Raw genomic sequence first — 72,089 nt, 5'->3', positions numbered from 1 at the left:
TTCGAACTTACCATTTAGAAAGTGTTTTATCCTTTATAGGTTGCAGTCATTTAACTTTGCAATATGTCTTTGTAGGTTAACCAGTTTGATATCTGGAATTAATGGATTGTGTTATGAGGATAGGTAGGAAAGGCTGGTGTTTCTACTGGAATTTAGAAGAGTGAGGAATGGCTTGATTGAAGTGCGTAATATCTTTAAAGGTATTGAGAAGGTGGATGTTGAAAGGACGTTTACTCTTGTAGATGAGTACACAACTAGGAGGTACTGTTTTAAAATTAGAGCTGCCCTTATACGACAGAGATGAGGAGAATATTTTTCAGTGTTGTGAGACTTTGGAACTCTGCCTCAGGAGGCAGTGGAAGTGGGGTAATTAAGCATTTTTAAGGGAAGGGTAGATGTATTCTTATTGGACAAGGGAATGAAAGGGGGTAGGTGGGAATGTGGAACTCAACAGAAACAGAGTAATGATCTTATTAAATGGCTCACTTCCCCTATTTCATGGATTTGTAATTGGATTCTTCCATCTACACGGTTTGCAATACCATCTAATTTTGTGTCATCGGCACGTTGTCTAAGTTAATAAATTAGGTAAATAGTCATGGCCCCAAAAGTGATCCATGTGGAACACCATTCGTCACAACCTGCCAATTGGGGAGTACCTGTCCATTATCACTTCTTATCTATTGCTCCTCAGCTAATTTCCTCACCAGGCCAACAATTTGCCTTCAGTTCCATAGGCTTCAACTTTAGCTAACGGTCTCTTAGGAACTTTTGTCATCAGTCGTGGTACACATTGGTAAAGTGACATAGGTAAACTAAAGGGATGAGGACTGCAAGCCGAGTACAGGAAGTTAAGAGATAAAACTAAAATGCAGGGCCTCAAATGTAGTAATTTCAGGATTACTCTTCAGTTCCAGGTTAATCGGGCTGTTAAGGCATATGGTGTGCTAGCCTTTATCAGTAGGGGATTGAGTTTCGGAGCCACGAGGTCATGCTGCAGCTGTACAAAATTCTGGTGCGGCCGCACCTGGAGTACTGCGTGCAGTTCTGGTCACCACATTATAGGAAGGATGTGGAAGCTTTGGAAAGGGTTCAGAGGAGATTTACTAGGATGTTGCCGGGTATGGAGGGAAGGTCTTACGAGGAAAGGCTCAGGGACTTGAGGTTGTTTTCGTTAGAGAGGAGAAGGCTGAGAGATGACTTAATAGAGACATATAAGATAGTCAGAGGGTTAGATAGGGTGGACAGTGAGAATCTTTTTCCTCGGATAGTGATGACCAACACGAGGGGACATAGCTTTAAATTGAGGGGTGGTAGATATAGGACAGATGTCAGAGGCAGTTTCTTTACTCGGAGAGTAGTAGGGGTGTGGAACGCCCTGCCTGCAACAGTAGTAGACTCGCCAAATTTAAGAGCATTTAAGTGGTCACTGGATAGACATGGATGAAACTGGAATAGTGTAGGTCAGATAGGCTTCAGATGGTTTCACGGGTCGGCGCAACATCGAGGGCCGAAGGGCCCGTACTGCGCTGTTATGTTCTATGTTCCATGTGCTAGAGAGGGCAGAATAGGAGGTTAGATCAGGTGAAAACAGCAGCAGCCAGAGCAGTGGCACCACGGCTGACTCTGATGTTCAGCAGGGAGGGTCAAAGCGCAGAAGAGCAATAGTCATAGGGGACTCTGTAGTCAGGGGCACAGATAGGCACTTCCGTGGACGTGAAAGAGACTCCAGGATGGTATGTTACCTCACTGGTGCCAGGGTCCAGGATGTCTCCGAACGGGTAGTGGGCATCCTGAAGGGGAGGGCAAACAGGCAGAGGTCCTTGTACATATTGGTACTAACAACATAGGCAGGAAGGGGTATGAGGTCCTGCAGCAGGAGTTCAGGGAGCTAGGCAGAAAGTTAAAAGACAGGGCCTCTTGGGATTGCACCCTGTGCCATGTGCCAGTGAGGCGAGAAATAGGAAGATAGAGCAGCTAAACACGTGGCTAAACAGCTGGTGTAGGAGGGAGGGTTTCCGTTATCTGGACCACTGGTAGCTCTTCCGGGGCAGGTGTGACCTGTATAAGAAGGACAGGTTGCGTCTAAACTGGAGAGGCATAAATATCCTGGCCGCGAGGTTTGCTATTGTCACACGGGAGGGTTTAAACTAGTATGGCAGGTGGGTGGGTACCGGAGCAATAGGTCACAAGGTGAAAGTATTGAGGGAGAACTACGGAATAGGCCAGTATGACTCTGAGGAAGAGCAGACAGGGAGATGTTCCTGAAAATAGTGGGTCTGGTGGCCTGAAGTGCGTATGTTTTAATGCAAGAAGTATTATGGGTAAGGCGGATGAACTTTGAGCTTGGATTAGAGCAGACAGGGAGATGTTCCTGAAAATAGTGGGTCTGGTGGCCTGAAGTGCGTATGTTTTAATGCAAGAAGTATTATGGGTAAGGCGGATGAACTTTGAGCTTGGATTAGTACTTGAAACTATGATGTTGTTGCCATTACAGAGACCTGGTTGAGGGAAGGACAGGATTGGAAGCAAAACGTTCCAAGATTTAGATGTTTCAGGCAGGATAGAGGGGGATGTAAAAGGGGTGGCGGAGTTGCGCTAATGGTTAGGGAGAATACCACAGCTGTACCATGGGAGGACACAATGGAGGGCAGCGAGGCTATATGGGTAGAGATCAGGGATAAAAAGGGTGCAGTCACAATGTTGGGGGTTTAACCACAGGCCTCCGAACAGCTAGCAGGAGATAGAGGAGCAGATAGGCAGACAGATTTTGGAAACGAGTGAAAACAACAGGCTTGTTGTGATAGGAGACTTCAACCTCCCCAATATTGACTGGGACTCACTTAGTGCGAGGGGCCTGGACGGGGCAGAGTTTGTAAGGAGCATCCAGGAGGGCTTCTTAAAATAATATGTAGACAGTCCACCTTGGGAAGGGGCTGTACTGGACCTGGTTTTGGGGAATAAGCCCGGCCAGGTGGTAGAAGTTTCAGTAGAGGAGCATTTCGGGAACAGTGACCACAATTCAGTAAGTTTTAATGTGCTGGTGGACAAGGATAAGAGTGGTCCTGGGGTGAATGTGCTAAATTGGGGGAAGGCTAATTATAACAATATTAGGCGGGAACTGAAGAACCTAGATTGGGGGAGGATGTTTGAGGGTAACTCAACATCTGACATGTGGGAGGCTTTCAAGTGTCAGTTGAAAGGAATTTAGGACCAGCATGTTCCTGTGCGGAAGAAGGATAAATACGGCAAATTTGGGGAACCTTGGATAACGAGAGATATTATAGGCCTCATCAAAAAGAAAAAGGAGGCATTTGTCAGGGCTAGAAGGTTGGGAACAGACAAAGCCTGTGTGGAATATAAGGAAAGTAGGAAGGAACTTAAGCAAGGAGTCAGGAGGGCTAGAAGGGGTCACGAAAAATTATTAGCAAACAGGGTTAAGGAAAATCCCAAGTCTTTTTACACGTACATAAAAAGCAAGAGGGTAGCCAGGGAAAGGGTTGGCCCACTGAAGGCTAGGCAAGGGAATCTATGTGTGGAGCAAGGGGAAATGGGCGAGGTACTAAATGAATACTTTGCATCAGCATTCACCAAAGAGAAGGAATTGGTGGATGTTGAGTCTGGAGAAGGGTGTGTAGATAGTCTGGGTCACATTGAGATCCAAAAAGATGAGGTGTTGGGAGTCTTGAAAAATATTAAGGTAGATAAGTCCCCAGGGCTGGATGGGAACTACCCCAGAATACTGATGGAGGCTAGAGAGGAAATTGCTGAGGCCTTGTCAGAAATCTTTGGATCTTCACTGTCTTCAGGTGATGTCTTGGAGGACTGGAGAATAGCCAGTGTTGTTCCTTTGTTTAAGAAGGGTAGCAAGGATAATCCAGGGAACTACAGCCCAGTGAGCCATACGTCAGTGGTCGGGAAATTACTGGAGAGAATTCTTTGAGACAGGATCTTCTCCCATTTGGAAGCAAATGGACGTATGAAATGAAAAATGAAAATCGCTTATTGTCACGATAGCCTTCAATGAAGTTACTGTGAAAAGCCCCTAGTCGCCACATTCCGGCGCCTGTCCGGGGAGGCTGGTACGTATTAGCGAGAGGCAGCATGGTTTTGTGAAGGGGAGGTCTTGTCTCACTAACTTGATAGAGCTTTTCGAGGGGGTCACAAAGATGATTGATGCAGTTAGGGCAGTGGATGTTGTCTATATGGACTTCAGTAAGGCCTTTGACAAGGTCCCTCATGGTAGACTGGTACAAAAGGTGAAGTCACACGGGATCGGGGTGAGCTGGCAAGGTGGATACAGAACTGGCTCGGTCATAGAAGGCAGAGAATAGCAATGGAAGGGTGCTTTTCAAATTGGAGGGCTGTGACTAGTGGTGTTCCGCAGGGATCAGTGATGGGACCTTTGCTGTGCGTAGTATATATAAATGATTTGGAGGAAAATGTAAGTGGTCTGATTAGTAAGTTTGCAGACGATACAAAGGTTGGTGGAATTGCAGATAGCGATGAGGACTGTCAGAGGATACAGCAGGATTTAGATCGTTTGGAGACTTGGGCGAAGAGATGGCAGATGGAGTTTAATCCTGACAAATGTGAGGTAATGCATTTTGGAAGGTCTAATGCAGGTAGGGAATATACAGTGAATGGTCGAACCCACAAGAGTATTGACAGTCAGAGAGATCTAGGTGTGCAGATCCACAGGTCACTGAAAGGGGAAACACAGGTGGAGAAGGTAGTTAAGAAGGCACACGTCATGCTTGCCTTCATTGGTTGGGGCATTGAGTATAACAATTGGCAAGTCATGTTGCAGCTGTATAGAACCTTAGTTAGGCCACACTTGGAGTACAGTGTTCAATTCTGGTTGCCACACTACCAGAAGGATTTTGAGGCTTTAGAGAGGATGCAGAAGAGATTTACCAGGATGTTGCCTGGTATGGAGGGCATTAGCTATGAGGAGAGGTTGAATAAACTCGGTTTGTTCTCTCTGAAACGACGGAGGTTGAGGGACGACCTGATAAAGTTCTACAAAACTATGAGGAGCATAGACAGAGTGAATAGTCAGAGGCTTTTCCCCAGGGTAGAGGGGTCAATTGAAAATTGCTTATTGTCACGAGTAGGCTTCAACGAAGTTACTGTGAAAAGCCCCTAGTCGCCACATTCCGGCGCCTGTCCGGGGAGGCTGGTACGGGAATTACTGGGGGGGCATAGGTTTAAGGTACGAGGGGTAAGGTTTAGAGGCGATGTACGAGGTAAGTTTTTTTACACAGAGGATAGCGGTTGCCTGGAACTCACTGCCGGAGGTGGTGGAAGCAGGGACGATAGTGACATTTAAGGGGCATCTTGACACATACATGAATAGGATGTGAATAGAGGGATATGGACCCAGGAAGTGTGGAAGATTTTAGTTTAGACGGGCAGCATGGTCGGCACGGGCTTTAAGGGCCGAGGGGCCAGTTCCTGTGCTGTAATTTTCTTTGTTCTTTGTTCTGTGAATGCATGGCTGGAGAGCTGATGCAGCCGTGAGGAGTTCAGATTCTTGAGGCACTGGGACGGCTTTTGGGCAGGTGGGACCTGTACAAAGCGGACGTGTTGCAACCGGGCAGAGCTGGGACCAATGTCCTTGCAGGGGCTTTCGCTAGTCATGTTGGGGAGTATTTAAACTAGTGTGGCAGGGGATAGTGATCCCGGAGCCGGATCAGATAGGCCAATATCAGATCAGGAAAATAGAGGTAGAACATGAGCGAGTGATGTGGAAGATATCGTGATAGATTTGGAATTAGGAGAAGCAAAGTTCAAAGTCTCCAGCAAGGGAAAATAGTGGGGTTGAACTGTTTATACTTCAATGCAAAGAGTATTAAAAACAAGGTCGAGGAGTTAATGGCACAAGGGGAGGCGGTGGCTTCGTGGTATTGTCACTGGACTAGTAATCCAGAGACCCAGGATAATTATCTGGGGTCCCGGGTTCGAAACCCACCACGGCAGGTGATGGAATTTAAACTCAATAAAATATCTGGAATTTAAAAAAGTCTAATGATGACCATGAAACCATTGTCAGTTGTTGTCGAAGCCCATCTGGTTCACTAATGTCCTTTAGGGAAGGAAATCTGTCATCATTACCTAGTCTGGCCTAAATATGATTCCAGACCCACAGCATTGTCATTGACTCTTAACTGTCCCTCAAGGGCAATTCGGGACGGGCAATAAATGCTGGCACAGCATTCCCATGAAAGAAAAAAAAGAAAAAGTAGACACATGGCAACATGATGTTGTTGCTATAATGGAAACTTGGCTAAAGGAGGGGTAATATTGGCAGCTCAATATCCCTGAATATCCCTGAGTTTTCCGGCAGGATAGAGTCTGAGATTTTTTTAAAAGGTGAATGGTTAAAGAATCAATCCAGTTGTGAGAAAGGTTGAATGAGGTTTTATGGGTTGAACTTAGAAATAAAAAGTATGCCCAAAATAGTGAAAGGGTGATAGAAGATCAAATATGTAGGCAAATTTCTGCCTGTAAGAACAAGAGGACAATAATAGTCGGCAATTTTAGCTGTCTCAATATGAACTGGAATTAAAACAATACAAGTCGAACTGAGGGGGGGAAGTGAATGGAGTGTGTGCAGGAAAATGTTTTCAACCAATTAGTGACAAACTCAATGAGGGGAGATAAAATTCTAGATCTAATCTTGGGGAACGAAGAACAGCAAGTGGGTGAAGTGACAGTTGCCTGCCATATCCGGGATAGTGATCACAACTCCGTAAGATTCAGTATTACCATGAAAAAGCCTGCTCTGCCATTCATTATGATCATGGCTAATCATTCAACTCAATAGCCTAATCCCACTTTCCCACTCCCCTCGTATTCATTGATCCCCTTCATCCTGAGTGCTACATCTAACTGCTTCTTGAAAGCAGTATTTTGGCCTCCACTATTTCCTGTGGTAACGCATTCCATACATAGGCTGACCACACTCTCAAGAAATTTCTCCTCATTTCTGTCCTCAGACTGTGACCCCTGGTTCTGGATGTACCCACCATCGGAAGCATCCTTACTGCATCTACCCTGTTAGAATTTTATAGGTTTCTATCAGATCCCTCCTCATTATCCTGAACTACAGTGAATACAATCCTAACCAATTCAATCTCTCCTCATACGTCAGTCCCACCATCCCAGGAATCAGTCTGGTGAATCTTTGCTGCATTCCCTCTAGAGCAAGAACATCTTCCTCAGATAAAGAGACCACAACTGCACACTATATTCCAGATGTGGCCTTCCCAAGGCCCTGTATAATTGCAGCGAGACATCCCTGCTCCTGTACTCTAATCCTCTCGCTTTGAAGGCCAGCAAACCATTTGCCTTTTTAAAAACACCCACTTATTTTTTTTTCAAATTAAGAGGCAATTTAGCGTGGCCAGTCTTTTCGGTTGTGGGATCGAAACCCACGCAAACACGGGGAGAATGTGAAAAGTTCCACACGGACAGTGACCAGAGCTGGGATCAAACCTGGGACCTCGGCGTCGTGAGGCAGCAATGCTAACCACCATGCTGCCCACCATTTGCCCTTTTCACTGTCGGCTGAACCTGCATGCTTATCTTCAGTGACTGGTGTATGAGAACACCCAGGTCTTGTTGCACTCTGCTAATTTATGCCCATTCAGATCATAATCTGACTTCTCGTTTTTGTCACCAAGTGGATAACCTTGCATTTCTCAATTATACTGCATCTGCCATTTATTCGCTCACTTACTCGACTTATCCAAATTACACTGAAAGATATCGGCATCCTCCTCACAGCTCACACTCCCACCCAACTTGGTGTCTTCTGCAGACCGTGAAATTGACGGTGTTGCCGGGGCTTTTGTTTGTATTTCAGAACCTCACGATCTCTGCCCCAAAATTATTCTGTATGAAAGTTAATGCTTTGATCTCGGGGTTTGTGTGGGCAGGGAAAACCCCACTGGTAAAGAAGGTGCTGTTGGGGAGGGGGCTGTCCTTGCCAAACATGAATTATTATTATTGGGCAGCAAATATTACGGTAAGGCTGTGGTGGGGGGGGGGGGGGGGGGGGGGGGGTTCGCAAGTACTCCACCAGCCCTGTGGTTGAAAGGTCCCTTGATGTAGTTCCGATTTGCACTAATCATAGATTTGCACCGGGGGGTTTGGATGTGGGGCATCGGGGTGGCGACAGGCAGGGATCCAGCTGTTTGGGGACCTGTTTGTAGGGGCAGCTTTTCACGTTTCGAGGAATTGGAGGAGAAATAAGAACTGCGTAGTGGGAACAGGTTCCGATACATCCGTGAGGAAGCAGGTGCTGTCCTTTCCCGACCTGCCGCCCGGGATTACAGGACGGTGGTGTCAAAGGAAACAGTGGGGTAGGTAAGGTGCCTGAGATCTACAAGGAGCTAATGGACTGGGAGGGAGCCCCGGTAGGAGAAGTCAAGCGGAAATGGGAGGAGGAACAGGGGGCGATGAAGGCTGGGTTTTGGGAGGAGGCTCTGAGGAGGGTGAATGCATCCTCGTTGTGTGTGAGGCTTAGCCTTGTCCAGTTTAAAGTGGTTCATAGGACACATATGAGGGTGGCCAAAATTAGCAGGTTCTTTGAGGCGGTGGAGGATAGGTGTGTGCATGGAGGCCCGCGAACCATATTTTGGACATGTCTGAAGCTGGAAGAGTTCTCGCAGGGGTTACGGACGTAATGTGTGAGGTGCTGAGGTAGTGCAAATCGATGTCCACATAGAGGCACCTTCCGCAGCACAGTAGCATGGGGGTAACATGGTAGCACAGTGGTTAGCACTTGTTTCACAGCGCCAGGTTCGACTCCCGGCTTGGGTTTCTGTCTGTGCCGAGTCTGCACATTCTCCCTATGTCTGCGTGTGTTTCCTCCGGGTGCTGTTCAGTAATTTGGACAATCTGAATTCTCCCTCAGTGTAAGTGTGGCGACAAGGGGATTATCATAGTAACTTCATTGTCGTGTCAATGTGACAATAATAAAGATTATTATTAACCTTGGATGCTGGAAGGGGTCCAGAAGTGGTGATATTTGATGTGTCGGAAGACCAGGAAGTCCAGATGGTGAAAGAGGCCAATGTTTTGGCCTTTGCCTCCCTGGAGACGGAGTCTGCTGGAGTGGAGGGACTCGGAGCCACCGTGTGTGTGTGGTATTATGAGGTTTCTGTTTGTTCTTACTCTTTTTCTTTTTTTAAATTTTGAGTACCCAAATCATTTTTTTCCAATTGAGGGGCAATTTAGCATGGCCAATCCACCTACCCTGCACATCTTTTGGGTTGTGGGGATGAAACCCACGCAAACACGGGGAGAATGTGCAAACTCCCACACGGACAATGATCCAGAGCCGGGATCGAACCTGGGACCTCGGCACCGTGAGGCAGCAAGGCTACTGTGCTGCCCACCATCTGCCGCCTTCGCTGTCTGCTGAACCTGCATGCTTATCTTCAGTGACTGATGTACAAGAACACCCAGGTCTCGTTGCACGTTCCACTCTCCTAATTTATGACCATTCAGATCCCCATCTGCAAAAACGATACATCCACTCCAGCAACAATTTGTGTCATCAGCAAATTTTGCAACCAAACCTGCAGTCCCTTCATCCACTTGATACGAGTCCCATTTATATAAATTGGAAAAGGTTGTGGCCCCAGCACTGATCCATGCTGCATGTCACTCATCACATCCGACCAAAAATGATCCATTTATGCCAACTCTCTGATTCCTGTTAGCTAGCTAATCTTTGATCCATGTCAATATATTACCCCTACACCATGAGCTTTTATTTTACATAGTAACCTTGAGGGGAGAATGTGCAGACTCTGCACAGATAGGGACTCGAGTCGAACCTGGGACCCTGGAGCTATGAAGAAACTGTGCTAACCACTGCGCTACCGTGCTGCGCTTGTGTGGCTGGAATGTTACTTGCCACTTGTCAGCCCAAGCCTGGATATTGTCTCGTCTTGCTATATTTGCATGTGGCCTGCTTCAGTGTGTGAGGCGTCGTGAATGGTTCTGAACATTGTGCAATCATCAGCGAGCATTCACATATCTGACCTTATGATGGAAGGAAGATCATTGATGAAGCAGCTGAAGATGATTGGGCATAGGACACTCTTGCAGTGATGTCCTGGGACAGAGACCTCTACCATCTTCCTTTGTGATAGGCATGACTCAAACCAGTGGAGAATTTTCCCCCTCGATTTCCATTTGACCCGAGTTTTGGTCATAATCTTTATTATTGCAAGTAGGCTTACACAGAGGGAGAATTCAAAATGTTCAATTCACCGAACAAGCATGTTTTTCGGGACTTGTGGGAGGAAACCCACGCAGACACGGGGGGAATGTGATGACTCTGCACAGACAGTGACCCAAGCAGGAATCTAACCTGGGACCCTGGCACTGTGAAGCATCAGTGCTATCCACTGTGCTACCGTACCGCCCATATGGACCAGTCCACTGATTTCAAGCCAGGAGCTCTTCTGTTGCCTCGGACCAGCATTACACAATGTTCTTAACTGGATTCTCCCGCTTTAAGTTTCTGCTTATATGCCGGGAGAAGGAGCACCATCTTATGGTCTGATTTTCTGAAGACTGCCGGGGATGAATCAGTAGGTGCCCTTGATGTTTGCGTAGCAGTGGTTAAGGATGTTGGCACCCTTGATGGGACAGGAGATGTGATGGAATTTTGACAGTCCATTGAGGTTGGCCTGGTTGAAGTCCCTGGCCACTATGAACAAGCCCTCTGGGTACTCTGTTCCATTCTTATTTATAGCGGTGTACAATTCATCAGGTGCCTTCTTCACTTCCTTCTGGGGTAGGATGTAGACTGTTGTGATGATGGCAGAAGCAAACTCCCACGGAAGCTAGTACAAGCGGCACTTCACAGTAGGGTATTCCAAGTCCAGGGCACAGTTCATCAGGGTCACCTCGTCTGAGCACCAGGAGGAGGTGATGAGGAGGCAAACTCCTCCACCCTTCATTTTAGATACATAGATACATAGAAGATTGGAGCAGGAGGACGCCTTTTGGTCCTTCGAGCCTGCTCCGCCATTCATCACGATCATGGCTGATCATCCAATTCAATAGCCTAATCCTGCTTTCTCCCCATAGCCTTTGATCCCATTCTCCCCAACTGCTATATCCAGCCGCCTCTTGAATATATTCAAAGTTTTAGCATCAATTACCTGCTGTGGTAATGAATTCCACAGGCTCACTACTTTGTGTGAAGAAGTGTCTCCTTATCTCTGTCCGAAATGGTTTACCCTGAATCCTCAGGCTGTGACCCCTGGTTCTGGACACACCTATCTTCCCTGCATCTACCCTGTCTAGTCCTGTTAGAATTTTATAAGTCTCTATGGGATCCCCCCCTCATTCTTCTGAACTCAGCGAGAACAATCCCAACCTAGTCAATCTCTTCTCGTATGACAGTCCCGCCATCCCTGGAATCAGTCTGGTAAACCTTCGCTGCACTCCCTTGAGAGCAAGAACATCCTTCCTCAGAGAAGGAGACCAAAACTGCACACAGTACTCCATGTGTGGCCTCACCAAGGCACTGTACAATTGCAGCAACACATCCCTGCTTCTATACTCGAAACCTCTTGCAATGAAGGCCAACAACCTTTTTTACCGCCTGCTGCACCTGCATGCTTACCTTCAGCAAATGGTGCACAAGGACACCCAGGTCCTGCTGCATACTCCCCTAGGGGCTGGTTTAGCTCACTCAGCTAAATCGCTGGCTTTTAAAGCAGGCCAGCAGCACGGTTCGATTCCCGTACCAGCCTCCCCGGACAGGCGCCGGAGATGTGGCGACTAGGGGCTTTTCACAGTAACTTCATTGAAGCCTACTCGTGACAATAAGCGATTTTCATTTTTTCATTTCTCCCAATTTACAACCGTTGCTGCAATTGTACCGCACATATTCTATGTTTTGCCTGATGAAGTCGTGCGGTCCATCCGGCGAGTGAGAAGCCATTAGGTTGTACGGCACAGTCCGATGAGGCAGGGGTGAGCCATGTCTCCGTGAAACCGCGCACGCAACAGTCTCTTACTTTCCTCTGAGTGGTAAGTAGTGTTAAGCTCGTCCAGCTTGTCTTCGATTGCCTGGACATTTACCAGAAGTATCTGGGGAGAGGAGACTTCAAACCGTGTTGTTTTAATCTCCCCTGCAGACCGCCGCGTTCCCTTGCTTTCTTGGTCGGCGGCTGCTTCTGGATGGTCCCGGGATCTATAGAGCAATAGAACATTACAGCGCTGTACAGGCCCTTCGGCCCTCGATGTTGCGACGACCTGTGAAACCAATCTAAAGCCCATCTACACCCATTATCATCCATATGTTTATCCAATGACCATTTAAATGCCCTTCATGTTGGCGAGTCCACTACTGCTGCAGGCAGGGCATTCCACGCCCCTCCTACTCTGAGTAAAGAACCTACCTCTGATATCTATCTCCCCTCAATTTAAAGCTATGTCCCTCGTGCTAGCCATCACCATCCGAGGAAAAGGCTCTCACTGTCCACCCTATCTAATCCTCTGATCATCTTGTATGCCTCCATGAAGTCACCTCTTAACTTTCTTCTCTCTAAAGAAAACAGCCTCAAGTCCCTCAGCCTTCCCTCGTAAGATCTTCCCTCCATACCAGGCAACATTCTGGTAAATCTCCTTTGCACCCTTTCCAAAGCTTCCACACCCGTCCTATAATGCGGCGACCAGAACTGCACGCAATAGAACAAAGAAAATTACAGCACAGGAATAGGCCCTTCGGCCCTCCCAGCCTGCGCCGATCCAGATCCTTTATCTAAACCTGTCTCCTATTTTCCAAGGTCTACTTCCCTCTGTTCCCGCCCGTTCATATACCTGTATAGGTGCCTCTTAAATGATGCTATCGTGCCCGCCTCTACCACCTCCGCTGGTAAAGCGTTCCAGGCACCCACCACCCTCTGCGTAAAAAACGTTCCACGCACATCTCCCTTAAACTTTCCCCCTCACCTTGAAACCGTGACCCCTTGTAATTGACACCCCCACTCTTGGAAAAAGCTTGTTGCTATCCACCCTGTCCATACCTCTCATAATTTTGTAGACCTCAATCAGGTCTCCCCTCAACCTCCGTCTTTCCAATGAAAACAATCCTAATATACTCGACCTTTCTTCATAGCTAGCACCCTCCATACCAGGCAACATCCTGATGAACCTCCTCTGCACCCTCTCCAAAGCATCCACATCCTTCTGGTAATGTGGCGACCAGAACTGCACGCAGTATTCCAAATGTGGCCTAACCAAAGTCCTATACAACTGTAACATGACCTGCCGACTCTTGTACTCAATACCCCATCCGATGAAGGCAAGCATGCTGTATGCCTCCTTGACCACTCTATCAACCTGCGTTGCCACCTTCAGGGTACAATTGACCTGAACTCCCAGATCTCTCTGTACATCAATTTTCCCCAGGACCCTCCATTGACCATATAGTCCGCTCTTGAATTTTATCTTCCAAAATGCATCACCTCGCATTTGCCTGGATTGAACTCCATCTGCCATTTCTCTGCCCAACTCTCCAATCTATCTATATTTAGTTGTATTCTCTGACAGTCCTCCTCGCTATCTGCAACTCCACCATACTTCAAATGCGGCCGCACCAGAGTTTTGTACAACTGCAACATGACCTCATGGCTCCGAAACTCAATCCCTCTACCAATAAAAGCTTACCACACCATATGCCTTCTTCACAACCCTCTCAACCTGGGTGGCAGCTTTCAGGGATCTATGTACATGGACACCGAGATCTCTCTGCTCATCTATTCTACCAACAATCTTCCCATTAGCCCAGTACTCTGTATTCCTGTTACTCCTTCCAAAATGAATCACCTCACACTTTTCTGCATTAAACTCCATTTGTTACATCTCAGCCCAGCTCTGCAGCTTATCTGTGTCCCTCTGTAACCTGTCCACAACTCCACCGACTTTAATGTCATCTGCAAATTTACTCACCCATCCTTCTACGCCCTCCTCCAGATCATTTATAAAAATGACAAACAGCAGTGGCCCCAAAACAGATCCTTGTGGTACACCACGAGTAACTGAACTCCAGGCTGAACATTTCCCATCAATCACCACCCTCTGTCCTCTTACAGCTAGCCAATTTCTGATCCAGGCTGCTAAATCACCCTCCATCCCATGTCTCCGTATTTTCTGCAATAGCCTACCACGGGGAACTTTATCAAATGCTTTACTGAAATCCATATACACAACATCAACTACTTTACCCTCGTCCACCTGTTTGGTCACCTTCTCAAAGAACTCTAAGGTTTGTGAGGCATGACCTACCCTTCACAAAACCGTGTTGACTATCCCTAATCAAATTATTCCTTTCTAGATGATTACAATCCTATCTCTTATAATCCTTTCCAAGACTTTGCCCACAACAGAAGTAAGGCTCACTGATCTATAGTTACCGGGGTTGTCTCTACTCCCCTTCTTGATGGAAGAAGTCTGACCTTGTGGAAGAGCTGATGGGGTCCCGGGCTCTGATTGCAATTTTGGGGTCGCCGGGGTTGGGTGGGAGGGCTCGTGTTCACGATGCGGTTGGGCATTAGTAGTTCCGCGAAGACAGGTCTACTTTTTGGCGTGTTCGGGTCCTCGCACGGGGTGTTGCCGTTTTGGGGTGTTTCGTCTGGGTTTGGGTCAGGTTGGGCCAGGTCATGTGTTCGATTCCAGCATTTGGGCGCTCCTGGAATTGGGCCTTGGCCTGGCCGGGTCTTCACATTGATTTTCCTCTATCTGCCAGTAAGTCAGGGCGTGGGTCGTGTCGCTGGCCAGGTTTTGTCATGGATCGGGTGCTTAGGGGGCCGGGTCACTTCCCAGGCTGGGTCGGGCAATCCCGGAACCCGGTTGGTGCCTGTGCGATATTGGGATCGAAGTTCGAGTCTGGCCTCTTCCACTTCCAGGGTCAGGTCGGGTCTTGTGGTCTGGCCCATGTGTTAAGTAATGGGTTAAGAGACATTGCAATTAGTTGTCTCATTTATGTTAAGTGTTCAATGATTGTCTCATTTATGTTCAATGATTGACACTGATATGTAAAGGGGCTTCAGGTGGACTCTGGGGCTGGAAATGATCTGTAGAGTTCTGTGCAGAGTGAGTTTGAACCATTAAAGGTGTGTTGGTGAAAAAGGAGCTGAACTCTTGCCTCTTCATACCACAGCATCTAGTACATGTTAACACCATGGACGTCGGAGGATCTTCAAATCTGTAAGTGAACATAAAAGAGAAAGGTTAAAGATCATGTTAGAATTAAGTTTTATAAGGTTAGTACGGTTATAAGAAATGTAAGAAGCTGATCTGTGGGAGAGAGCCGCCACGCTCTGGCGTCATCTTCAGATTTCCTATGGGAGGTGGTGTGGAAGCAGATACAAGAGTGATGTTTACGAGACATCGCGACAAATAGATGATTTGGATGGGAATAGAGGGATCCGGACTCCCAAAAGTGCAAAAGGTTTCAAGTTTAGTTCGGCATCGTGGTCGGCGCAGGCTTGGAGGGCCGAAGGGCCTGTTGCTGTTCTGTACTGTACTGTTCTTTGAGGCAGATTCAATCAAGGCACTTGAGGGAATTGGATTATTTTCTGAAAAGTTAGAATGGGCAAGGCTACGGGACGAAGGCCGGGCAATGGAACCACTGAATTGCTCTTACGGATAGATGCTGCAGTCACGACAGGTGGACTAGTCTTATCTGCTGTAACAGTTCTGTAAATTTTGTGTGTGTTGTATTTACCTTGAATTTTTGTATCAATGTTGGGGATAGAGAGAGATTGTCTTTTCAATGACTGCAGTGTAAGGTTCTGGAATTCATTGTGTTCCATACTGGAACCTCAAAGGGTTCAAATTGTTGAATGCAAACTGAACGTTTTAAAAAGCTTACTGGCTGTGGGCAGCATCTGAGCTCCGTGATTTCTAAGTGGTCTGTAATTTACCATTGTGCTTTCTTGACTATCGATAGAGCATCTGAAAACAAAAAGGGTCTTAATTGATTAAAATTAATATGATGTTAGTTGATTCTTAAATTATCAGTAAATGTGTATTGTGTTATTTCATGACAAATACTAAAAGTGAATGTTGGACAGTCTTGTAAGTCTAGTGGTTGCAGCAGTGTTTACAAACCTCATGGTCTCCAGTTTGAAGGTCGAGGCTCGGTTAATTTTTAATCAGCCAGGTTTTAAATTGAACTCTCCGCCAGTATCGGGCTTTCTCATTTACACACACTGTGGGTTTCTGAGTATGGAACTGAGCCCTTTAGATTACGATGGACAATTAATGGCCCAGCCAGCATTGCCCACATCCCACAAATTAAACAAAATCTACAGTTAGCTTTGGTTTATCAGTGAAGCTTCCTGGACTGTTAATCCCTGCTGCAAATGGGAAGAGGACTGCCAACACATTTAAGGAGTAAAGCTTGACCATTCAGACAAGGTCTTGCAGTCTGGCCTAATGCTTTGTAATCTAAAAGATTGGTTTCATTTGCAATGTAAGGGAGAAAATTAGCGGTAGAAAAAAAGGTGCATTCTGTTGTTTAAGGGCGGAGAAAATATGGAGAAAGGGTCGGACTGCGCAAGCCTGTCCACCATCTTCAAGGCACAAGTCAGGAGTTTAAAGGAATTCCCAACCTACCTGGATGAGTGCAGCTCCAGCAATTTATTTTTTGATACATTTGCTTGATGTGCGTATCTCTAGTTATGGCCAGCATTTATGTACAACCCTAGTGGTCCTTCAGACGATGATAGTCAGTTGCCACCATGAACTGCTGCAGTCCTTGAGGTGTAGATAAACCCACTGTGTTGTTAGGGAGGGAGTTCCACAATGTTGCCCCAAGGACAGTGAAGTCAGGGTGGTGAGTGACTTGGAGGGGAACTTCCCAGGTATCTGTTACTCTTGTCCTTCTAGATGATAGTGGCCGTGGCTTTGAAAGGTGCTGCCTAAGGAACCTTGGTGAGTTACTGCAGTGCATCTTGTAGGTGGTACACACAACTGCCACTTCATCAGTGGTTTCGGGTATGAATGTTTGTGTAAGGGGGAGCAATCAAGTGGGCTGCTTTGTCCTGGATGGTGTGGAGCTTCTTGAGTGTTGTTGGAGCTGCACTCACCAGGCAAGTGGAAAGTATTCCATTACACTCCTGACTTGTGCCGTGTGAATGGTGGAGAGACTTTGGGTGGGTCAGGAGGTGAGTTACTCACCGTAGAATGCCTAGCCGTTGACCTGCCCTGGTAGCTACAGTATTAATATGGCTACTCGAGTTCAGTTTCTGATCAGTAGATGTTGATTGTGGAGGATTAATGATAGTAATGCCATTGAATATCATGGAGTGGTGGTTAGAACCTCTCTTGTATAAATGGTCGTTGCCTGGCACTTGTGTGGCGCAAATGTAACTTGCCACTTATCAGGCCCAGCCTGGATATTGTCCAGGTCTTGTTGCATTTGGATGTGGACTGCTTCATTATCTGAGGAGTCCCAAATGAAAAAAATGAAAATGAAATGAAATGAAAATCGCTTATTGGCACGAGTAGGCTTCAATGAAGTTACTGTGAAAAGCCCCTAGTCGCCACACTCCGGCGCCTGTCCGGGGAGGCTGGTATGGGAATGGTGCTGAACATTGTGCAGTCATCTGCAAACATCCCCACTTCTGACCTTATGATGGAAGGGAGGTCATTGATGAAGCAGCTGAAGATTGTTGGCTGAAGGCACTACCCTAAGAAACTCCTGCAATGATGTCCTGGAGCTAAGATGATTGACCTCCAAGCACCACAACCATCTTGCTTTGTGCCAGGTCTGACTCCAACCAGCGGAGAATATCCCCCCTGATTCCCTTTGGCTAGGGCTCCTTAATGCCATGCTCGGTCAAATGATGCCTTGATGTCAAGGGCATTCACTCTCACCTCACCTCTGACATTAAGCTGTTTTTAATTTTCTAAATAATCTTTATTGTCATTGGTTGGCTTACATTAATACTGTAATGAAGTTACTGTGACAAGATCCCCAGTTGCCACACACTGGCGCCTGTTCGGGTGCACGGAGGGAGAATTCAGAATGTCCAAATTACGTAACAGCACATCTTTCGGGACTTGTGGGGGAAACCAGAGCACCCGGAGAAAACTCACGCAGACACTGAGAACGTGCAGACTCCACACAGACAGCGACCCAAGCCAGGAATCGAACCTGGGACCCTGGCGCTATGATGCACCAGTGCTAACCACTGTGCTACCGTGACGCGCATTTTGTCCAAGTTTGAACCAAGGCTGTAATGAGGTCAGGAGCTGTGACCCTGGTGGAAGCCAAACTGAGCATCCGTGAGCAGGTGATTGCTGAGTAAGTGTTGCTCGATTGCACTGATGATGACTCCTTCCATCACTTTGCTGATGATGTGGAGTAGACTGATAGAGCAGTAATAGGTCAGGTAGGATTTGTCCTGTTTCTTGTGTACAGAACACACCTGGGCAATTTTTCACATTGCCGGGTAGATGCCAGTGTTGTAGCTGTACTGCAACAGCTTGGCTAGGGGTGCAGCAAGTTCTGGAGCACAAATCGTCAGTACTATTGCCAGAATATTGTCAGGGTCCATAACCTTTTGCACTGTCCAGTGCCTTCAGCCGTTTCGTGATATCACTTGGAGTGAATCCTTTTGGCTGCAGACTGACATCGGTGATGCTGGAGATCTCCAGAGGAAACCGAGATGGATCATCAACTCGGCACCTCTGATTGAAGATTGTTGCGAATGCCTCAGCCTTGTCTTTTGCACGTATGAGCTGGGCTCCTCCATCATAGAGGATGGGGATATTTATGGAGTCGCCTCGTCCAGTGAGTTTAATTGTCAACCACCATTCACGGCTGGATCTGGCAGGACGGCAGAGCTCGGGTGCATTTGTTCTGTCTCTTACTTGCTGCTAATGCTATTTGGCACACAAGTAGTCCTGTGTTGTCGCTTCACCAGGTTGACACCTCATCTTTTGGTATGCCTGATGTTGCTCATGGCATGCTGTCCTGCACTTTCAATGGTGCTAATGGTAGAGTGGGGAATATGCCTGGCCATTAGGTTGCAGATTGTGGTTGAAGACAATTCAACGGCATGGTAGCACAGTGGTTAGTACTGTTGCTTCACAGCGCAAGCGCATATACTGGATTTGATTCCCAGCTTGGGTCACTGTCTGTGCAGAGTCTGCACGCTCTCCTTATGTCTGTGGGTTTTCTCCGTGTGCTCCGGTTTCCTCCCACAAAGTCCCGAAAGACATGCTTGTTATTGGACATCCTGAATTCTCCCTCCCTGTACCTGAACAGGTGCCGGAGTGTGGCAACTAGGGAATTTTCACAGTACTTCATTGTAGTGTTAATGTAAGCCTACTTGTGACACTGATAAAGATTATTATTATTATTCTGTTTCTACTGGTGTCCCACAACACCTCATGGATGCCCAGTCTTAAGGTGTTAGATCTGTTAGAAGTCTATCCTATTTAGCATGGTGGTTGTGCTACACACCACCATGATGGCTATCGTTAATTTGAAGACAGGACCTTGTGCGGTGGTCACTTCTACTGACACTGTGATGGACAGATGCATCTGCAGCAGACAGATTGATGAGGATGAGGTCAAGTATGTTTTTCCCTCTTGTTGGTTCCCTCACCACCTGCTGCAGTACCAGTCTAGCAGCTATGGCCTTTAAGAACCGACCAGCTGGGTCTGTGGTGGTATGACCGAGCCACTCTTGGTGATAGACATTGAAGTCCCCCACCCAGAGCACATTCTGCACCCTTGCCACTCTGTGCTTTCTCCAAGTGGTGTTCAACATGGAGGAGAACCTATTCATCAGCTGACGGTGGCCGGTACGTGGTAATCAGCAAGGGGTTTCCTTGCTCATGTTTATCCTGAAACATGAGACTTCATGGGGTCCAGAGTCTTTCTTGAGGACTCCCGACTGCATACCACTCTGTCTCCACCTCTGCTGGGTCAGTCCTGCCAGTGAGATAGGACATACCCAGGAATGTTAATAATGGTACCTGTCACTCTCAGGACAAAGCAGCCCGCTTGATTGCTACCCCTTCCACAAACATTCAATCCTTCCACCGCTGATGCATAATGGCAGTAGTGTTTACTATCTACAAGATGCACTGCAGGAACTAAACAAATCCCTTAGACTGCACCTTCCAAATCCACAACCCCGACCGCTTAGAAGGACAAAGGCTGCAGCTGCAGGAGAAACCACCACCTGCAAATTCCCCTCCAAGCCACACACCACCCAGGCCTGGTAATATACCGATGTTCCTTCACTGTCACTGAGTCAAAATCCTGGAATTCCCTTCTTAACAGTACTGCGGGTGCCTTCACCACGAGGTCTGCAGCAGTTCATGAAGGTGGCTCATCACGACCTCGAGGGCAATTAGTGAAGGGCAGTAAAGACTGGCCTAACCAGTGATGCCCATATCCTGTGTAAGAGTAAAAAAAACTTGCATTTATGTAGCATTTTTCGCTTGAATAATATGGGTTAATTAATACAGTCAAAGTGGATTTCTTAAAGTCTGGCAAATTTGAGCTGGTTATTGAAAAAATGGAGATTGTTCATAGCCCATAATTTCAAAATTTGGAGATGACAACCTAGAAAGGAAGTAAACCATGTGAAAGATTGTAACAGGCCTCGGAGGGCATGGGCAATTTGGTGAAATGGACAGATACATACCATGAAATCTAATGGCGAGAGGGGAGACGTAATGCGTTGTGGAGGGAAGAATGAGAAACAATGTGAACTGAATATACTATTTTAAATTGGGTCCAGGAGACTTGGGCTTCACTAATCCTGGAAGGTAGCAGGAGTGTTGATACGGTCGATAAAGCATATATGATTAGAGGCACAGAGTGGAAAAGCAAAGTCATTGTACTGAGCTTTTATAAATCACTGTTTGGCCCTCAGCTGTCGTATTGTTCAATTCTGCGCACCACACATTAGGAGCCTTGAAGGTACAAACTACTAGAATGGTTCAGAGAAGGGGTATTCATTTATATGAACAAACTATGAATGTTTTCCGCAGTTTCGGGGAGATTTAGCAAAGTAAACAAACAAACTTTTGCCTTTGGCAGGGTTGTTGGTCATGGAATCCCTACAGTGCAGAAAGAGGCCATTCAGCCCATCGGGTCTGTGACAATGCTTCGAAAGAGCACCCTACCTAGTCTCAATCTCCGCTCGAGCCCTGTATCCCAACCCAACCATTGGACACTAAGGGACAATTTAGCATGGCCATTCCACATATCCTGCACATCTTTGGACTGAGAGGAAACACACACTGGGGGGGGGGGGGGGCACACTCCACACGGAGACAGTCACCCGAGGTCGGAATCGAACCTGGGTCCCTGGCTCTGTGAGGCAGCAGTGCTAACCAATGTGCTGCTCCGATGACCAAGGACGCAGATTTAAGATAAATGGCAAAAGAACCATGGAGGGATAAGAATTAATTTTACCCAACAAGTTACCTGGTATAGATTGCCTGAAAGGGTGGTGGGAGCAGATTCAGTAGTAACTTTCAGAAAGGAATTGGTCATGTCTTTAAAAAGGAGTAATGTGGAGAACCAACAGGGAACTGCAACTAATTGAATAGCTCTTTCAAAATGGTGATGCAGATGTGATTGGCTGAATGGCTGATTCTACTGTGTTATTTGAGGTACAGATGTTGATCAAGACATTAGTAAGAGTTTCCATTGCTTCAAATATATTGCTAGGGATCTGAACAGGCTGGCAGGGCCTTTTCTTTAATATATGATCCAGAACACAATCCGCTTCGATGATGTGCTCCCTTAGTGCTGCTGTGAAACCTCAACCTCTGTATGTACTCCAGTCCTGGATTGAATCCCTTCTCATTCAAAGGTAACATTGTGAATACTAAGCCAAGTTGAGACCTCAGTAATTTGAGACTTCTGCTGCTCTGAATTTTACTTATTTCTAAAAAAATTTAGAGTACCCAATTCATTTTTTCCAATTAAGGGGCAATTTAGCATGGCCAATCCACCTACCCTGCACATCTTTGGGTTTTGGGGGTGAAATACATGCAAACACTGGGAGAATGTACAAACTCCACATGGACAGTGACCCAGAGCCGGTATCAAACCTGGACCTCGGAGCCATGAGGCAGCAGTGCTACCCACTGCGCCACCGTGCTGCCCGTGAATTTTATGTGAACATTATTAAGAAAATACATAATAGGGCAACAGAATGTACGCAATGTAAATACAGAGACACCAGCGTCAAGTGAATCAAACAGGAATGTAGTATTAATCAGGTCAGTCATAAGAGTTGTTCAGGGGTCTGGTAACAGTGGGGACAAAGCTGTTTTTGAATCTGTTCGTGCGTGTTCTCAGATTTCTGTATCTCCAGCCCGATGGGAGAAGTTGGAAGAGTGAGTAAGCCGGGTGGGAGGGTCTTTGATTATACTGCCCGCTTTCCCAAGGCAGCAGGAGGTGTAGATGGAGTCAATGGATAGGAGGCACGTTCGTGTGATGGACTGGGCTGTATTCACAACTCTCTAAAGTTTATTGCGGTCTTGGACTGAGCAGTTGCCATACCAGGCTGTGTTGCAGCCAGATAGGATGCTTTTTATGCAATTTAGGGGCAATTTAGCCCCTAAAAGTTGGTAAGGGTCAGTGTGGACATGGCGAATTTCTTTAGTTTCCAGAGGAAGTATAGGCGATGTTGAGCTTTCTTGGTGGTAGCGTCGATGTGGGTGAGCCAGGACAGATTTTTGATGATGTGCACCCCATGGAATTTGAAACTGCTAACCATCTCCACCTTGGCCCCGTTGATACTGACAGGGGTGTGTACAGTACTTTGCTTCCTGAAGTCAATGACCAGCTCTTTAGTTTTGCTGACATTGAGGAATAGCTTGTTGTCGTTGCACCACTCCACTAGGTTCTCTATTTCCCCCCTGTATTCTAACTCGTTGTTGTTCGAGATCCGACCCACTACAGTCGTGTCGTCAGCAAACGTGTAGATGGAATTGGAACCAAATTTTGTCACGCGGTCGTGTGTGTACAGGGAGTATAGTAGGCGATGAAGTACGCAGCCTTGTGGAGCCCCGGTATTGAGTTCTATCGTGGATGAGGTGTTGTTGTTTATTCTCACTGATTGTAGTCTGTGCCCACAATATTGCCTAAAATGCAGCAGAAATTGGAAGCATCAGTTAGGATAGATGTTTATCTTCTATTTTCTTCTCTAATTTGCTCTTTATAACCAACAGGGATGAAATGACTGATGGTCTTATTTACAGAAGTCCTCTGCCACGATCCACTCATATGCAGGGCAAATATCCAATTCATGACGACCAACCTCAAGGCTATCTCGACATGATGCCCTCTAGTGACTCATTTAAACGGAGGTCTGATTATAATTCGCAGAGCTTGTCTCACAGAGAAGAAGGGCGACGATCAAGTGAACATGTTGGGGACAAGTTGAAGAAAATTTCTTACCCCCACTCTAGGTCTGATGATCGAGGAAGGGATTCTAAACGTTCCCGGCTTGAACACTCTAGCCGCAGCAAAGATCGTCATAGCAGAGAGCACCGTAGCCGCAGTCCAGAAAGGCAACGTAATTACAGAGCCAGAAGTCCTGACCGGAGAAGGAGCGTCACTCCACCTCGAAATCCAAGCAACAGTCATGCTCAAGAACATTTTTCGTACAGCAAGAGTAAAAATGATGAATTTCGTGAGTTGGAAATTGCTCGCAGGAGGAAAGAGCAAGAAGAGAGGATCATCGCCGAAATGCTACCCCCCCCTCAGCGGGAACTCTCAAACACCACATACAATCTACCTGAACATTTTGATAAGAGTACATTAGGCATTCAACAGTCTCCCAATAGTGGCTATGTTTTGCATAGACCTGATGAGGCTCCACAAATGCCCAAGAAATCTATTCTGAAAAAACGCACTGAACCAGGATTGGAGCCCCCAAATGCAATGCAGGTTTGATCTGTTCTATTTTTAAATGGGGTGCAGCTTGCTCCTCTTTGACTCTTTAACATTCTCCTTTTTTAAGGTTTAGTTTTTAAAAGTATTTTTATTCATATTTAGATATTTTCAGATGGAGTAAATATTTACATTGTGTTGCTGTGGTATGACAGCAAGATTCGAGGCTGAGCTGCAGGTCGCAGCCTCTCCTCTTTTGTAGCCCTTCGCATCTAGAACAACCAATTAAAACTGGAATCGATTGCAGGGCTGGAATGTAATGAGGAGGAAGTGATCCTTCAGTTGAAATACACCTCAGGAAGGATATATTGGTATTGGAGGGATTCAGCACAGATTTACTAGAATAATAAAGAGACTTAAATGGTTCAATTATGAGGGTAAGATATCAAAAGGCTTCTATAAAAGCTCCTGCTTCCTTGAAGTTACAAAATTGAAGGGTGATCTAACTGAAGTGTTAGAATTAAATGATTTGAACGGGTTGATGGGTATAAGGGTAGAGGGGCTGGTTTAGCACACTGGGCTAAATCGATGGCTTTGAAAGCAGACCAAGGCAGGCCAGCAGCACGGTTCAATTCCCGTACCAGCCATCCCGAACAGGCGCCGGAATGTGGCGACTAGGGGCTTTTCACAGTAACTTCATTGAAGCCTACTCGTGACAATAAGCGATTTTCATTTTCAGGTGCCAGAATGTGGCAACTAGGGGCTTTTCACAGTAACTTTATTTGAAGCCTACTTGTGACAATAAGCGATTTTCATTTTAATTTTCAGGTGCCAGAATGTGGCAACTAGGGGCTTTTCACAGTAACTTTATTTGAAGCCTACTTGTGACAATAAGCGATTTTCATTTCATTTTTCAGATGGACGGCACGGTGGCACAGCGGTTAGCACTGTTTCCTCACAACTCCAGGGATCGGTTCAATTCCAGCCGTTTGACGCATGTTCTCCCTGTGTTTGTCTGGGTTGTCCGGTTTCCTCCGGGTTGTCCGGTTTCCTCCCACAGTCCAAAGATGTGCAGGTTAGGTGGATTGGCCATGCTAAATTACCCATTAGAGTCTGGGGATGTGCAGGTTAGGTAGGGTTGCAGGGATAGGGCAGGGCTTTGGGATGAGGTAGGGTGCTCTTTCAGAGGGTCAGTGCAGACTCAATGGGCCAAATGGCTTCTTCCTGCACTGTAGGAATTCTTTTTTTAAATTCTATTCTTCTTTAGATAAAAAGTGTTTATTTGTGTGGCCGTTGAGTTGACATGGAGTAAAGATACATCAATGAAGTTGAGCTATAGATCATCCACAATCTGATTGAACACCCTTGAGGGGTTGTATGGTTTTCTCTTCTCAAAAATGCATGTTTGTGGAGGCCCTTTAATGTGGAGATTTTTTTTGGCAACCACGGTCCCAACCAATCTTTAGATGGTGCCTCATGCTCGGGAGTAAATTCCCGAACAACTGCCTGGTATTTTACGTGGGTAGCCATGTTTTGTGTCCAACATGACTGATGGTGACAACTACTGCAGCATAAAGTAGGAGGAGCCTGATTCGATGTAGGAGGCAAGTCTCTGCTGTCCTTTTGGATGATGTCAGTCTGGCACAAGTATGGAATCTGGAAGCTGACTTACCCTTTCAGTACGTAAGAGCATTTTTATTAGTTTCCAATTTAAGGGGCAATTTAGCGTGGCCAATCCACCTAACCTGCACATCTTTGGATTGTGGGGGTGAAACCACGCAGACACGGGGAGAATGCAAACTCCACACGGACAGTGACTCAGGGCAGGGATTGAACCTGGGTCCTCAATGCCGTGAGGCAGCAGTGCCACTGTGCCGCCCTAGGTAATAACATTTTAAAGCCAATATCTTAAAAGGTAGGGTGGTCCTAGCTGAATAAGCAGCAGGGAGCTCACCAATGCTATACGCGCTCAATTATTCCACATTGTTGGCAAGTTCTTGGATCTGTCTGTTTTTAATCCCTTTCTAAAATTCCGTGTTTCAATGGTTAAAGTAAGATCCTATGGACAGGTAGTAATCATAGAAACCCTCCAGTACAGAAGGAGGCCATTTGGCCCATTGGGTCTGCACTGACCTTCTGAAAGAGCACACTATCTAGGTTCACTCCCCCACCCATCCATCCTGCCCAATAATCCTGTAACCTAACCTGCACATCACTGGACACTCGGGGGCAATTTAGTGTGGCCAATCCAATGCACATCTTTCGACTGGGAGGAAACCGGAGCACCCGGAGGAAACCTATTCAGACATGGGGAGAGGGTACAATCTCCACACAGAGCCAACGTCGAAATTGGTCCCTGGTGCTGTGAGGCAGCAGTGCTAGCCACTGTGCCATCCATAAATCACTCCAATCAATTGAACAGAACCTGCTTATGTGGCTTTTTCACTAATTTGCCCTGTGAACCGTTTAATTTAAAAAGGCTGAGGAGGATTGGGGAGGTCTAGGTTCCACATGTATGAGGGAGAGCATGATTAATAAATCTACCTATCTCTGCCTTAAAAATATTCAGTGACCCTGTTTCCACAGCCTTGTGAAGCAGAGAGTTCCAAAGTCTCTCAATCCTCAGAGAGAAAATTTCTCCTCAGCTCTATCCTAAAAGAGTGTCCCCTAATATTAAAGCAGTACCTCCTAGTTCTGGACAGAACCACAGGAGGAAACCTTGTCAAGACCATTGATGATGTATACTTCAATCAAGTCATCCCTCACTCTTCTAAACTCCAGTGAAAACAAGCCCAACCTTTCAAGTCTATTCTCATGAGACAACCCACTCATTCCAGGTATCAATCTAGTGAACCACCTCCAATGCATTTACGTCCTTCCTTAAATTACACTGCGAGACTCATATCCTTAGAACTGCCACCCGGCCCCATCTGCCTGCTAGGTAACAAGATCGAAGGGACGGGGTCAGCTTCCATATTTATGCTGATGACACCCAGTTCTACTCCAAAATATCTCTTGATCCCTCCACAGCTTCTGTCCATCATACTGCTTGTGCAACGTCCAATTGTGGTGACACTGCAATTTCCTCTCGTTAAGTTGGTAAGACTGAGTCTATCATTTTCATATCTAATATCTGTACCTCTCGAGTTGATTCCATTCCCCTCATAGGTCTTTGGTTGAACCAGACTGTTTGCAACTTGAGGTCTCTATTCAATCCTGAACTGAACTGACCCCATATCTCCATCACAACTCCTGCCGACTTTTCCCACCATAATGCTATCGCCTCTGTCCCTGCCTTAGCCCATCTGGAACACTCCTAAAACACTCACCCACCATATCTCTTATCTCCTCCAGATTATCAATTCTTCACTGCCTCTCCTGTATTGTATCCTGCATCAAATCCAATCACTCCCAGCAGGCGTCCTCACGGGTCATCACTTGCTTTCTTTCCTTCTCTGTTTTAACATTCTCTTCCTTTTGTTTACATTGCATTGTGGCCTCTCCCCTCTTTCTCTAACCCCTTTCAGCCTTGCAACCCACTGAGATCTGTTCCAAATCTGGCCTTGTGCCATGGTGCCACCATGCCTTCAGTTGTTTAGGCTCTGAGCTCTGGATTTTGCTGCTGAAATCCTTCTGACCCTCTCCAGTCTGTTCCTCCTTCAAGATCTTTGGTGCATTCCTTTGATGAATACATTAAGCACTCCTTTAGGTAATTTTCTTTAGCCCAGAGACCATTTATGTCTATGGAGTGCAAATTGCTGTCCAGACTAAAGTTTATAAGGATAGATTTGAGAACTAGGCCAGAAAAGATGGTATCCATGTGTATTCCAGGCCACTAAAAGGTGAGCATCTGCGCTCATTTCAAATGGAGACGGGATTAACTGGATTTCAACCGTCATGAGATGGACTGGGTTAAAGGTAATGCATTTGAAAGAACTGAAGGGTACTTTGCACACTGCGTTCAAGGCTGCTTCCTAGTGCAGAATATTCCTCGTCTAACAGAAAAATTAATATTGCTTGATTTTGTTCTGGTAAATAATTTGGAGTCTTACAGAATAGTGAAATAGCAGCCAAAACATATTTAGTTTGTCTTGCTGAAAAGAACGGAAAGATTGATTAATTGAAAGATAGTGTTGGATTGGAAAATGGTGGAGTTGAAATTAGCAGCAGGAGTCGGTCATTCAACCCTTCTTTCTTGAAAAGTATGAAGAAAACTGGTCCAAATTAACGAGACAGGTTAGTAGATAGGACATTGCGGATTTCCCTCATTGTTGAAAAAAAATGAAATGAAAATCGCTTATTGTCACGAGTAGGCTTCAAATGAAGTTACTGTGAAAAGCCCCTAGTCGCCACATTCTGGCGCCTGTTCGGGGAGGCTGTTACTGGAATCGAACCGTGCTGCTGGCCTGCTTGGTCTGCTTTCAAAGCCGGCGGAGTAGCCCTGTGCTACACAGCCCCTGTTTCAGAAATGTGTGCAAAATATATAAATTCCCATGGTGAACAGCTCGAGATCAAGGAATAGATAACTGCTAGATAATACATAAGCAGAGAGTTTATAATTAAAAGGAAATATCTGACTTTTGAAGAGCGTCTACAATATAGAAAGTGTTAGTGGGGTGTGAAATGGAAATAAGAAAGTCTGGCGGATAATACGAAAACATGAGGGGGAATTTTTTTCTTTCAGAAGGTACTGAATATGAAATTCTTTATAATAATCACTTATTGTCACAAGTAGGCTTCAATGAAGTTACTGTGAAAAGCCCCTAGTCGCCACATTCCGGCGCCTGTTCGGGGAGGCTGATCGGGGAATTGAACCCGCGCTGCTGGCATTGTTCTGTATTGCAGGCCAGCTATTTAGCCCACTGTGCTAAACCAGCCCCTGCAGAGAGCTGTCCAGGCTGGGTTGTTAATTAAGTTCCATGCTGAGATAGACGGATTTTTAATCAGTATGGGAACCAAGGGTTATGGGGATAAGGTGGGAAGTGGGAGTTGAGAGTTTTATCATGTCAACCATGATCTCATTGAATGGCAGAGCAGACTTGCTGGACCAAGTGGCTTCCTCCTGTTCCTACGTCTTATGGCCTGATCAATTTTATAAGTAAAAGACTGGTTAAAGAGTCAGGACTGTTCAAAGCTGAAATGCAAAAATCTTGTTCGGCATAATGAAGGTATGGAAACATACCAGGCAATAAATACATGAGATTTTACTCATCGTGGAAGTGAGACAATATTGGAGGAGTATGTAAAACAATTGAGAGGTAACGAGGAAAGGAAATGGTTCTGAAAAATCTGTGTGCTCTAAAGTGGTAAGTCACTAAACCCTCGTAACAGGCATCCAAAGTTATTAAAATCCAAAAAGAGAAAGAACCTGACCATTTTCAAGCATTAAGTATCAAGACTGGAGGATAGCCAGTACAACAGCTCTGTTCAAGAAGGAAAGGAAGGATCAACCAGATATTGACCTTTCATTTAACATCAGTATGGGAAAACATAGAATCCAAAATAATTCAAGATAAAATTAATAAATGCCAGGGACCTGGGTTCAATTTCTAACCTTGTGGAGTTTGCACGTTCTCCCTGTGTTTGCAAGGGATCCTTGGCATGCTCTGGTTTCCTCCCCTCAGTGCAAAGATGTAGAGGTTAGGTGGATTGACCATGAGAAAATTGCCCTTGCTGTCCAACATTTAGGTGGCGTTATAGGGTTCGGGCAGGGGCATGGGCCTAGGTTAGGGGGCTGTTTTGGAGGGGCGTTGCAGACTCGATGGGTTGAATGGTCCCATTCTGAACTTTAGGGATTCTATGACGAAATGAGAAAATAATTGCAGGCTAATGTGAAAAGGCAGGAGTATTAGGCTAGTTGAGCTGCTCTTACTAAGAGCTGGCATGGGCAAATGGCCTTTTCCCATGCTGTAATGATTCTATGACAGAATTTGAATTTATTTGGCATCTTTCACGACCTCCGGATATCCCAAAGACATTTAAGGGGGCACGGGAGCACAGTGCTTAGCACAGTTGCTTCACAGCGCCAGGGTCCCAGGTTAGATTCCCGGCTTGGATCACTGTCTGTGTGGAGTCTGCACGTCTCCCTGTGTCTGCGTGGGTTTGCTCTGGGTGCTCCGGTTTTCTCCCACAGTCCAAAGATATGCAGGTTAAGTGGATTGACCATGATAAATTTCCCCTTAGTGTCCAAAAAGGTTAGGTGGGGTTACTTGGTTACAGGGATAGGGTGCAGATGTGGGCTTAGGTAGGGTGCTCTTTCCAAGGACCGGTGCAGACACGATCATAGAATTATCATAGAATTTACAGTGCAGAAGGAAGCCATTCAGCCCATCGAGTCTGCACCGGCTCTTGGAAAGAGCACCCTACCCAAGCTCAACAACTCCACCCGATCTGGAGGTATATCTGGATTTCCAGTAAGCCTTTGACAAGGTGCCACACAAAAGGTTGCTGCATAAGATAAAGATGCATGGCATTAAGGGTAAAGTAATAGCATGGATAGAGGATTGGTTAATTAATAGAAAGCAAAGAGTGAGGATTAATGGGTGTTTCTCTGGTTGGCAATCAGAAGGTAGTGGTGTCCCTCAGGGATCCGTGTTGGGCCCACAATTGTTCACAATTTACATAGATGATTTGGAGTTGGGGACCAAAGGCAATGTGTCCAAGTTTGCAGATGACACTAAGCTAAGTGGTAAAGCGAAAAGTGCCGAGGATACTGGAAGTCTGCAGAGGGATTGGATAGGTTAAGTGAATGGGCTAGGGTCTGGCAGATGGAATACAATGTTGACAAATGTGAGGTTATCCATTTTGGTAGGAATAACAGCAAACGGGATTATTATTTAAATGATAAAATATTAAAGCATGCCGCTGTGCAGCGAGACCTGGGTGTGCTAGTGCATGAGTCACAAAAAGTTGGTTTACATGTGCAACAGGTGATTAAGAAGGCAAATGGAATTTTGTCCTTCATTGCTAGGGGAGGGTTTAAACTAATGTGGCAGGGGGATGGGAACCGATGCAGGAAGTTGGAAGGTAGTAAAACAGGAACAGAAGCAAAAGGAAGTAAGGGGAAAAGTGCAAGGCAGAGAAGACATAGTCAGAAATCTAAAAGGGCGACAGTACAAGGTACAGTGACTGAGGGGAGCACAGTGAATAGGCCCAGTAATAATAAAAGGAATAAAACTGGAGATGTTAAGATTCAAAACAGAGGTAAAAAAAACCAAAACAAGTGTACTTTACCTGAATGCTCGTAGTATTCGGAATAAAGTAAATGAGTTGATGGCACAAATCATCGTAAATGACTATGATTTAGTGGCCATTGCTGAAACATGGTTAAAGGATGGTCACGACTGGGAGTTAAATATCCGAGGGTATCAAACTATTCGGAAGGACAGAGTGGATGGTAAGGGAGGTGGTGTTGCTCTGTTATTTAAGGATGACATCCGGGCAATAGTAAGGGATGACATCGGTGCTATGGAGGATAAGGTTGAATCCATTTGGGTGGAAATCAGGAATAGTAAGGCGAAAAAGTCACTGATAGGAGTAGTCTATAGGCCACCAAATAGTAATGTTATGGTGGGGCAGGCAATAAACAAAGAAATAACTGATGCACGTAGAAATGGTACAGCAGTTATCATGGGGGATTTTAATCTACATGTCGATTGGTTTAACCAGGTCGGTCAAGGCAACCGTGAGGAGGAGTTTATAGAATGTATCCGCGATAGTTTCCTAGAACAGTATGTAATGGAACCTACGAGGGAACAAGCGGTCCTAGATCTTGTCCTGAGTAATGAGACAGGATTGATTCATGATCTCATAGTTAGGGATCCTCTCGGAAGGAGCGATCACAATATGGTGGAATTTAAAATACAGATGGAGGGTGAGAAAGTAAAATCAAATACTAGTGTTTTGTGTTTAAACAAAGGAGATTACAAGGGGATGAGAGAAGAACTAGCACAGTGCTCAGCAAAGGTTTATACCAACAAAAAGGAAGGACGGAAGAAAGAGGGAAAATCGACCGTGGATATCTAAGGAAATAAGGGAGAGTATCAAATTGAAGGAAAAAGCATATAAAGTGGCAAAGATTGCTGGGAGATTAGAGGACTGGGAAATCTTTAGGGGGCAACAGAAAGCTACTAAAAAAGCTATAAAGAAGAGTAAGATAGAGTATGAGAGTAAACTTGCTCAGAATATAAAAACAGACAGTAAAAGTTTTTACAAATATATAAGACAAAAATGAGTGGCTAAGGTAAATATTGGTCCTTTAGAGGATGAGAAGGGAGTTTTAATAATGGGAGATGAGGAAATGGCTGAGGAACTGAACAGGTTTTTTGTGTCGGTCTTCACAGTGGAAGACACAAATAACATGCCAGCGACTGATAGAAATGAGGCTATGACAGGTGAGGACCTTGAGAGGATTGTTATCACTAAGGAGGGAGTGATGGGCAAGCTAATGGGGCTAAAGGTAGACAAGTCTCCTGGCCCTGATGGAATGCATCCCAGAGTGCTAAAAGAGATGGCTAGGGAAATTGCAGCTGCACTAGTGATAATTTACCGAAATTCACTAGACTCTGGGGTGGTCCCGGTGGATTGGAAATTAGCAAACGTGACGCCACTGTTTAAAAAAGGAGGTAGGCAGAAAGCAGGAAATTATAGGCCAGTGAGCTTAACTTCGGTAGTAGGGAAGATGCTGGAATCTATCATCAAGGAAGAAATTGCGAGGCATCTGGATAGAAATTGTCCCATTGGGCAGACGCAGCATGGGTACGTAAAAGGCAGGTCATGCCTAACTAATTTAGTGGAATTTTTTGAGGACATTACCAGTGCAGTAGATAACGGGGGAGCCGATGGATGTGGTATATCTGGATTTCCAGAAAGCCTTTGACAAGGTGCCACACAAAAGGTTGCTGCATAAGATAAAGATGCATGGCATTAAGGGTAAAGTAGTAGCATGGATAGAGGATTGGTTAATTAATAGAAAGCAAAGAGTTGGGATAAATGGGTGTTTCTCTGGTTGGCAATCAGTAGCTAGTGGTGTCCCTCAGGGATCCGTGTTGGGCCCACAATTGTTCACAATTTACATAGATGATTTGGAGTTGGGGACCAAGGGCAATGTGTCCAAGTTTGCAGATGACACTAAGAGGAGTGGTAAAGCGAAAAGTGCAGAGGATACTGGAAGTCTGCAGAGGGATTTGGATAGGTTAAGTGAATGGGCTCGGGTCTGGCAGATGGAATACAATGTTGACAAATGTGAGGTTATCCATTTTGGTAGGAATAACAGCAAACGGGATTATTATTTAAACGATAAAATATTAAAGCATGCCGCTGTTCAGAGAGACTTGGGTGTGCTAGTGCATGAGTCACAGAAGGTTGGTTTACAAGTGCAACAGGTGATTAAGAAGGCAAATGGAATTTTGTCCTTCATTGCTAGAGGGGTGGAGTTTAAGATTAGGGAGGTTATGTTGCAATTGTATAAGGTGTTAGTGCGGCCACACCTGGAGTATTGTGTTCAGTTTTGGTCTCCTTACTTGAGAAAGGACGTACTGGCGCTGGAGGGTGTGCAGAGGAGATTCACTAGGTTAATCCCAGAGCTGAAGGGGTTGGATTATGAGGAGAGGTTGAGTAGACTGGGACTGTACTCGTTGGAATTTAGAAGGATGAGGGGGGATCTTATAGAAACATTTAAAATTATGAAGGGAATAGATAGGATAGATGCGGGCAGGTTGTTTCGACTGGCGGGTGACAGCAGAACTAGGGGACATAGCCTCAAAATAAGGGGAAGTAGATTTAGGACTGAGTTTAGGAGGAACTTCTTCACCCAAAGGGTTGTGAATCTATGGAATTCCTTGCCCAGTGAAGCAGTTGAGGCTCCTTCATTACATGTTTTTAAGGTAAAGATAGATATCTTTTTGAAGAATAAAGGGATTAAGGGTTATGGTGTTCGGGCCGGAAAGTGGAGCTGAGTCCACAAAAGATCAGCCATGATCTAATTGAATGGCGGAGCAGGCTCGAGGGGCCAGATGGCCTACTCCTGCTCCTAGTTCTTATGTTCTTATGTTAGAGGGATGGAGTTTAAGACTAAGGACGTTGTGCTGTAATTGTATAAGGTGCTAGTGAGGCCACACCTGGAGTATTGTGTTCAGTTTTGGTCTCCTTACTTGAGAAAGGACGTACTGGCACTGGAGGATGTGCAGAGGAGATTCACTAGGTTAATCCCAGAGCTGAAGGGGTTGGATTATGAGGAGAGGTTGAGTAGACTGGGACTGTACTTGTTGGAATTTAGAAGGATGAGGGGGGATCTTATAGAAACATAAAATAATGAAGGGAATAGATAGGATAGATGCGGGCAGGTTGTTTCCACTGGCGGGTGAAAGCAGAACTAGGGGACATAGCCTCAAAATAAGGGGAAGTAGATTTAGGACTGAGTTTAGGAGGAACTTCTTCACCCAAAGGGTTGTGAATCTATGGAATTCCTTGCCCAGTGAAGCAGTGGAGGCTCCTTCATTCAATGTTTTTAAGGTAAAGATAGATAGTTTTTTGAAGAATAAAGGGATTAAGGGTTATGGTGTTTGGGCCGGAAAGTGGAGCTGAGTCCACAAAAGATCAGCCATGATCTCATTGAATGGTGGAGCAGGCTCGAGGGGCCAGATGGCCTACTCCTGCTCCTAGTTCTTATGTTCTAACCCCATAACCCAGTAACTCCACCCAACACTAAGGGCAATTTTGGACACTAAGGGTAATTTATCATGGCCAATCCACCTAACCTGCACATTTTTGGACTGTGGGAAGAAACTGGAGCACCCAGAGGAAACCCACGCAGACAGGGGGGAGGATGTGCAGACTCCGCACAGAATGTGACCCAAGCACGAATCAAACCTGGGATCCTGGAGCTGTGAAGCAATTGTGCTATCCACAAGGTGAGGGAGGAGCACTGCTCCGAAAGCTAGTGTTTGAAATAAACATGTTGACTTTAACCTGGCGTTGTAAGACTTCTTACTGTGCTCACCCCAGTCAAATGCCAACATCTCCACATCATTTCAGACAACCACAGTGATGTGGGTCTGGATTCACCTGTGGGTCAGACTGGGTAATATAACTTTTTGGTTTCTATTGGAGGCGCACATCTGCACTTGACCTTTAATATTGGTGCACAGAAAATTCATTCTGCAGATGGGTGGATAAAAGGAGAGGGAACATTGAGCAGATAGTATCTCTAGAATTGCTTTCCAAAATGTCCGTTTGTCAAAACAATTACGAGAGTGGGAGAAGTAACTGGACTGCAGGTGCAGAACATATACTATCTTTGTTCATTCAGTTGTTTAAAAGTTGCAATTTGGGTAGCAAGAATCTTTAACAAGCAATGTTTAAATAGAAATGGACCAGAATATGTGACCCCCGAATGACTTGTGGTTCTTTTATTTCTTTTGCTTTAGTTTGACGAGTATCATGGTGTCACAGTCAAGGAAAGTCCTGAACATCAGAAAAGTTATGTTCCACCGCAAAACTTTGTGCGGGTGCCACTGCCTGAGTCGAGCTTCGCTGAGACTGAACAATTTTCTTTCATGCGAGAAACCAGAGATCTACTTCGAATCACTGAGCAAGGTGGTGTCCCTGGTCTAACAAATACCAATTTCCTTTATGACCGGGATATTTCAGCTAAGCATGGCACAAAATCCGAACCCGAACGATCTTCTGAAATCAAGGACCGGGCCACAGACTTCCAGGACCGGGCCACAGACTTCCAGGGCCGGGCCACAGACTTCCAGGGCCGGGCCACAGACTTCCAGGGCCGGGCCACAGACTTCCAGGGCCGGGCCACAGACTTCCAGGGCCGGGCCACAGACTTCCAGGGCCGGGCCACAGACTTCCAGGACGGGGCCACAGACTTCCTCCTCCCACATGAACGGGCCAGTCAGGATGGGAGTGGTTTCTCTCGTATTCTTGGCTTTTTGGAAGAAGTTGAGAACATCAACTTACAAGAGAGGAGGAAGCGCAACTTGCCGGATATAGAGGATGAGGAAACATTTTTGTATGGAGAGGATACGGAAGGGAAGTCCGTATCTGCAAAGCTTAGAGCTACTCCTCCTCCAAGCCGGAATCTCCTGCCTGTAAGGCAAACCAGTCTGCCTGAGGGAGAGTCTAACTTAGCAAGTGTGAAACCTGATAAGGAGTACGAAAAGATCCATGATTTGCTGAAAACCATTGGACTGGATATCGGAGTAACGGAGATCAGCAAGTTGGCAGCCCGTACACAGGAGAGGCTCCATGGGAAAAAGCCTGCATCTCGATCACCTGACCGCCCCTTGGAACCCCTTAAATCCAGTTCCTGTGATACACAGAGAGACCAAAACGAGACAAAATCACCAGAACCTCATAAACAAACTCGTGCAAAATCTTACAAACAAGAAAATGTCTCCAGTCCTGTGGTGAGAGAGAGCAAGGAACCATTTAGTCGAGAAACAGCTGTGACAGCTAAAGAACCTGAGAGAGCAATTCCACGATGTCCTGCTGTAATCACTCCAACAATCCCGAAGCCTGGTATATTGCCAATTCCTTCTCCAAGCTATGTCATGCCACCTTATGGGCAATATCCTATGCCTCTTTTAAATTATCAGCCAAATGCACCACCTCCTAACTATAATCAATATGATCCTTACCGCTCATTCCCTGCCCCTCCCTGGCCAATGTACCGACCCCCACATGTTCCTGAGCCATATGTTCAACAACCAAGTCCATTGATGATGGTTGTACAGCCAAAGATCAACCGACCAAATCTGCGGGTCATTGAAACGGTCAAGAATCCCAGTGACATTACAGACCACAAACGAGAGAATTCTGTATTGGTGAAAGTACAGACAACACCTACCGTACCCCATATTCCAATATCATCCACAAATCGAATCATGCCGATGCCCAAGTCTGCTGAGGATGAGAAGAGGAAATCTGAACAGAAGCAGAAGGTTTGTTAATGTTTCTTGCTTAGTTTAATGTAGTACAAAAGAAGGTTTACTATTTTTCTCAAATAAAAGTGCAATACTGCAGATGCTAGAAATCTAAAATAAAAACCGAAAATGCTGGATAAGTGAGCCTGAGTTAACTTTTGCCTGTAAATGATCCAATGGATCTGAAATGATCCATCAAAATGGAGAGTGATGTAGCTGATTCTGAGACTGGCGTCCAAATCTTAATAAAGTAAAGTACGATGATATGAGGCACGAGTTGACTATGTGGATTGGCAAACGTTACTTGAAGGGATGATGGTGGATAGGCAACGGCCATCATTCAAAGAGTGCATGGGTGAACTGTAACAATTGTTTATTCCAGTCTGAAGTAGAAGGGAAAAGGTGGCCAAACCATGACTTGCCAGGGATATTTGAGCTAGTATTAGGTCCGAGGTAGAAGCATTCAAATTGGCCAAGAGTAACAACAGACCTGAGGATTGGGAGCAGTTTAGAATTCAACAAAGGGGGGAACTAAGGGATTGATTAAGAAGGGGAAAATATAGTGCAACAGGAAGCTTGTGAGGAGCACAAAACTGAATGTAAACGTTTCTTTAGTTTTGTGAAGAGAAAATGTTCACTGAAGTTCACTGACTTACAGTCAGAAACGGGAGAATTTATAATGGGGAACAAAGAAATGGCTGAGCAACTAAATACATACTTTGCGTCTGTCTTCACAAAGGAGGGCACAAACAGGATACCAGAAACGTTGGAAACACAGTGAGAGGGAGGAACTGAAAGATCTGTATGAGTAGGAAAATGGTGTTGGGGTAACGGATGGGTTGAAGACCGATAAATCCCCAGAGCCTAATAATATACATCGCAGCGTGCCTGAGGAAGTGGCTCAAGAAATAGTGGATGAATTGGTGGTCATCTTGCAAGATTCTATAGATTCTGGAACAGCTCCTACTGATTTGGAGGGTAGCTGATGTAACCCCCACTAATTAAAAAGAGAAAACCAGGAGTTATAGACCAATAAGCCTAATGTCGGTAGTGGGGAATATTCTAGAATCCGTTATCAAAGTTTTTATAGCAGAGCACTTGGAAAACAATGGCAGTATCGGACAAATTCAGCATGGATTAATGAAGGGGAAATCATGCTTGACAAATCTACTGGGATTTTCTGAGGATGTAACTAGTTGATTTGATGAGGGGGAGCCAGTGGATGTTGTTTATTTAGACTTTTGGAAGGCTTTCAACAAAGAGCTTAGCGTGTATAATTAAAGTGCATGGGATTAGGGGAATGTAGTGAGATGGATAGAAAGCTGGTTGGCAGACAGAAAACAAGTAGGAATAAATGGGCCTTTTGCCAAATGGCAGGCAGTGACTAGTGGGGTACCGCAGGGATCAGCGCTGGGACCAGGGCTGTTCCCAATATAAATGATTTAGATGAGGAAACAAAATGTAATATCTTCTTCAGATTTGCAAACGACGCAACTGGGTGGGAGGGTGATCTATGAGGAGAATGCAGAGATCCTTCAGTGTGATTTGGACAAGTTGAGTGTGTTGAGCAAATTAATGCCAGATGCAATATAACTTGAGTGAGATTATCCACTTCGGTAGCAAAAACATGAAGGCAGACTATTATCTGAATTACCATAAATCCGGAAACATGCAATGAGACCTGGGTGTCCTCGTGCACCAGTCGCGAGGGAATCATGCAGGTGCAGCAGACAGTAAAGAAGGCAAATTGTATGTTGGCCTTCATTGAGAGAGGATTTGAGTGTAAGAGCAAGGATATCTTGTACCAATTATACAGGGTGTTGGTGAGGCCACACCTGGAATATTGTGTGCAATTTTGATCTCCTGACCTGAGGATGTTGTTGCGATAGAGGGATTGCTGAGAAGGTTCACCAGACTAATCCCTGGGATAGCAGGACTGACGAATGAGGAGAGATATGCTTTGTATTTGTTGGAGTTCAGAAGATTGTGGGGGGGGAGATCTCATAGAAACCGATAAAATTCCAACAGAGCGAGACAGGATAGATGCAGGAAGGATGTTCCTGACGGTGGGGCTGTCCAGAAGCAGGGGTCACAGTCTGAGGAAACTGGGTACACAATTTAGGACAGAGATGAGGAAAAGTCTCTTCACCCAGAGAGTGGAAAGCTTGTGGAATTTGTTGCACACAAAGCAGTTGGGGCTAAGACATTGCATGTTTTCAAAAATAAGTTATATCTGGCACTTGTGTGAAGGGGGTCAAAAGAATATGGGGGTAGTCTGGATCAGACTATTGATTGGATGAACAGCCATCATCAAAATGAATGACAGAGCAGGCTTGAAGGGCCGGCGTAGTGTGCAAGTCCCCTGGGGTCTCGCTCACAAATCTGTATTCAATTTTGCACTTTTGAGTGCAGTCAGAGCTAAGTTTCTGACATTACAAGTGGATTGACTGAACAGGGTCGGAGGAAGTCGAGCGGTAGTTTTACAATAAATATTTTTCTTCAAGGTGTTTTAATTTTTTATACTAAACAGAAAATACAACTATCATCTAAAAAAAAGCCTCCCCATTAGTGTAAACACCCCCCACACACTCTTTTATAACTGTACGGTAAAACAATTATTTATTTTTTAAAAAACATTTTGAGTACCCAATTATTTTTTCCAAATAAGGGGCAATTTTTTAGCGTAGCCAATCCACCTATCCTGCACATCTTTGGGTTGTGGGGGTGAAACCTACACAGACACGGGGAGAATGTGCGAACTCCTCATGGACAGTGACCCAGGGCCGGGATTTGAACCTGGGTCCTCAGTGCCGTAGGCAGCAATGCTAACCACTGTGCCACCGTGCCGCCCCGGTAAAACAATAATAACTATCAAACCAAACAAAGAGCAAGAACAATCCCACCCACTGACGCTTACAGATCCTTCAAGAAGGAGACGAACAACTTCCATTTCAAGAGGAACCCCTTCTAGAACATAAGAATTAGGAGCAGGAGTAGGCCATCTGGCCCCTCGAGCCTGCTCCACCATTCAATGAGATCATGGCTGATCTTTTGTGGACTCAGCTCCACTTTCTGGCCCGAACACCATAACCCTTAATCCCTTTATTCTTCAAAAAACTATCTATCTTTACCTTAAAAACATTTAATGAAGGAACCTCCACTGCTTCACTGGGCAAGGAATTCCATAGATTCACAACCCTTTGGGTGAAGAAGTTCTTCCTAAACTCAGTTCTAAATCTACTTCCCCTTATTTTGAGGCTATGCCCCCTAGTTCTGCTTTCACCCGCCAGTGGAAACAACCTGCCCGCATCTATCCTATCTATTCCCTTCATAATTTTAAATGTTTCTATAAGATCCCCCCTCATCCTTCTAAATTCCAACGAGTACAGTCCCAGTCTACTCAACCTCTCCTCATAATCCAACCCCTTCAGCTCTGGGATTAACCTAGTAAATCTCCTCTGCACATCCTCCAGTGCCAGTACGTCCTTTCTCAAGTAAGGAGACCAATACTGAACACAATACTCCAGGTGTGGCCTCACTAACACCTTATACAATTACAGCACGACGTCCCTAGTCTTAAACTCCAACCCTCTAGCAATGAAGGACAAAATTCCATTTGCCTTCTTAATCACCTGTTGCACCTTTAAACCAACTTTCTGTGACTCATGCACTAGCACACCCAGGTCTCTCTGCACAGCGGCATGCTTTAATATTTTATCATTTAAATAATCCCGTTTGCTGTTATTCCTACCAAAATGGATAACCTCTCATTTGTCAACATTGTCTTCCACTGTGAAGACCGACCCAAAAGACCTGTTCAGTTCCTCATCCATTTCCGACTCTTTCAAATGGAAAATTACTTTCTCCAGATGCAAAAATTCCACAAAGTCACTCGTCCACCCTGCTGCCTTGGGCAGCTCCGGAACCTGCCACCATTGCAAGATAAGCCTCCGCACTACCAGGGAGGCAAAGGCCAACACATCCTCTCCCTAACTGCACTCCCGGATCCTCCAAAACTTTGAATATTGCAACTCACTGGCTCGGAACCACCTTCATCCCCAAAATCTTTGACCTAGTCCCCGAGAAGGACTCCCAAAACTTCACCCATTTCGGGCAGGACCAGAACATGAGTGTGGTTTGTCAGCCCCTGTAAACACTGTCCACATCTATCCTCCACCCTTGCGGAAATAACGACTCATACATGACTTTGTCATGTGTGCGCTATGCACCACTTTAAATTTAATTAAACTTAATCTTGCAGGAGGAAAGCGCATTTACCCTCTACACAGGCCCTCACTCCAAACCACCCCCACCCCCATCAAATACCCTCCCCAGCTCCTCCTCCCACTTCCTCTTTACAAATTTGGCAGAATCCCAGCCCTAAACCAAACCGCCCCAATACTTCAAAAAGGTTCTTGCAATCAACTTGGTCAAATGCCTTCTCTGGATCCATGGATTTTACCAACTCCGTTTCCTGGCCCGTCAGGAGTATCATCACACTCAACAACCTCTCGATGTTTTTGACGATAACTGTCGCTCCTTCACGAACCCTGTTTGGTCCTCGGCGATCACCCCTCCAGGCATTCCTCCAGGCGCATCGGCAACACAGTGGCCGACAGCTTCGGGTCCACATTCAGAAGCGATATCAGCTGATAGGACCCACACTATTCCGGATTTTTTCTTTAAAATAAGCGCAATCGATGCTTGTGCGAAGATGAGTGGTAGTGTAGATTCCTGGTTAATTTGCTGTCAGTCTAGATTCAATAAAATCTGAGATGGATTTGCAGGTATCATATCATTTAATAATAACTAACTTGCAAGGCTGACTCAATCCATAGGACCTCAGGACACACACACTGTCTTCTGAGAGCCCAGAATAAAGAGAGAGAGTAGACAAAGAAACTTCTGACGGAGAGCAACTTAAGCCCCGTGTCCGCTCTTAATTTAGCCAATTTAGTTTTGAGGGTCTGATTATGTCTCTCAACCAACCCGGCTGACTGCGGTCTGTCCACACAGTCTAACTGCTGGCATATCCCCAACTGGGAGCAGAACTCCTTGTTAATCTGTCCAATAAAATGAGGCCCGTTAACAGAACTTAACTGAGCCGGTATTCCGTACATAAACATCTCATCACATTTTTGCAGCCTTTGGCTCTCCGTCCTCTTCCGTCTGGTGTCATGGTCACCAGTGACGAGATGTCATCTTTGGTGAATAATGATGGGCCAAGCCTATCGGCATCATCCGAGCCATAGCCAGCGTACAACACATATTAAGGCATCCAATGATTGTGCAGTCTACAATTATAATAACAAGTATTATCAATCCATGCATCAGGTAAAACCCCATGACCAAGCTATGAGAGATAACCCCGAACTGAATCTGACTAGATAGATAGCCATCCTCAATACTACCGTGTTGCCCTTAGGATTTATATCCTTGTTATAGTTATACTGACTAGCAACTATCCCTCAGCCTTGTCATTCGTGTTTACATGTCATGATTTGTAAACTGTGCAGGAAAATCAATGGTAAATGCATCCATCTCGCAGACCAGTGTCAATAGACCCTTTGTGAGGTGCTTTCCTCAAGTCCAATCACCGTGAACCATAGCTGGCGCCGCTCAGGAAGGTAACACAATAGCCATTCCGGTTGTTCCACTACCTCCAAGGCATCTGACTACCTCGGGGCAGTAGCACCATAAAAGCGTCCTCATGTCCCTTAGAAGCAGCCCACAACTCAGTCCATCAGCGACCAAAAGGTCCTTATCCCTCACTGGGATTTTTTTTTTGTAGGAAGTGCTTTCCGTTTCCCATAGGAATGGTAATTGCTGATATTTTGTATCATTCACTGATTATCTTGCTTTATTAATTGCAGGAGCGTCAACCAATCCTGTTTCTATTTCTGACTTCCTGACTCTGACGTCGAACATTGCATTGAATCATGTAGCCTGCCCGCCCTGGCTCACTTGAGACAATAGCTCCGTTTTCTTCAACCCCCTGTTGTCTGTTATCATTTTCCTTACCGCATGGAGTGTATACTTGCCATTATTTGTTTTTTCTTAAACACCACTCACGCACTTAGTACAGGTAACTTCTTGTGGTTACAACCCAATTGAATTTATACATAACATTCCCAAACAACTTACAGGACATTTAGTCTGTAACAACTGTTATACTCTCCAATGCTATATTGGTTACAAATTTCCCCTCGCGGCAGCAAGCTGCCAATATTCTAGACCAGAGCCTCTCAAAGTGTGGTACGCGTACGTACCGGTACGTGGAGTGTTTCCAGAAAAGAAAGAGACAGTAATCCTGGATTGGCTTGTTTCGCTCACCGGTCCCTGGCACATTGGAAAAACTGCCGGTACGCCACATCAGATAGTTTGAGATGCACTGTTCCAGACTACTGTCATTTAAAATACGGGGGTTCCTCGTCAGTCACTGCTGTCTGCCGAGACCCTTAATAACTCCTCCGCGTAATACGTCCCTCCTGGAGACCACAGATCACCCATCAGCTAACGTCCCGTTAGAGATGTCTGACCGGAGGTTTCAGTATTCAGTAATAATTTGATATTTTGATTTGTTGCTAACCCGTAAGGTCTTTCTTCCGGGCTCTATCATTCAATTCCCTCAAACATGTAGCCAATTGTATCATTAGTTTTTTCCCATACCGTCTGAAACATTCTTCTGCAGAGTGTTGTTCAGGTTCTTCATCGGTATGATCGTTGCTTCATCTGAAACTAAAACGAACAGGTCAAAGGCGGAGAGGGCCCTATTTCTTAATTTGTATCTTCCTATCCGTGCTTGGATATTCCAGAAGTACCATCTAGCATAGCCCACGTACTGCCTCACAAATCGATGCCATAAGTCTGTCACTTGTCTACAAGATTGCACAGCCTTTTAAAGTCACATTGTTGTCGGCCAAATTATCCTTGCAGTAATTGCACGTTGTCATTAATCTATCCCACTTACACTGACACTTATGTAGCATGGTGGTTAGCACAAATGCCTCACAGCTCCAGGATCCCAGGCTCGACTCCCGGCTGGGTCACCATCTGTGCGGAGTCCGCACGTCCCCCCCCCCGGTGTGCGTGGGTTTCCTCCCACAGTCCAAAGACGTGCGGGGCTACGTGGATTGGCCATGCTAAATTGCCCGTAGTGTCCCAATAGCAAGGCTAGGGGGGGGGAGCCGTTGGGCCACGGGTATAGGGTGGATACGTGGGTCTGAGTGGGGCGATCATTGCTTGGCACAACATCGAGGGCCGAAGGGCCTGCCCTGTGCTGCACTGCTCCATGCTTTTAGATTCAAAATCCCCCCTGTGGTCACAAACCTCAATCATTAAAGTTGCCTGATATTCCACAAAACAATCAGGACAAACCTGAATGCCCCAAATCTCCCTGGGGGCTGCAGCATCCCATCGCTGTCTTTGCAAATGCATTATCCATTCTCCTGAATACTCAGTATCTGACCGTCTCCTGGGTTTCATATGACTACTACCAGTCCAAACAATCGGCTACAGAATGCCCCACAATCCAGACTTGTGGTTTCCTGATGCTCACTGTGAACCATTTTAAACTGAGGGCCATTAAGCACCGCCCTTGTTCTATCATTCCATACATTTAAATCTTTACTGATTACATTCCTACGCTCATTGCCCGTAGGCTGCCGATCGAGTATCATAATTCCTCTGTATTTGATCAATGTGACCAGATTTTTAAATTTTGACATAACTTCTTTTTGAACCTTTTTATTTAAATTCTGACATAACGTCTTTTTGAACCTTTTTATTTTCCTTATCCTTGATGTACATCATACAATTAAGGCCTGTTAAGCCTCCTCCTTCTGTTATTGCACCCCTGAGTGAGATGCGAAGAATCTCAAACTCCTCCTCTTTTGCTCACCCAGTGATCCAATCTGGTCAAAACCTTCCCTTGATACATTCCTGATAGTGCTACTGCATTTACTTTAATTACTTTATTTTGATGACGACCGGATTTGTATGAAAGTAAGATCCAAACATGACATTTGAACTTTTTATCAGCTGTCCAATCAATGCTGCTAACAGGTTTTAATTCACTGTCTTCTCCCCCATCGGATCATTCGTTTTAATTGTGATACAATTTCATTTGCTCCAGACACCATGCTGCCCTAATTCAACTGTATGTGTACTCAGAATCTGAACTAATCTTGTCTTCACATCTTACAGCTTCACGGATGATGTTCCCTGAAGTCTTAGTTGGTAGCTTCACCCAAACTTCCTCTAAATTAGCAATTGGTTTTAATATCTTAATTTTTCTGCATCAATTTTTTTATTAAATATTTCCCTGCAATCAGATTCTCATTTCCTGATACTGCAATTAATTCTCTTAATCTAACTTCTGGTCCAATATCTTTATTCTCCAAATCTCCTTCTTCAATGTCTATAACATGCTAAACATCATTATTTCTGCAAGTGACTTTTCGTGCTCGTCGGGCACTAGGACCCTGCGGAGCCATGCAGTACAGCTTACACAAAGCTGTCTGCTTGGAAATCTCTTTGTGTCCATTTAGTGCTGAGCACATTGCCCACCGGCCATTTATAACTTCTAATTGATGTGAAACTATTGTATTTATTTATTTATTTTCAGCCAAGACTATGCCGAGTTGCAACTAATCATTTACAAATCCCAATTTATACAGTTTGATTTCACTTTTTGTTTTCTTCCTGAGAATTATGTTTAATTAACATCATTATTACTAAGGTTCTGAAGAACTTTCAAATACTTACTCCGTTTTAACTCTCACTTTAATACCTCCTAAAACACAACATTTCACAAAACTTGGAACAGAGGTTATCACATTCTTATCAAACAGACTCATTCATTCATTGGAGATCTCCATTCAGACAAAGGAATTCACATCCGTATACGTTCATTCATCAACACACAAGTCATTTATAACCCAATTCTGTTTCATTCAAACAACCCATATCTTCGCGAAGCTATAGTTGAACGGCATTGAACTGTCCGCAAACATTCCATCAGCGATCCTTCCTTCACTGAACTGTTTCGCGACATCACATCAACCCGGTACGGACCTTAACCAATTTTTTCATCAAATTAGAATTGAACGGAATTGAAGTGTGCGCCAACATTCCATCAGCGGTCTTTTACTGAACTGTTGCGCGATATCACATCAATCCGTTAAAGACCTTAACCGAATTAAAGTATAATTTAATAGAGCCAATTTTTAATTTGCTACTCACATGCAACTGAGTAACCAGGCAACATCCCATCAGACACCAACTGAACTGTTCGCCTCATGCAACTGAGTAACCAGGCAACATCCCATCAGACACCAACTGAACTGTTCGCCTCACTCCAAAACTTAACCATACCTGCAATGACTGAAATAAAATCTTTGAATCCATCAGACTGACCTTTGATTTCGTCGAGGCAATCGAACCTAATCAAATGCGAGTGATTAGACTGTTAGCAGAATACGAGACAGAGGAAAATCGATATAAAAAATACCGTGGGGCCCATAATTCCTCTCTCCCCGTCTGCGAACATTCCAATTCTGATTTCGCAGATGAAAGGCAAGATAGTCAAGAAATCCCGGGTTTCGGCACCAAATGTAGATTCCTGGTTAATTTGCTGTCAGTCTAGATTCAATAAAATCTGAGATGGATTTGCAGGTATCATATCATTTAATAATAACTAACTTGCAAGGCTGACTCAATCCATAGGACCTCAGGACACACACACTGTCTTCTGAGAGCCCAGAATAAAGAGAGAGAGTATACAAAGAAACTTCTGCTGATATATTCAAAATCACAGTAAGATTCACATATAAGCCTCCCATTGGTCATTCTATACACCTCCTGACCTGGCCCTATATCCTAATTGGTCACTTTGCATTGTAACCCCAGCATCCTTTTCACCATGCTCACCATGCGGTCACCCTCCCCCGATAGTTTCAAACAGGCTTTGGCTAAATCTCTTTGTCCTTTGTCTGTGAGCTCACGACCATCAGACCGGCCCTACTAACATCGGACCGGCCCTACCATCTATCCTATCTTAACTAATAATTCTAATTTTATCACATTCATTTATTCATTTCCTCAGTAGCTCCCCCTTACCGAATGAGTCAAACATTTTCACTGCAGGTGGCCCCAACTCTGTCGCCAACGTTTGTCGAATTCCACTGGGAATCCATCTGGGGCCGGAGCCTTCCCAGATGCACCTCATCACCTCCAATCCAACCCTTGACTGGCGCATTCGTTTCTCTCATCTTCCATGAGACTAGTCTGGTCGGGTGGGGGGGGACTCCAAACATCCCCTCCCCTCAACCAACTACTCCATTAAGAAACTTTCCATGTCAGCAACTCACATACATCCATCCCCTCCCCCAACCCAAACAAAGGAAACTCCACTGTCCTCGGCTCGCTGTCCCAATCCAAATGCAGAACAAGTAAACCCGAAAAAAAGCACCCCTGCAAGCAGCCACCAACCCCCAACCACCACCAGTTCGATGAATTGGCATTTCTGCTAGCAAGGTAATCCCCACCGAGGCTAAGAATACACTTCCCTTGTAACAAATAAAAACCCCTCATACCCACCCTACCACCTTGAAGTTAAAACTCACCACTATTCTTAGAATTCCCCCTATACCAAAAAAGGGTCGATATTCTAAATGGTGAACAGGGATTCTCACTCCCTGACTCCGATGCAGGCTTCGGTGGGTGCTATTCAGGTCAAACTATATTTTCATGTTATCCCCCGGTATAACCCATACCTTCACCGAAGAATTTTACCTACTTACCCCTTAGTAGCATCGATGTCCTGGGTCCTGCGTTATTAAGTAAGTAAAGTAGGTTAAAACTTTTAAGTTATTTTATTATTATAATTTTTTATTTTTTAAAGCTGTAAACACTTTCTTAACAGAAAGGTAAAAAGATCTTGCTTCTGGATCCTTCCTGTTGGTTGAAGGGACCTTCAGGCCCACCTTGACAATCAATCTTCTTTAAAGTCTGGTCGTCTTGAGATGTATTCGCTGGTGAACTCGGTTGCTGTGTCCTATCTTTCCCATGTACCGAGCTGTGAGAGCTGGCTCTGCTGGCTGTCCCCTTTCTTCCGGTTTATATTCTCTTTCAAAGAGTTATTAAGTTTTAGCGACTTTATTGTAAATAAGCTTGTTTCACTTTGATAGTTAAAAAGTATCTTTGATGTAAACATTTTAATACAACTAATTATTCATTTTGGGCATATCGTCTCCTCTCAGATCTGATTTTAAAAATGCTTTGGTTTCAATAGGTGTTACTTTTATTTCTGTGATTTCGAATCGTTTAATTTTCCAATTGTCCCCAGCTCATAACTTTGCCTTTGATTTTGACTTAAATTATGTCTCTCGTCGACAGGTCGTCTCCAATTTTCTTTTAATTGACTTGATGTTAGTAGAATTTTACACTTAGAATTGACACCAAATTCGGCTGAGCATCATCCATCCTTTCCAGCTGTTTACTAAGAGAGTTTATTTCAATTAAGGTGTGAAACTTTGCTTTTAGCTGTATGCTAAAATTTAACTTGGTTATGACTTGAAAGACCTGCCTGCTTTAAACATTCGTCACTTAATTCAATTGAAACTCTCATCCATGCTTTTCCAGATGCTTCCTGAGATAGTTACATTCCATGAAGGTGTGAGCCATTGTTTTAGCTTATTACATGAAACCTACTTGTGAGAAAGAATCTGCATTTTATAATCCTGCTCTTTGCAGCTGCTATTAACCTTTTGTGGGATCTTTCCCTGTATCCTCTCAGACCAGATATTGCCAGACTTCCATGTTTCAAATGACACATTTTTCTGTATTTTCAAGAACAACCTCATAGCCCTGAGTTCCTCCACACACACACCCCACCCTTCACAGTATATCCCACATATGCTAATACACATACCAACAATCTAGGCGGCAAACATTACAAATCTCTACTGTTATACATCAACAATGCAATAATACACAGGAGCACAAACCTGCCTCCTCCGGAGTGTTTTAAGTAGTACTTCTTTCCCTCATCTGTGATCCACAAGCGAGCCGGGTATAATCCCAAAACTAATGTTTCCCTGAAGTGAGCAGCCTTGGCTTTGTTGAACCCGGCCCTTCTCTTGGCCAGTTCTACACCCGTCCAGGTAGATACAGACTGTATGCCCTTCCCAGGTGCATTCACACCCCTTTGCCCACCTCGGGATCCTTTCCTTGTCCAATTACCGATGGTGCCATACGATGGTTGCTAGCGGTAACTCCCCAGCTTTCTGCCTCCTCAATGATCGATGGGCCCAATCGACTCCTGGAGGGCCAACTCTCCCCTACGAACTTTCCAAAGATCCTGCCGCATACTTCATGGCAATCGTGCTCTCAATGCCTTCCACCAGCCCCACAATCCTCAAGCTCTGCCTCCTTGCATGATTTTCCAGGTCATTCACCTTCTCCTTCAACTTCTTCTGCCCCTCTGGCATCAAGCATTTCTGCTTCCAAAGAGGCAATCAGAGCTTTGTGGTTAGGCACTGTTTCTTCCACCTTCTGGAGTGTCGCCTTCTCCGCCTCCAACCTCTGTTCCATGGTCTCCAGGGTAATCCAAACTGGCTCTGCCACTCTCCCCAGGTCCTCTGAGGCTGCTAGCTAATGCAAATTCGGCTGAGAAAAATTTGATCAACTGCTCCATTGACCAACGTGTGGGTAATGACGCCATAGGTCCCTCACCATCTTTTCCTCTGTTGCGCCATGCGAGTCCTCCTGGTTCGACACACTCCTTGTTTGATAACTCCTCGACATCATCCACTGAAGGAGAATCTTGTTCTGTACTGGGAGTACTTTCTTCACCTGCAACACCACCGTAAGATGGGCAGAAAGGATTAAATTGTCCGTCCCCAGGCAGGAGTCACCTTATGTGCGACCACTCACTCCATGGCCACCACCAGAAGTCCCCAGGAAGAGTAATAGTTGATTCATTAGTCAAGGGGGCAAACTGGTGTTTCTGCGGTCAAAGACGTGACTCCAGGATGATGTCTTTCCTCCCCGGCCAAGGTCCGGGATGTCACTGAACAACTGCAGGACATCCTAAAGAGTGGAGAATGAAAAGTCAGGTCATAATACATGTTAGTACCAAAGATGTAGGTGGAATGCATGATGGGTATTGCATCAAGAATTCAGGGAGCTAGGCAGTAGATTAAAAAGCAGGACCTCTAAAGTTGTAATATCTGGATTATTTCCGGTGCCACGTGCTATAGAAATAGTAAAATAGAGCAGATGAATGTGTGGCTCAGAGTTGGTGCAGGAGGGAGGATTTTAGATTCTTGGATCATTGGAACCGTTTCTGGGGAAGGTGGGACCTGTACAAGAGGGATGGTCTGCACCTGAACCACACTGGGACCAACATCCTTGCAGGTACGTTTGCCAGTGCTGTTGGGAGGAGTTTAAACTAGTTTGGCAAGGGGAGGGACACACACTGTAGAGACACGTCATACTGTCGTAAAGGAAGCAAGTCAGAGTGAGTTCAGCTATGTTGAATGTCGAGAGTAAGATGAGACTGGATGGTCTTTACTTTAATGCTCAGAGTGCAATGGGTAAAACTGCTGAGTGGATTGGCACATGCAATTGTGACGTTGTTGCCATCACAGACATGGTTAAGGGAAGGGCAGGACTGGCAGCTTAACATTCTGGGGTATAGAATCTTCAGGCGAGACAGAGGGTGTAAAAAGGGAGGTGGTCTTGCATTATGAAGGTATCCATTACTGCAATGAGTTTAGATGATATTTTGGAGGGTCTTCAAATTAGTTTTTTTGTGCAGAACTCAGGAATATAAAGGGGGCATATTACTGAGAGTGTATTTACTGCATTGGGAAATAGAGGAGCAGATATGTAGACAATTCACTGAGGTGTGAAGGCATAATGTGATTGGATAGAATCCTAGAATCACTATATTGCAGGACGCCATTTGACCCATTGAGTCTCTACTGACCCTCTGAAAGAGAACCCTACCTTGGCCCACTCCCCACCCTATCCCCATAACTCCACCTAACCGTTGGTCACTATAACAACAATTTCGCGTGGCCAATCCACCTAGCCTACATATCTTTGGACTGGGAGGAAACCGGAGCACCCAAAAGAAACCTACACAGACACTGGTAGAAAGTGCAAACTCCACACAGGCAGTCACTCGAGGCTGCCTCCGGGGCCTCCTGCTATCTCCTATCTACCTGCAGGATCTCCTCCACCAGCCTAGCCACCTTTGCCCACATTGTCCTGTCCCTGTGCACCCGAATCAATATCAATTCCCCCCTGACCACTGCCTTAAGCGCCTCCCATAGCATGGTGGCCGAAACCTCATCTGTGTCATTCAACTCCACATAGTCCCGAATGGCAGCCCTCACCCACTCGCACACCACCTTGTCTGCTAACAACCCCACGTCTATTCTCCAATGCAGGCACAGCATATTTTTTTTAAAAGCTCAAAACCTGGCCCACTGAAGCTTGCTGGAAGCGATATACATTCATATGCAGGGATCTGTTCTCTGCAACAACAAAAAAGAGGAATATGTTCATGTCTTGGAACTTTGTTATCACATGGGTGCTTGGAGAGCCCGTTACTTTCTCCTTGGCAACACTCCGGCCAATCAAAGCCAAATTGCCAACTGATCACCCATTTTTCTTCTATGGTGTAAATTCTGATTTGCAATTTGGCATTCTTGCGTTTTGACCCGTTAAATGGAAGAGGAAAAGTTTCCCTTTTCAGAAATTAAGAACTTGAGCTTGAGGAGTAAAGTTAGGACTGTTGTTGGAACAATGAAGGTTAAGGAGTTTTCAAAAGAATTAGGTTTTTATAGAGTATAGAGGGGATCAATATTGAACCTGCTGACTGCCTAGTGGTCCCAAGTGAGTAAATTTTCTCACCTTGCTGGCTTGATGCCAAAATAAAGCCCATCAAAGCTATCCTGATCAGATCAATCTTTGCTGTGCACTATGCAAGCTTGCAAATGTGCCAACGGCTGATACTTTCAGACTTGAAAAGTCTACCTCATTATCCTGGAGCGGCAGAGATCTCCTAAAATTTGAAAAAGTCAAGTAAACCATTTTACCCTGCTGCAGTGCAGTGACGACATGAGTGGTATTGTCCATTCATAGGATGCTGCCCTTGGTCCATAAAGGCATTCTGCCTCCATAATTGTGCAACGCCATGTGTGAATTCCAATGCTCGTGCGATACCAGGTGCCTAGGCCTTAAACCCCAACAATTGAAACAAATCAAAACAACAAGCAATATTTTTCTCCAGTTTGTAATAGGCACAGTACAGGCCATATAGACTCTGGATAACTGGTACCATTGCATCTACACCACCATCTTCCCCAAGATGCACTTAATACCACAAATCATAAAATCATCGAATTACAGTGCAGAAGGAGGCCATTCAGCCCATCGAGTCTGCACCGGCTCTTGGAAAGAGCAGCCTACCCAAGCCCACACCTCCACCCTATCCCCATAACCCAGTAACCCCACCCAACACTAAGGGCCATTTTGGACACGCTGGGCAATGTATCATGGCCAATCCACCTAGCTTGCACAACTTTGGACTGTGGGAGGAAACCAGAGCACCCGGAGGAAACCCAGGCACATACGGGTAAACATGCAGACTCCCCACAGACAGTGACCCAAGCCGGGAATCAAACCTGGGACCGGGAGGTGTGAAGCAATTGTGCTAATCACTATGCTACCGTGCTATCCTGTGTAAATGGCCAGGACTAAGTGCTTATTGTGTTGGAGGTGGTTCCAAGGAGGTTTGTTCGATTGATACCTGGAATGAGCAGTTTGTCTTATGGGGATAGGTTGGACAGACTGGGCTTGTTTCCAGTGGAGTTTGGAAGAGTGAGGGGTGACTTGACTGCAGTATATAACGCCCTGAACTATATTGACCAGGCAAGGATGATTCCTCTTATAGGTGAGCCCAGAATTAGAGGGCATTGTTTAAAATTAGGAGTTTCCCTTTTCAGACCGAGATTAGGAAAATTATTTTCTGTGGGCTGTGTGACTTTGGAACTCTGTCTCAGAAGACAGTGGAAGCGGAGTTGCTGAATATTTTTTAGTCGAAAATAGATAGATTCTTGTCAGACAAGGGAATCTAAGGTTATCAGGGGGAGATAGGAATGTGGAACTCAAAATACAAACCAATCAGGCAAGATATTGAATGGTGGGGCAGATTTGAGGGCTGATTGGCCTACATCTCTTATTTTGCATGTTCATATGTAAGCGATTACGCGGGGTGTCTTTTGAGCTATTAGAATTGTTAAAACCACTAGATGACTAGTGGTTGCAATGTGAAGATTGCTTCCCTCTGGATCGCTTGTTTAGATTGCCAGAAAAGTGATGACCAGGGCATGATTATAAGCACACTGGGTCCATGAGTGCTTGCACTGAAAAATAGAATCTTTGTGACTCTGTAGGAGCCATTTGGTCTCTGCTTTGTAAATGGCGGTGCCATGGACAATGTTGTGTGTACCTTGTTTTTTCTCCCCCTCTTTTTTTCCACCCTCTCTTCTCTTTACTGCACAATTTAGCTTTACTTTTAATGCTCGACCTAAAAGTGAAAGTTACTGTCCACTTTATTTCTCCATTTCTTCGTAAATAGTTACTAGGCCTGCAGTTTTGTAACCGTGTGCTTGATGAGTTAGTTGGTATGCTCCATGTGTTTATGCCAATGTCACATTGGTTCAACTCAGGTTCTGGAAGAAAAGGGGAACCTGCTGAAAGAGAAAGAAGCTCGTCAGAAACGCCTGGATTATCTTGCAAATGAGCTGCAGAATCTTCGAAAACAACAAGGTAGAAATTGGCAGGGGCCTGCCTCCTTTAACTCTGTGATCAACTGTTCTGCTTGTCTGATACAGAAGTTGTTGCAAATGTTTATTTCTGTCATCCTTTTATTGACCAGCTGCTTGATAACAGCCCACCCTGAACGTTAAATCCCCATTCCATGAAATAATTGCGGTTGGCCACTATCGCTTGCTGTCTGTGTACCGGCCATTATTTTACTTTACTGGGGGATTTGTTTACTTTGTGGTATATTGAAAAAACATTTTTTCATTTTTGTGTACTTTAAGTCCCAGTAGTAGCCACTGTGCAGGCTGCTGTGCTGGATTCTCTACTTAGTAAGTTGAGCTAACTGTTGCATACTGTGCCATGAACATATCATTGTAACAAGGTAAGAATCACTAAAAACATTGGTTTCCTTTCAAGATTTTGATATTGAGGCATTGGGGAGCCGGGGCAGGAAAACAGCCCAAAGATCTGGTTGGGTATTGACGAAGTGGAATCTGTACTGCCGATCAACAGAGGCGTAAGCGGCCACTTCAAATACTCAGGACAGAGCCTTCTAAGTGAAATAATTTCTGCTTTAGTTAGCAAATCTGTGATTCAGCCCCACCCCTCCAGGTGGAGCTTGAACCCACAGAACACCAATTGTCTCTGAACTTGTGCAGCAACTTTGTTGGCCTATACTCGCCTTGGTCAATGTAGGATGGAAGAAGCTGAAAAACTCGGTGAATCCACTGTTATAAACTGGGGGTGTACTCGAGGGTTGTGCATTAAGTGAGGTGATAAGTTTTGAAACTAAATCTTCACCTCTCCCTTCCGCCTTAAACGTGCAAAGGAGAATTGCTAGAAAGAAACGTCGTGAGAAAGACGGACACAAGGATCCTCTCTGGTTGAAAATGGCCAGCTCCAGGAAGACATTATGCGCCAGATGTCTTTAGTTCGGCAACAGATTGAGGAGACAGTTTAAAAAGCTATCTGAGCTGGAGAAAGTGGCTAAAATCTTGGGGTGGTGATTCAAGATAAAAATGTAAAATCTTCTGACAAACGGAAAGATAATATCTTGGAAAAGGTGCTGCGAATAGAAGACAAGTGTTCATCTTCAAAGGTAGTGACTTTGAAACACTTATTCAAAAAATATTCATCAAAATATACTGAAAAAATTGGACCCATACAAAGGACGTCATAATATAATCTTCTCATATTTGCTTGATTTGAAAAATTACATTTCTGTTTATATTTGTATTTTATATTTGGCTTCATCTCCTGCAACTGATATCCTGCAACAGATATTTTTGTTGTTTCATTGAATAGATGGGACCAACTCCATGTCTTTTGACAAAGGTGCTTCAGCCCCTATATATATAAAAAAACATCCTGGCCTCTTCTTTCTCTCCTGCAGTCCCCCACCCTGCCCAACACCCACTCCTGAAGCAGCCAGTTACAGATTATGGGTGCAATTCAGGACTGTCCCTGATATAGGACCCAACTGCAATTCCACAGTGATGGAAGGCCAGAAGGCACAATATGATCATATTATGACGACCTTTTTTAGGGAGTTACCTTGTGAATGTGGACTTGTTTGAAATTTGAATTGTGCTTTCGTACATGACTATCTCTGTGGGTCTTGATACAGGATATTTCAACAAGAAAAGGATCTCTAGAGGAGTTGGATGCTAAAACAAAGAAGCTACGTGCGAACCTTCCAGAATCTGGGGGGGGTGTACGAATACTGCGATGCAGGGAACCACTGGTGCAAAAATTGCAACACCATTTGTGGGACACTATTCGACTTTTTCACTCACATGCATAACAAACGACACAGGCAGGTGCGTATATACACTCTTTTCTGTTACTTGCACAAAAAATTTAATTTGAAAAGTCACACACACCTGCATGTTGGCAACCCAGTGGAAATTGTATCCTGGACAGAGCTATCATTTGTTTGGAAACTGAATTATATAAAAGGAAAAATGAAGCAATTTAAGAAAGGCAAGTTTTGAATTTATTCTATTCGTGTCAAATCGAAAATGCGGTGAAGTTAAAATACCGAATACCAACACTGAAAAATCAACAAAAATATACATCCTGAAAACATTTTTAAAATTACTTTTTAAATTATTAATTATTTGTATAAGTGAAATCTTGTGTAAATTTAGATATGCTGCAAAAAGATCTGTGAACAACCATGATGGTTTAGATGGCACCAAGTTATAGCTGACAGAAAATGAAACCCATGGTCAACTTGGTCACAGTTATAACATTTGAAGTAATAGAGAAGTTGAAGACCAAGGAAGGCCTTGATTTTTAAATACCAATATGTATGAGGTGTTACTTCGTGGATTGCTAATGAGGGATAGATCAAGAATAAACGGTCAAATGAAATGTCAATGAAAAAGTAGCAACGGGGGGAAATCTTGAGTTTTGCAGAAAAGAAACTGCCAAAACTGGAGAATCAAATGGGAAACTTGTACTAGAATTAATAAATGAAAAATCCTGAAAATGTTATAAATGCTGGAAATTTATTACGGAAAATCAACCTGCGTTTCTGCAAATATGCTGGCCTTTTTTTGGCTTGAATTTTATCCAATAAATTTCAGAACTACTGATCAACTAAATCAGCTTTTATTTCAGTTGTGATTTTTTTACATAGAATTTACATAGAATTTACAGTGCAGAAGGAGGCCATTCGGCCCATCGAGTCTGCACCGGCTCTTGGAAAGAGCACCTACCCAAGGTCCAATACCTCCACCCTATCCCCATAACGCAGTAACCCCACCCAACACTAAGGGCAATTTTGGACACTAAGGGCAATTTATCATGGCCAATCACCTGACCCGCACATCTTTGGACTGTGGGAGGAAACCGGAGCACTCGGAGGAAACCCACGCACACACGGGGAGGATGTGCAGACTCCACACAGACAGTGGACCTAAGCCGGGAATCGAACCTGGGACCCTGGAGCTGTGAAGCGATTGTGCTATCCACAAGGCTACCGTGCTGCCCGTAATTTACTCGTTGAAACAAAGGGGGAGACAGGGAAATGGCTAAATTACATTTAGTTTTGAAGGGAAGAGAGAAATATCAAATCTACATTTAGTATTTATTAAAGGGGTGGACCGAGGAACTTGATTTGTTTAATTTCAGAAAATCTTGGGAGTCTTGAACTGCTGTTCGAAGATAACGAACAGGTGTTGGATTCCTATGCTGTCCTTTAGTCTGCTATTTTAAGAGGTGTCATTTCAAACCTTTAGTATGCAAAATTAGTTTGTGCCAATCTGCGCATTTGCTGCCTCCACACAGAAACCTCTTGTTCTGTGTTAGGAACGGTGGACGTGTTTCTTTAATTTTCAAGAGTTGTAAGCCAACTTCTAGTTCATTTCCAAACTCTCAGTCAAAATAAAATTTCAGCTGCAAACTCTTTCCGGTAGCTGTCAAACATGCAATAAATGGAAGGTAATACAAAACCCATACAGAATTCTATAATACAGCCTTTTCTGTTTAAAACCAGTTTGAAAAATAAGAGTTCATTTTCTTTTTGGTCTTTTCTATTTAATCTGTTTTTTACGTTCTCCACAGCAAGTTACATGCACCGATAAGCTACAACGTGAAAAAAAGCTTTTGATCCATGTCTGCAATGTATTATGTGCTGTAACAACTAATTGTATTTCCTGGTATGTACCTGTTATGCTCTGTATAAATTAATGTACAAATCCACCATGTACCTCTGTCACTATGCAACTAGACACTGGATCCTTATGATCGACCATGGACAGCAAAGATACCAAGCGAAGACAAAAATGCCTCTGTTAAGCGAACTGATAAAATAACAATGCCAGCAAGAGGTGAGTTTGTATTTTCTTTTCATTTTTGCCAACTGTCCTGGATATTTTGTTGTAGCTGTTTTAAGGGGAGTTGGAGAATTGAACTTTATTTAAAATTCATAGAATCATGTGCAAGGTTAGAGTGGCATGGTGGCACAGTGGTTACCACTGCTGCATCATAGCTCCAGGATCCCGGGTTCAATTCCAGCCTCGGGTGCCTGTATAGAGTTTGCACTTTCTCCCCGTGTCTGCATGGGTTTCCTCCGGGTGCTACGGTTCCTCCGCCCACAGTCCAGAGATTTGAAAATTAGGTGGATAAGCCATGCTAAATTGCTCCTTAATGTCCAAAAGGTTAGGTTGGATAACAGGGATAGGGTGGAGGTGTGGGCTTAAGTAGGGTGCTCTTTCCAAGGGCCAGTGCAGGCTCAATGGGTCGAATGGCCTCCTTCTGCACTGTCAATTCTATGATTCTATTTAAGGGATCCATCCGTGGATGGAAAATCTCATGGGTAAGGCAGGTTAGTTTGAGTGATGGCCACAGGTTATCTATCAAATATTTGAGCTATACAGATGCAGGGCTGCTTCAGCACCCTGCTGGTTAGGTGGGCAAAACCCTTATATCTACATAACAATGCACATCTGAATGAGGATGAGACTCGATTTGGTTTGTTGTCTAATAGATCAATTCACTCTCATCATTGGGGTTCCACTCTGCCATGGTGTCAGGCAAACCATGAATGACTAAAGGCGTGGTCTCACAATTGATTGCCATTTGGGAAAAGAGATCTGTCAACCAGCAGAAGGGCTTAATCAGGGTGGTAATAGTAACACCAGCTAGCTATATTGAAAATATGGGCATTGTCGTCTTGTGAAATACATGATATGAATTATTTCTGTGTTTCATCTAATTTTCTGACGATACCTCTCTCCTTGCCTCAGGTTCAGAATTTCTGATGCCAGTCACTGGATTATTACTGCCAACTCTGTGAAGAGTTCTATGGAGATCAGATCTGTGCTGAAGATCATGTCAAATCACGCGGTCACAATGATAAGTATAAGGTTAGGAAGAAAGCAGATTATAAAGCCTTTCCAGAACGGAGATAGCAACGTGGGAACACTGCACTAATTATGTGTCTGAGCTACCTAAAGCACATAGCACCTACTCTTTGGGGCACTTATGCACTGTCATCTGTCCAACACACAATGATGTTTCCATAATTTCCATGTTGTAATTCCTACAGTACAACAGTGACCACATTTCTGATTCATTAACATTAACGTTTTTGGGGGCATCCTGAGATTGTGAAAGGTGCTATAAAAATGCAAATTTGTTTAATTTGAGTTTATTTTTCAAAATTTATTTTGACAAATATGCTGCAGTAGGGACAAGCACTTGCATTTTCTATAAAGCATCTCTTTTTTTCACTTGATGAAAATTATTTCTGAAGCATTTCAAGAGATGCTGATACCTGTGTTCAAGGTACATTATGATAGGAGAGAACAGCGTTGCCACTTCCGACTATCTGGGCTGTTCTGTTTGATGCAAAATGGATTTAGTATTGGAGAGCTAACAATATGTGTGGAGCATGCTTCTTTATAATACGTCTTTTTACGTGGAATAAAATTCAACGGGAGCAAATACACTACTTTTAACCAGTGTTGACTTCATGAACCAAACTAATGTACACTTTAACTGCAGCCCACACATGTCTAAAGAGGGTTTTTTGTGTTCCCTTCTTGGCTCTACAACAGTATGAATACAAGTAAAATGAATACTTCAGTGGTGTTTACATTTAGTAGGTTATCAAAAATGAATGGATGATCTGGTGGTAATTTACTGCAAAATAAAATGGTGTGACATAATCCTATTGATGAGTAGTGATACTTTGCTGTCTTCCTACTCAATGCTGCAAACCTGAAGTGACAAAACAATTAAAGCACGATATTGGGTAATTTCAGCAGTAATTTGGGTGCAGCCATCACTGCTGAACAGCTACCACTGCCCGTTGTGCAGAACAAGCATGTAAGAAGAGAACTTTAATTATTCAATTTGATATTTTTCATTCACGAAAGATCTTTGTCATGTTAATTGAAGAGTAACTTTTAATAACTCGGCTACCAATGAAGGCAGTACAGCAATTGAAGATGATTCTGGATGTGCAAAGTTCAAGAAGGCCTATGTGCTGTGTCTGGGTGTTAAAAGCTTTTCCTCACATCCCCTCTAAACCTCCTGCCCCTTATCTTAAACTCACTGTGTGTGTGTGTGTGTGTGTGTGTGTGTGTGTGTGTATTTACATATGTGTGCACCAAAACCTGTCCATAATGCTGGCTCCAGGAAACCTTGCACATTAAGGTCAAATTGCATTTCCTTGGGGTGGCATGGATGGTATTGCTGTATTGCTATTAGTATTGCTCTGCCTCACGGAACTGAGGACCCGGATTTGATCCCGGCTCCGAGTCACTGTCTGCGTGGAGTTCGCGACATTCTCCCTGCGCCTGCATGGGTCTCACCCCCACAACCCAAAAAGATGTACAGGGTAGGTGAATTGGCCATGCTAAATTATTCCTCAATTGGAAAAAAGGAATTGGGTATTCTAATTTATTTTTAAAAATTGCATTTCCTTCACCTAACTGAGCACAGGTACCATGTGGGGTCTCTACGTCAGTTCTAAAGAAAGACTAAGCTGTTCTTATGTTTTCAGATAGGCTGATGATTAAAAGCACTTTATGGTGTCAGGACTGACCCGTACAGCGCAAGAGGTTGCTGTATTTAATCCTTGATTTGTAGTATATTTCAGATCTTGGTTGAATGGGAGCTGGATTTGCTTTTTTGATCTTTTTCACTCCTTTGTTCCCCCTTCACAGGGCCCACTGGTATCATATGGGACTCTGATGTGAAAGATGGTATTCTGCTGGGGGGGTTGCTGTTGCCTGTGGAACTCAACCACGCTACTACGGCACAACTTTTCCTCAAGGAAAAGAGGGCGTTTCTGCATCTTGTTTTCAAGTCTTGAAAGCGATGAGGCGGAAAAATATAAGTGATGAGAGATTTTGAAGTCAATTTACTAAAGACCTTTTTTAATCTCTCTTTCCAATACTATCCGGTATCTTTCTGCTCTTCCAATGCTTAGATCTATCTCCTCTTCCCTACATTGGCATTGCCGATTTTCTTCCTGTTCCTATGGGAGTCTGTAGTTCCCAAGTCCACGACTTTTATAACGGAAATGGAGAACAAGCACATGGGGAAATCACCTTAAAGGTCCCTTCTAAATCATGCACCATGCTGATTTAGGAACTATATCACTGTTTCTTCATTGCTGAGTCAAAATACTGGAACTATCTCGTTTAACAGCATTTGGAGAGTACCAACACCACGGAAACTGCACGTTGACTCACCATCACCTTCCCGATAATTTTTTTAATGAATTAATTCCTCATTTTATCACCATCATTGTCGTCTCATATTATTGATCTGTGATCTTTGCTCATGCATTTGTTTTGTGTTTTGAAAATCGGAAGGGTTATTCAGATTTAATGAATGGTACAGAAAACAGGACAATATATTGGAAGATTATTTAGGATTTGAGGGAGGGGGGCAGTGAAGGTGTCAGAAGTTCCCAAAAATAAACTATTTACTCCTTTTAAACGAGGAGAAGAATTATTGACAGAACAGCTGACGTTTTGTTGAGTTTTTAAGTATGGGTTGTTTGAGACGTAAGTAAACTTTCTTTGTTTTAAAACTGTAGTGGTGTATATTTTCCTTGAGTTACAGCTTTTCTTTCTGTGTTTTTGTTAGGAGTACTTAAATGAGAACCCCGTCTATGAACAGCGAAGAAACCTAGACCGCCAGGCAGGCTTAGTAGTGATTACTGAGACAGAGCGCCGGCGTCAGGCAAAGTATGAAAAGGAAAATGGATGATGAGAGAGAGTTTCAGAAACAGAAGAGGCTGGAAGAAAGTGATGAGAGGAAGGCAAAGCTAATGCGACGGATATGGAGGAACGTGAGCGGGTCACTGAGCTGGAAGAAGAACGGAGGACGTTCATCTCCCACAAAATAGAGTTCAGTCACAAGCCAGGTATAAAACTGATGCTGAAAAAGGATTGAGATTGAAGACAAGAAGATGAGGAACACGGTTCATCCTTTGGGAAATTCAGCTGGAAGAAGCTGAGAAAGAGGAGGAGAAAAGCAGCACAATGGGAGTCAAGGAGGAAAATAGTGATGGCAGTAAGGAGAAAGACGATGGCAAGGGACAGGAGGTAAAGCTGCCCCCAAAACTATTGAAATTAAACTCTCGGGAAAAACTCTTATTGCTCATACCAGCCCATGGGTACCATTCACTTCAGTAAGTACCACCACACAGGCAAAAATCCGGCCCAATCTTCTGTGGCTAACATGGCCACTGAGGAAGGCAAGTGGGTCATCTGTCAATAAACCAGCACCTTTGGACACATTCCTCTCCATTCGGTCTTCAGGGGCTTCCAACAAACCACTACCTGTAGTTAAGGCTGGAGGTGTTGTTACCTCCTGATGTGATCTCCAGGGCATTTGGTGGAGAGGAAGCTGACTTCTGAAGGGCAGTATTCTGGATGTACATAGAGCGCCAGATCGTTGGCTGAAGAACCTTGCCCTGGAGTCTCTACGTGCGAGCAAACCATATTGGCTGTTCCAGTCCCGCCCACCACCATCACCACTTGTATCTCTCCCTGACTCGAATAAGAAACCGGAAGAAACCTAAAAGCTGTCTGGCTGCTGCTAATGCTAAAGATTTGTATGGTATTTACTATAGTAGCTCAGGAAAGAGCCCAGCTGACAGGACTTGGCAGCAATGCACAAAGTGCCAAATTGCCTGGTACTCTGAAACCAGCAGCAGGACAATCAAAAATGGGATGGAAAACCTTCTGAAGAGCTAATACATTCTGAAAATACTCTCATGGCCACTCCCAAACCTGCAGTCCCAGGTCAGAGCAATGAAACTGTTGAACAATCTAATATGGGGCCATGTGAAATTGAGGATTTGAGCATCTCTACAACAGAACTGCAAAATAAAAGTGATGCGATGACTGCCTCAGCAAGGGATGATTAACATTGCAGAACAACCAGAAGGGGTGAGGGCAATTTGGGTTTCACCAATCCATCAGAAAAAGTTGGAGATGAAGAAATGAAGCCTTTGCCCTGCAAGCACTGCGGGACAACCACATCAGGGTGATGGTGTAACCATCAGGCTTAGACAAGGAGGCTAAGGGTGTGGAGGAGTTACAATACCTCCCAAATTGGATAGTGCTGGACAATCTCAACATGATGACATCTTCCCACACAGTTGAACAAGTTCAGTACATGGAAATTGGTGCTGTGGTATCAGAACCATTCAGAACACTCAACAGTATGATTCAAGTCATTCAAGTGCACCTCGGGTTAAGGATTTAGAACTGGCTGCTCCTGTGTTTGTTGACGAAGGTGACAGGAATGCAAGCATCCTCATCTGAAAAGAAGTTGGAGATGCTGATACTCCCACACTAGATCGTCTGTGGATGATGGCTTAAACATCTCCAATCAAGCTGGTCAGGTTCAAGATGAAGTCCATACATTGGATAGTACTGCAGAACATTGTCTAGAACCATGTGATATTGTTTTAATTTTCTATGCAGTAAAAATGGTTTGAGGATATGGAAAAAGAAAGTCATGTTTAGACAACACTGTAGATCAGCCGAACATTGTGACACTGACTTAACCACCTCTGAACCAATTGATGAGATAAGGATGTTGGTTTTACTGTTCGATCAACTAGAACAGTGTGACACTGACTTAAACGCCTCTGAACTAGTTGGTACGGTTAAGGATATAAAAGTGGATGCTTTCATATCCAATAACACTGCAAAACAGAAGTAATGAAGTTGGCTTCAGCATTAATCCAAAGGATGAGGTGGGAAATGTAGAAGTAAATATCCCATATTAGATGGTATCATGCAGCAGCAACCAGTTTGGTGCAGTGAAGCAGCTGAAGGTTGAAAAAATAGATGACCATAAAGTAGATCAAATTGGAAGCAATGAATACACAGTTCATTGCAGACTGATCTGTGTGATAAACCATGCTATGAGTGGTTCTATCCCAGATAAGCCAAGATATCGAACTGACTAGAACATTGCAAGTTAAACCTTGTAGTGAGGAGGGTACCCATTTATAAAGGAACTGGGTACAGCGGTGCCAGCAGTTCAATGCAGGCTGAGCAAGTTGGTATTGATGAGCAGACTATTCCTAACCCATGCAAAACCATGCAGGGAATGGGCAGCTCGCAACAACCTGATAGTGAGTCGAGTTTCCCGGACCCAAGCAGGATCAGCATCATGGTGGGAGCAGCTTTCTGAAGCAGAAGATCTTTCAGCGTGTGATAGAGTTAATATTCAGATAAACCAGGCTTAGCAGTGATCGTCAGATTAGCACCCTCAACTCTGAAGTGAGGCAGCAGCTAGTGTAGAAAAAGCCCCCAGATCAGCCTCCAGTGCTTCAGAATGTTGAGGTGAGCACATCAGAAATGGCACAGAAGGAAGTTAACAACCAAGTGGCTCACAGTCAACAGAAGCTGGTGGTTAGAGGCACGGCAGGCATTAGAGAGGAATGCAAGAGCAGCTCCCGTACCTCCTCCAGGCGAGCAGCACAAACTGGAAAGGGTGCTTCAGATGAATCTGCAAATATTCAGGCATCTGCCACGCAGCCACGTCGCAGAAGTGCACGAAACCTTCGGTCAGCAAAGTAAAGTTGGAAAGTAACACTTGACAGAAGAGCAAATATCTGCAAAGCAGGATGGATATTGTATTCATTAACAGATAATGAGGCACACAAACCCATCTTTGTTCTGATCTGCAGACTAGAGCCTAAGCTTTGTATCCTACTGCTGTCTGCCTTCCTGACTCTTTTTTTAAAAAAAAGTTGTGATTTTGTTTTTTTGGGTGGGGGATGATTTTTCTTTAGGTATACATGCTGTAGAAGTTCCAGCAAAGGTTTCCAATCACTTTGTAAGTGCTGTGTAGCATTGTAATTTTTTTTCTTTTTGCGTGGTGCTGCATTATGTTGTTACGGGCACCTAGGGCACAGGCATTCCACTTTAAAAAAAAAAAAAATCGATGTTTAACTAAGTGCGGGATATTTCTAAACCACGACTTAAACTGCTTAAGGAGGCAAGGCTTTGTGTTACAACATTTGAAAACTGAGTTGAAGGAATATATTTCCAATGTATTTAGACAAACTGCTCTTCTGGAATTGGTTGCCATTTTTGTACTGGCCAGAAGAAATCACCTTGTCACTTACGATAAACCATTGGATGATTTTTAAGTAGTTTATATAGTTCATTCTGTTTTATTCCCAATATTGTGCATTAAACAGTGTAGTCAAGTCTGTGTCTGTCTTTTGTTCCCATGTTTCACAATTCTGCAGTGTTATCTGCAATGAATAGATAGACTAATCCAGTGTATCACATCATCCTATGAGTGGGAAGTGAGTTGGTAAGACAGAACAAGAGCATGGACCTAAATTGTGATTTTTCACTTTTTTTGTAAATACTATGCTTTGTAATTTTACTGTGTTGCAGTAACTTTCCTCTGTTACGGTCTATAGAGCAACGCACAACTGATGACACAGAAACCAGGAAAGGAAGATACTGAACTAATTTCCCCTCTGAACAAAATATCACAGTATCATTGTATTGGCAGTTTCTGTACGATTCTGTTTGAAACAGTAACATTTGAAAAACACCCTGTGAACTTGAAGGATTGTAATCAAAAGTCGCTTGAATGATACTTATTTGCATAATTGCTATGTTAAAATGTTATAAATAAAACTACTCCATTCAACTCTAAAAGGATCTGTCTCGTCTTTGATCAGTTTACAGCTGCAAAAATGTTCCGGAATGACCAAATGGAAGTTTGACATGTTTCAGAGAAGCACAGAGCACCAATATTTTCATAATGCTTTGCTCCTATTGACTTAAAATAACACAATAGATTGAGAGTTTAGAGAAAATTTTTGAAATTTAGGGAAGACCTCTTACTGTCACTTGCACCTTTGTACAGAATATTTGTACGAAGTGGAAATGTAAGTTGGGAGTTCAGAAAACCATGATCTGTGTTGGGATGGAATGGAAGCTGGCTGGGATCACTGTGTATGCGTGATGCAATTATTGAAAGCAGTGTTAACCATAGTTATATTTTCAATTACTTGATTCTCTTCCTTTATACATTTAAATTATCTTGGTTCTTCAGGCTCAGCCAGCATTGTTTTGCCTTGGCTCTGCTTGAATGTCTAAAAAAACACCCTCATTATTTTTTTCCCATCTTTCTGTGCTCTGCTGGCCCAACTCTCAGCAAGCTATGTTCCAGTTATATCTTAGCTTTGTGTTGCAAGATGTCTGTTAAACACCACATTGATCCTGAGGTGTTGTACTGTTTATGCTTAAATGTTTGATTTTATCTGATTGAATAGTGATGTGATTTGTGTTTTAAGGATCAGATCTTTAAGGGGAAACTGGTAACATGCTTTGATTGAGAAAAGGTTGCAAGGGTTTTGTGATAGTGTGTGTAATGCATACGCTAGAACCAAATCCTAACATTTTCTTGAAATTAATTAGAGCTTTCCTTTCTTCAGAAACTAGATTTATCAGTGTCTTCTTTTGATGCTCTTTTGGCTATATCACCTTGTGTACTTTCAATACGTTTTCTTACACATGGGCACATAAGATCAAAATCCTGCTTCCTCCAAATTTTGATTTATACATATTTCGTTGAGAAACAATTTGAAAGTCCAAGCCCGTTGTGCATTGACTGAGAAGAGAAAATAAACCATAAATCTTCAGAAGAGTTAAATAATACCCAAATGATTCATCACCAAGCTGGTTGTCAGCATGTATACATCAAACTAGAATCAGAGTTCTGTACAGTCTTGGAGTGTTTATGCTATTTGAGGAAGACTTAATGACATGTTGGTAGTTTGAATTTGGATGAAGCAGCGGGGAGGTACTATAGGAAAAGACCCTTAAACTGAAAACTATTAAATGTCTTTGCGGAACAATAGCCCACTGTTTTCACACAAGGGGCATAGCTTGCTGTGTTTAAGGATTTCTGGCTGTGCCTGGTTATGGATCTAGGATCAACGTGGGACATCAAGCTAAATTTTTAATACATTTGTTCAGAGGAACAGTTCTTTGCACACCAGACTGCAGATATGTCTATAAAATTAGGGTTACATTTGGAGCATGAGGGCTCCTGGACTGTGTAGTCCAACTATGTATTTTCGACTTGGAATATAAAATATTTTGGTAAAATCGGACAATCTGAATAAGTTAGATTACAAGGCAACAGGCATGATTGACTATTGGACTGCAAGTTGTGCTCTGACATTCTGACAACTATGGTTTGTCAATACAATGTGCATAAGATTCATACTTTCTATCATTTTTATTGTAATGTTCCTTTTTAAAATTTTGTTCCTTTTATTTGCCAATTGTAAATGGCCGCAATCCAGGATGTGAATTTCAGTCCTTTTAAGATGTCACATCATTATGGCAATGATATAAAGCAACTGTTGAGCGGATTGAAAATAGTGAGGACTCTCCATTTCCTTGCCAGTTCCCTCAGGTAAGCCAGCTGTCTGTAAAATATAAATTATTTTAACAGACTTTGTGTATTGGGTCAAGACTTCTGCTTTATTATAAATGGGTATTGCAAGATTTTTCATAAGGGATCTTTGACTTGTTGCAAAATATCCATTTCTCCACTGCAAACTGGTTAATTTTCTCCGCTATTTTCTGTTGACCATAAGTTAGTCACAATTTACCTTCGACGCACCGTTCATTTTAAGGAGAAACATTGGATGATGTATGTTTGCACTTGAACTTGTAGAAAAAATAAACATCCAAATGGATGTGAAGTGGCCAGCTGGAATGTGCTGTTGAACACGAACCCTTGTATATAAAGATGAGTTAATTGGTGAATGGAATACAACAATTAAATGCTCCTGATCAAGTGAAGACTTAAATGCCAGACAGGAATAAAGCAAATTGAAGCCTCTTCCCTCCCATCCATATACCCCTCAAGACTGTCATCTGGGGAGAGATTAAGTCGGTTAGGATTGCATTCATTAGCGTTTAGAAGATCGAGAGGGGATGTTATAGAAACTTGGAAAATTCTAACAGGATTTGATAGAGTAGATTCAGAAAGTGTGTTCCTGATGGTGGGGGAGTCCAGAATTAGGGATCATAGTTTGAGGATAAGGGATAAATCTTTTGGGACAGAGGTGAGGAGAAATTTCTTCACCCAGAGAGTAGTGAATCTGTGGAATTCAGTACCACAGAAAGTAGTTGAGGCCAAAATGTGTACTTTTAAAAAGGAATTAGATGGAGCTCTTGGGGCTAAAGGGATTTGGGGGGGAAGGTGGGATCAGGGAATTGAACTTGATCAGACATGATCATAATGGCAGAGCAGGCTTAAATGGCCGAATTTCCTCCTCCCAGTTTCTATGTATGAATGCCATCTGAATTTTGAACAAAGCTGCTCACCCAGGCTCCACTGATTATGCTAAATATGCAGTATTGAAAGTGATGGCAGTCACTAAGCAGTTAGTTAGAGTTTATGGGCTCTGGGTTGAGCATTGAGCTGTAGTTGGTCCATAAATTATGCCCTTCTCAAGGGAGCAAGCGCTGAAGGGACTGAGGCCAAATGGACACGATGCTTCACATGTCTTGTGTGTTTGTTCATACATTTTGGGCAACAACCGAGACCATGGTGAGTTTCATGATCCTTTGGACTTAGATCTATAGGCCTTGTGTTATCACAGTGGAGTGCAACCCCATACACACAACATGATATCTAACACTACCTCTCGAATTTGGGGTGCCCAAGCCATGTGGAGCCTAATAGTGGAAGTCCACATGCATCCTACTCCAGGGAATTGACGAGACTGTAATCCAGCAACATCAATAGTGCTCCACAAAAGATGAGGTTCACCATCGTTTCTTAAAAGGCACCGCAGCTCGATCCTCATTGTTTTGAAAAGCTCTGAACTCAAATAGCAAGCTATTTCAAATGTCCTCAGGATATAGAACTGCACGAGTACATAAATGTGCATATCCGCATGCACCACTACAGTGGCTCCATAGGAACAGAAGTAGGCCATTCAGCCCTTCAAGCCTGCTCTGCTATTTAGAGATCATGGCTCATCTCTGGCCTACGTCCATACTTTTGAACAAAAATTTATCCATCTCAGATTTAAAATTAACAATTGATATAGCATCAATTGCCATTTGTGGACGAGCGTTTCAAAAAAGTTTTTTTTTACTCGTTCATGGGATATGGGCATGGCTGACTGAGCCAACATTTATTGCCCATCCCTGATGGAGTTTGAGTCAACCACAACAATGTTGTGTGGTTGACTCTTAAACTCCATCAGGGCTGTTGCTTGGAGGCCAGGCCAGTTAAGGAAAGCAGATTTAATTTCAAGTGCTAGATGGGTTTTTACAACAATCTGCTGTGGTATTTTTGGTCATCAAAGACTTGTAATTGCAGATTTTTTAAAAATTGAATTCAAATTTCACCATCTGGGGTGGTGGGATTTGAACCTGGGTCTCTGGACTACTAATCCAGTGACAATACCATCATGCCACTTCCTCCACTTGCATGTGAAAATGCTTCCGAACAACTCTCCTGAATGGTCTTGCCTGAAGTTTTAGACTATGCCCCCTAGTTCTAGAATCTCCAACCAGTGGAAACAGTTATCTACCTGGTCCTTTTCTGTTAATATCTTGAACTCTTTGATCAGATCACCCGTTAACCCTTCTAAGCGGCATGGTAGCACAGCTGGGCGGCACGGTAGCACAGTGGGTAGCACTGTTGCTTCACAGCGACAAGATCCCAGGTTCAATTCCCGGCTTGGGTCACTGTCGTGTGGAGTCTGCACGTACTCCTAGGTTTAATCCGGGTGCTGCGGTTTCCTCCCACAAGTCCCGAAAGACGTGCTCGTTGGGTAAATTGAACATTCTGAATTCTCTCCCTCGGTGTACCCGAACAGGTGCTGGTGTGGTGACGAGGGGATTTTCACAGTAACGTCATTGCAGTGCTAATCTTAAGCCTACTTGTGACAATAAATAAGTTGGGTTTTTTTTAGAGAGAAACCGGGCCTAATTTGTATAAAAGCTCCTCATGAACGTAACCCCTGAAGCCCTCCCTCGAAAGCCTCGGGTGTCGTACCGAGTATTTCATTCACCTTCGTACTTGTTCTTGCCATTTTAAAGGTTGATGCACCTGAATCCCCAGGTCTCTTTGGACATCCATTGAATTTAGCTTCGTCATCTAGAAAGTACCTTGATCTATCATTTTTTGGTCCAAAATAGATAACAGCACACTTGCTTACATTGAAATCTATCTGCCATAGTTTCACTATTTCACCTAGTCTATCAATATCGCTTTGTAATTTTATGCTATCATCTACACGGTCTGCCAAGCCATCCAACTTTAAGTCATCGGCAAATTTGGATATGTGGCGTTCTCTGCCATTATTCAAATCATTAATGAATAATGTGACTAAGTGAGGCCCTAATACAGATATCCCTGTGGGACACCATGAGTCACATCCTGTCAATTTAGTACCTACCCATTATCCCTTCTTTCTGTTGCCTGCCACTCAACCAATTTCCCAGTCATGTCAGTAATTTGGGCGGCACGGTAGCACAGTCGGTAGCACTGTTGCTCAGAGCCAGGGTCCCAGGTTCAATTCCTGCTTAGGTCACTGTCTGCGGAGTCTGCACATTCTCCCTGTGTCTGCGTTGGTTTCCTCCAGGTGATCCAGTTTCCTCCCACAAGTCCTGAAAGATGTGCTGTTAGGTGAATTGGCTATTCTGCTGTTAGGTGAATTGGCGATTCTGAATTCTCCCTCTGTGTAACTGAACAGGTGCGGAATGTGGTGGTGAAGGGCTTTTCACAGTAACTTCATTTGCAGTGTTTAATGTAAGCCTACTTGTAATAATAAAGATTTCTTTTTAAAATTGCCCTCAATTTCGTCGGCTTCTTCCTTAGTCTCTTCTGTGGGACTTTATCAAATGTGTTCTGGAAGCCCATATAAAAAACATCCATACACATTCTATTGTCCACATTAGTCACTTCTTCAAAAAATTTAATGAGATTTGACAATCCATGCTGGCTCTCTGATCAACTGAAAATTTTTGATGTGTTCGGTTACCCTATCCTTGATTATAGACTCCAACCATTTCCCCACCACTGATAATTCCCTGGTTTTCTTCTTTCACCCTTATGGCCTGCAGAGTCTCGGGAACTCTGAAAGACTATAGTTAGGGCATCTACAATGTGCTCCCCTACTTCCTTTAACACAATTTCACCATCACTGACGTCAAGCTCACTGGCCTATAATTACCCGGGTTATCCTTGCTACCCTTCTTAAATAACAGGACAACATTGGCTATCCTCTGGGACCTCCACTGTGGCCAACAAGGAAACAAAAATTTCTGTCAGAGGCCCAGCGATTTCATCTCTTGGCTCCCTCAGTAATCTGGGATTGATGCCATCTGACCCTGGGGATATGTCTACATTAATGCTTTTTAACTCACCTAACATTTCCTCCCTCGGAATAACGACTTCTTAAGTATTTACATATTCCTCTGAGACACCACCAATCAACATTCCTCTCCTTTGTCAATGCCGATGCAAAGTACTCATTCAGGATCTCGCCTACTTCCTTTGGTTCTATGCGTAAATTCCCTCCTTTGTCCTTGAGTGGAATGAAATGAAATGAAAATCGCTTATTGTCACAAGTAGGCTTCGAATGAAGTTACTGTGAAAAGCCCCTAGTCGCCACATTCCGACGCCTGTTCGGCGAGGCTGGTACGGGAATTGAACCATGCTGCTGGCCTGCCTGGGTCTTTAAAAGCCAGCTATTTAGCCCAGTGAGCTAAACCAGCCCCCAAGAGTGGACCAACTCTTTCTCTAGCTAACCTCTTGTTCCTAATATACGTATAAAATGCCTTGGGATTCTCCTTAACCTGTGTGCCGAGGACATTTGGTGATCTATTTTTGCCCTGCTTGAGCTCTATTCTACTTTCCCTGTATTCTTCAAGTGCTTCATCTGTTTGCCTACACCTCAAATATGTATCCTTTTCTTTTTAACTAGATTCGCTTTTCCTTTTCATTGGCACATGCCTGTCCTTAAAAGACGCCCACATGCCAAATGTGGATTTACCCTCAAGCAGCCTCTCCCAAAGATCAGCCTCCGAATCCTGCCTAATCTGGTTGTAGTTAGCCTTCCCCCAAATTAGCACCTACATAGCAAATGTAATAACAAAATTTGCAGACTATATTAAAATAGATGGGAAAGCAGGCAGTCAAAAAGAGATACAGATTTTTAGATAGGCGAGGAGATTGGGCCAAAATTTGGCAGATGAAGGTTCATTCGGATAAGCAGTTCAGAGGAGGTTCCCAAATTGATTCGGTGATAAAGGGATTGATGTATGAGAAGAGATTAAACAATTTGCTTGTACTCACTGGAGTTTAGAAGGATGAGAGGGGATGTGATCGAGGTTTAT

The 72,089-nt window shown here is 44.2% G+C and overlaps 1 protein-coding gene across 1 annotated transcript; it reads left to right on the top strand.

Annotated features, from left to right (window-relative positions):
* Nucleotides 1-15,872: 15,872 nt before the first annotated feature.
* LOC119966921 (zinc finger protein 318-like) lies at nt 15,873-65,366 on the top strand. The gene is given in 16 exon segments (XM_038798879.1): nt 15,873-15,952; nt 23,257-23,977; nt 35,347-36,873; nt 53,601-53,710; nt 54,530-54,573; nt 54,576-54,652; nt 55,353-55,517; nt 57,434-57,533; nt 58,452-58,480; nt 58,482-58,571; nt 61,309-61,429; nt 61,634-61,675; nt 61,678-61,764; nt 61,767-62,019; nt 62,021-62,080; nt 62,132-65,366. Coding segments are annotated over 16 exon segments (3,786 nt in total). The 5' UTR covers nt 15,873-15,884; the 3' UTR covers nt 62,424-65,366.
* The last annotated feature ends 6,723 nt before the right edge of the window (nt 65,367-72,089 follow it).

This window comes from Scyliorhinus canicula, chromosome 6 (genome assembly GCF_902713615.1).
Source record: "Scyliorhinus canicula chromosome 6, sScyCan1.1, whole genome shotgun sequence".
Lineage (NCBI taxonomy): Eukaryota > Metazoa > Chordata > Chondrichthyes > Carcharhiniformes > Scyliorhinidae > Scyliorhinus > Scyliorhinus canicula.
The sequence above is the reverse complement of the archived record's forward strand: the minus strand, read 5'-3'. Positions and strand labels throughout refer to the sequence as shown.